General features: G+C 47.4%; 2 protein-coding genes across 3 annotated transcripts; one reads left to right on the plus strand and one right to left on the minus strand.

Annotated features, from left to right (window-relative positions):
* Positions 1-12530: 12530 nt before the first annotated feature.
* Positions 12531-14980, minus strand: LOC142590965 (uncharacterized). 2 transcript variants are annotated; one of them, XM_075703334.1, is made up of 3 exons: positions 14897-14980; positions 13254-13850; positions 12531-12655 (listed from the first exon to the last, which is right to left on the minus strand). In XM_075703334.1, the coding sequence occupies exons 1-2, from the start codon at positions 14900-14902 to the stop codon at positions 13263-13265; spliced, it is 594 nt and encodes a 197-aa protein (XP_075559449.1). In that variant the 5' UTR covers positions 14903-14980; the 3' UTR covers positions 12531-12655; positions 13254-13262. The 2 variants fall into 2 exon arrangements, with proteins under 2 accessions (XP_075559449.1, XP_075559450.1); XM_075703335.1 differs by lacking the exon at positions 12531-12655 and having other exon boundaries at positions 13251-13850.
* Positions 14981-35458: 20478 nt separating this feature from the next.
* On the plus strand, positions 35459-60459 carry LOC142590966 (uncharacterized). The gene is made up of 4 exons (XM_075703336.1): positions 35459-35529; positions 57225-57380; positions 58695-58943; positions 60227-60459. The coding sequence occupies exons 1-3, from the start codon at positions 35491-35493 to the stop codon at positions 58938-58940; spliced, it is 441 nt and encodes a 146-aa protein (XP_075559451.1). The 5' UTR covers positions 35459-35490; the 3' UTR covers positions 58941-58943; positions 60227-60459.
* Positions 60460-60948: the final 489 nt, after the last annotated feature.

A 60948-nucleotide genomic window follows, 5' to 3' on the forward strand; every position in this document is an offset into this window, starting at 1 on the left:
ACGGGCAAATTAGATCTGTGTTCGACACGACTTCCTATCTAAAACAAGGGTACTCGTTGTGCAACCGAGGTCGAGACGAAACCGACGGGACAAAGCGAACGTCGTCAAATGCAAGCTCGATCCATTAGCGCGACGACTCGATCGTTATTTCGGTGCGTGTGCTTGATTCCTACGGGCCGCGTGTTGGGCGGGCGCGCATAGTTTTCGTCTGTTTGTCTCGCATTGTTTCACTCGTGACGCGGGCGCGTGAGCGGCGGAGAAATATCGCTGATCGTGTGCATGCGACCGCGTGCAGCCAGCAGCAGTCCGTGGAAGCTGAAAGTATCGAAGAAAAAAAAAAATAGAGACACACGAACTTCAAGGAGCCTTGCACGTCTCTCGCAGCCACCGCGCGCTTTCGCGATTGTATCTCGCGGTCACCCACAGAGAGCGAGAGAGAGAGAGAGAGAGTTCGCGTTGGTTTCAACGCGACCCGCGCAACAGTCGCATACCGATGCGTCTGTTGTTTGTGAAGGGAAAATCACCAGTGCAGAGTGGGCTTGTGGGTTGGGGGGCTAAAGGGGGGTACGGGGGAGGCACGGGGGGGAAGGGAAAGGGGAGTTAGCGGAAGCGAAGGTGCGGGGAGTGGCGAAGCGAACCGGCGCAGCTAACTCCCGATAGCCGATGCGTGGCGCGACGCCGAGGAACGCGGTGACCGAGATGCCGATTCAATTCCGCTTGTGCCACGCGCGGGGGCCCCTCCCTTCCGACTGGCGCGCATATCGTCGTCCGCGCCTCGCTTAAATGGAACTCCGTGCAAGCGGACAAAGCGGAACGCTTTAACCAACTGGTGCCGACAAGGTTGCGGAGGCGTTTTCGCTTGCTGTGAACAAAGTGCGCGGGAATGGTTAGCGGACGGTAGTCTGTCCGAGAGCTGCCTGTTTGATTTTTTTTTCCCCTGGTCATAATCGAAAGGCGACGTGCGGGTCGAGAATTCAGTGCTTAAGTATTCCTCCTTTTTTTTTTTTTTCGGCGCTGATGCTCTGCATTCTAACTACGACCTTACGGCAAAAGTGAGCCGAGCGAAAGAGTGAGTGTGTAGGGGAGGAAGGAGCGGCCGCACTATATAGAGGCGTTGAATACGTTCCGATTTCTATCTTCTTTTTGAATGCACAGGTGCGCCCGAACATTAGGGGGGAGGGGGGGGGCGAGATGCGGGTGCATACCAGGATTAACCAGAGTGGAACAACACAGGACCTTTCGTTTTGATCTACGTCTGGAGAGGAGCCCTCGAACTCTTCGAGACTCGTTGTACTGGAGTACGAATTCGCACCACGTGGAAACCTCTCATTCTCAGCAGTTCAAGGATTCCACGACTGTTGTCCACAGCACTTTACATTGGGACGGATGAAAGCAAAATGTCAGGCACACTGTCAGGCACACTGTCGCTTAATCGCAGGCAATGCACTGGCACTAAACGGGAATCAAGTCGTTGCTTGAATTTTTCCTATGTCATACTAACACGTGTGGCATACATATAACACTGCGTATATTCTATACAGCAGCATATATACAGTGTTCCGGGCCAGCTATCGTTGTCGAAGCTCTTCAACGAAAAAAGATTTGCAAACAAGGTCAAAGATATAATTTCAAAACCTACCGTGTTGGGTAATAATAATAACATTTGGGGTTTTACGTGCCAAAACCACTTTCTGATTATGAGGCACGCCGTATTGGAGGACTCCGGAAATGTTGACCACCTGGGGTTCTTTAACGTGCACCTAAATCTAAGCACACGGGTGTTTTCGCATTTCGCCGCCATCGAAATGCGGCCGCCGTGGCCGGGATTCGATCCCGCGACCTCGTGCTCAGCAGCCCAACACCATAGCCACTGAGCAACCACGGCGGGTAACCGTGTTGGGTCGTCAGACCTCTGAGCGTGCGCGGGTGAATGTATGCGTGTGTGCTTGTTTGTGTGCGGAAAGAGAACATCCGTGTAAGAAATGTACTATGTTGTATTACGCTTTCGATTCGACCGGCGGGTAGCTTTTTTCCCCCATGACACATGTTAATAGAGATTTATGGCATGGTAACCGTATACCGCAAGATTGACTATAGCATCAATAGGACGCTTTAATCTGCGTTCCGTTAAGGCTATCACATCGTACGCCTCAAACCAAGTCGTCCAGCAACCTGTAGCGACGCGAAAAGAGTTCTCACTGATGATATCGAAGTGCCCGGATGAGTTCCGAGTTCTTTGTTTCCGGTGCCGTAAGGATAAACCTGCCACACTTCCATTTTTGGAAGCTCGAAAGGCACTCGATGCGGCGTTCTGCTACTGAACAGGACGGCGCAGGTTCAATTTCCACTCGCGGCAGCCACATTTCGATGGAGGGGAAATGCAAAACAAACACTCGTGTGCTTATATCTAGGTGCACTTAAGACAATCAGAGGCAATGAAACGTATTTCAGAGTCTTCCACTGCGGCATGACACATATGCCCCTGTTCCGGTTTCGTGATCATAAACCCCGCAATTTAACTTTTTTTTTAAAGCGAGAAATATGCCAAACGATCCCATCCGTAGGGAGTGATGTAATGCAGTGCGATATGAACAACGTCAAGAGATAATAAGAGCGCCATATTAATTAGGCAGCGAACGGGGGTAGATGTCGTTCTAGACGAGATTAGGCGGAAGTGGAGTGTTGGCAAGGCCACGTGACGCGCAGAAAAAAAGATACCCGGCGGTATTTCACAATAACAGAATGACCGTCCTAGATAAGAGAAACGCATTTGCGGCTGCGAAAGATCAGATCGACTGTTTAGATAAGGAATCCTGCCGCCGCAGGACAGAGTTGCCTAACGCAGGACAGAAGTTAAGCAGAGAATGCTGGGAGAGGCATTCGTCCTGCAGGGGACATGAACAAGCTAATGATAGTGTCGATCCCGTCAAACGAAATTTACTACCATTACATCTGCATAAATGCTATGCGGAGCTTCGAAAGAAAAAAATTGCGAGTTTATATACCTATTAAAAGGACATGTATGCCCCATATGCCTTGCGACCATCATCCTACACATGAAGATTCGTATGTTGCTATATAAACCCACATGACCACATGTAAGACCATGTTACTAGGCAGGTGGGCTCCTTAGTATGGATTTCGCTAAATATATTACGATAGCACTTGGCACCTAGTGCGACTTATTTCAAGTACGCTGTTGTGCATTAATAGGTCGATGATGTGCAGATCACATCAAACCAAATTTAAGGCCAGCTGATCTGTGTAAGTTTTACCCAAAAGTTGCGATGCCAAAAAAAACAAAATTTTTAGATTTTATTCGTGCTGAGAAATCCCGTATGCTACATGCACACCCCATCTATGGTTACACGCGAGCCGGTGCAACGACCCGTATGTTCCAATATAAATTCATATCACCGCACAGGAAGGCACTTGCAGCCTCGAAAAAGGCAAGTCCCATTGAAATGTTGGCTCCATGCAGCAACATTAGTTGTTCGGCCAATGTTATCCATACGACCATTGTCGGAGGCATGCTACAACCGACACTAAATATGTGCGTGAATATTTACGTGCGCGCTCTTATTGCATCCTGCGTTTCGAAAGGCAGAACACGATACGAAAATCGATGTTTGCGTCAGTTAAGGCGGATAAAGCAACATAAAAAAAATAACACAAGAACGTCTGAAGTGACAAGCTCGGATAGAAGACAAATTTATGTCTACTCACCATAATTCACATAGTTACTGAACGAATACCAGGCCCGAGTTCCCTCTAGTAACTAGTAATGGCAGGAATCACCGTGCGGCGTTGTTTAAGCGCAGTTTGTTTATCGATCGAGAAGTGGCGCTGTGCTCCACTCGGCGGAGCAAAGTTAATTTTGAAGAGACACCCAAGAACACGGATCAAAGGAACTGGGCGGCTAAAGCACCTGTACTTCAAAGGCGTGTGCACGGAATGGAGGACCCAGTCAAGAAAGTTCGCAACCGAGTACAGGGTAATTGAAAGTGTAAACAGACAAACAAGATTCATCAAAACGAAAGAGAGCGAAAGAGTCTGTAAGTTGGATGAAGAAGTCGGAAACAAATTTACACATATGACAAGCAAGAAATGAGGATGGGAAATTTGTTTGGTAAGACAAGGGACTATGAGTTGCTGTTTGAGTGTCTGTGGCCGTTTATTGAAGACAAAAAACATACCAGCGCAAATATTTGTAACAAGATGGCGCGGTCAGTGAGAGATGGCAAGGCGTTAGAGAGTAAAACTCGATTGGATCAAGGAGGCTAGGTGACTGTCAACGGCCCCCGTTTCAAAGGGGACTCCAATAAAATTGTCGTCCGGGACTAATGAACAACACAGACTCCAAGGCAAGAGGCGTCTGGCAAGATTACGTTCGCCTTTCCAGACGACGCAAGGGCTGCGTAAGTGCATATCTTCTAACTCCGTCCAGTTAAAGCCGCCAAGCCTGCGTGCGTGATCACCGAACAGATTTACTTTACACCGTTACGACATGACCTCGCCAGAACGTGTTCGGATTGCTTTTGTGATGATAAAGTGTACCGTTGTGTATTTGCTCGAGCTTCATTATCGTATATGGCACACCGCTCGGTTGTGTGCTCGTGCAATTTCGGCGTGCAATCTTGTCGACTCCACAGCTACCTGCTATGCCCGAGTTCTCGGAAGCTTCTCGTCGTCACAGAACTAAGTCGGCGCGATAGCGCTGCGCGCCTAATTGGTTCACAAGATCGCGACGTGTGATTCGCATGCCGCATATATATATATATATATATATATATATATATATATATATATATATATATATATATATATATAAGATTCGCGATCCAAGTTCGTTTGATGACGACGTGTGCCTGTGTCAAAGAAAAATGGGCCGCCATGAGAGCCTTAAGTTTTAAACCAACAGCAGTGGCGTTTGTTTCTTGAAGCGCCGTGTAACTGATGACTTGTTTTGACAGCTTGCAGGTCTTATAGCGTTGTTCTTTAAGTGCACCAGCCGAGTTCAAGTTATACGCTTTCCGGCCAGCCCCACCCCTCACCTCCCACTGGATCTCAGTGCAGCTGTGACCTCGTGCCGAACACTGAAGCAACGAAAGCGAAAAAAAGAAATATAGCGCGAGCGTTATCGATGGCTTCCGCGCGAGGGCCGCTTTAGCGGGCGCCGTGCTTGTAAACAACTCCCGTAAAAACGTTCGTCCGTGCAGCGGAAGGGAGGGGGTTCCGTCGGTGTACGAGAAAGCGCGATCTCAACCTCATGCTCGCGCAGGATTCATTCGGTCGGTTCCTTTGGCGTAGCGTATAATGAGCGTTGCCCGCACCGCGCCATGGGCGGGGTGCCGGGCCGACGAACTACGCCGCGACGCTAAACGGACCACCGTTTCGAGCAGACGTACTACACGTTCGATCAGCGTTCCCGCATGCGCCCTCGCCTGCACCGCCGTGTACGCGCAAGGGGGGCTGCAACTGCGGGGCCGAAGCTGGCGCCGCCGCTGCTGCTGCTAGCCTGCCGTGACTGGTTCTGTCGTGTACCCGTGCAGGGGCGCTGATTACGAACACTACACAGCCACGCTCGGCAGCGCCGTGATCTTTCCCTAATGAAAGTCGGCGTGCTCTCCGCGCGAACCGCGGCGAACGTTCGACTCTCGCTGATCGCGAGTTGCGGCGAGGACAAGGCGGAGGGCCCGGCGTGCCCTACATACCTGGTGCTCGCGTTTGGAGAAATTAAAGGGGGGAGCGCGTGCGTGCGTGTGTGTGCTCGTGGACGGCTCTCTGCACCGATCGCGTGCGTAAACAGCGGCGCAGTGTTTGTATTAACGCGAAAGCGCTGGTTAAGGTGCCAGGGTAGATTCTATTTTGTTGTTCTCGTTTTACATGGAGAACAGCGGGTTGGCCGCGCGTGCTTGTTGGCGGCGAACACGCTTTTCTGTATTGCGGTGCCTATGCTATACCACAGCCGTGCGCAGGTCCGTGTCAACGCGAGGGTCGGGTCGGTCCTTAGTAACTGTTGGAAGCCACGCGCCGCTGTATTGGATTAGGGATTATAGCGTTCCGCGGTTGGGCACAAGGCCACACAGGCTCGTAATACCCGGCCATGCGGTTGCATTCTACCACACGCGCAACATTGGCGAACAGTGGCTTTGTTTTGCGTTGAGAAATTCAATATGGCCTAAATTAACCCGAAGGCTACTCTCCTCGCGCGGTAAAGCTTCGGGACGCTAAATTAACGAAGCCAACAAAATCAGCGAAGCAACTTCAAGGTTAGACCATGGACAGCCTCTTTCGAAGCAACACTTTCAGCGAAACCCCAGAGGTGCCGGTGACATCAGGCATGACAGCGTGAAGAAGAACTAGAAGACCTTGAAGAAATCACTCCACCAACTGAAGTATATCAGTTATTATTTTAACAACATCTCTATGAAACCATCCTAAAGTCATTATCCATGAAACCGTGAACGCTATTCATTTGGGTAAGGGTGCTTCACGTTGTACCTACCGTGAACAGGAAACACGGACATATCACTGAAAATTCTTAGAATACAGAAAGCTATGGGCGTGGCGGGTACTTCAGTTGATAGAGCGCAACTTTTCTGGGAGCACAAGGTGCTTCTACTCCTATTGTCTTGTCTCCATCGACCATGTCCTGGACGCATTACAGGCATTGCCTCTCAGATGGCAGATAGTACTTCGCTGTTGCTTCAAAGAATGTGCGACCTACCAATTGGGCAAATACGCAATTTTTCAAGCATCGAGGCGAGAACCTTCAGATACCTTAAGATCATATGCGGAGTCTCGTATAAAAGGACAAAATAAATCTCACGTGACTATTATAAAAACGAAAATAAGTTATGCGACCAGATCCGATGCATCCCCAAGGGGTTGTTTAATATTTCATTCATCCTGTAGCTTCCATTTAATAATCCGATGGTGTTCGTAAGGGAAACACGCAATCGCAAACCTCTTTGATCTCTCCTGCAACAAACTATGTCGTCTCCTAGTTGTGCAGCAATTAGTACAGTTGCCAAACTTTAAGAGTAGCAGTACCTAGTAAAGTGTCTTTTGCGTTGGCTTTCATTCTCTCAGACCAAGGAAGTTGAGTGACAAAAAAGGAAGAATGTTGATCGAAATATTTCGGTCTTCCTGCGTTTCCGCGTGCCCCCTGAAACACGAAGACGCGGAGGCCAGAGAGGAGCAAACCCCTGTCACAAAAGTCCTACCTCGGGGTTCATCCGCGGTCGTGATCAGGTCATCGCGTGCGCACAAAGCAGGTCGCAAGAGGCATCGGAAAAGCATTCGCCACACCGACCACCTGGCTTTCAGAACTGGCTATTACCGCGCCTGCCGTGGACGCGACGCGCATTTTAGCACGTGACCTTATTTAACGCGCCACGCTGTGCTGGTTTAGTCCTCGCAGTGTGGAACGAGCAGAGCAAGCTGCGGCTCAGAGGCACGCCGAAGGCGCATCGGGTCCTTTTCCTCAATTTGCGTGGCTCATTCCTCGACACTTCGCCGCAGTCAAGGAAAGCGCGCGAGAGACGACACTTGTCTAAACGGAACGCTCTTCCGTGCTTTGCACTTCCTCGACACTGCAAGCTCGCTCCCCGCACTGCCAATATCCTCCAACAAACGGTGGAGGCAGTGTCCACTGCGGCACCGATTTCGTGGAGAGATTCGTGCTGCAGGTGTTCAAACGTTGCGGTTTGCTTTACAGCAAACACAGCCCAGCTATTTCTTGCCACTAATCTCGCCCACAGTGCCGCCTCCCCACCCGGCACTCAGTCCGGAGGAGGCCGTCATGCTAAGGCACATACAGACCGGGTCACTCCTCGCCCCGGCAGTACCACAGGTGCCTCAACCAGTACTCTATCCAAGTGGTGCGTGCGGTGTTTGTGCAGTGGGTACGGCGGACCAATGGCACATCATGTGAGACTGTGCCAGGTTCCCGACCGAAGCTACCTCCAGGTCATACCCGCCCGAACTTCAAAGGGCAGTTCAGTCTATAGACAAGGACACTTAACTATATGGGCCGTCCTGCGGGCCCGGGGTGCACTCGAAAAGCAAAAGCCTCACGACCCACCACAAACGGGCCGAACTGGGGCACCGCAGAGTAGGGCATAACCCCGGCTCGACGCTTGGCCAACGTTACGACGCGTTAAACCATAGGTTGCCGGCATTTTTAAAAAAGTGATTCCTGTCCTATCCTATCCTGTCCTAAAGCGTTTATAAACGAACAAAACAAAAATCGGCACAGTGTTGCTTGCAGTAATACTGCCTACGCGTAGTCGCGTAAGGACAGTATCTTGAAAGAGCCACGTATTCGAAAATAATAAGATTGGGTTGGAATGTATCTCACTGACAAAGACGTGAAGTGCTAGCTTACAATGTCTCACTGAAAGCAGCTGTGCATAACCGCCATAAACAACCAATTTAAGTAACTAATTTAACTTGCAGCTCATATATTGTACCCAAACACTGAGCCGAATGGGAACACACCAGCAGAAATAAAGAACACCGCAGTGAGGGATGAATGTGGAAAATGACAGCTGTAACACGTTAAGATATTGTACTCTAAAAGTTTCATTGGCAGTTTACAAGGCAGGGGTTACATCTCAAGGCGATGCAACCCTGAAGAAATTCCAATGTCGGTGCGGAAGGCATTGAGTGTTGCTGTGACCATGAAATCGAGAAGGTTAATTACCAGATCTTCCATGACTTTCTGAAATACTTCACAAAAGAAAACATATGCAAGGATAAACTAGGAAGACTGGACAAGCGCTCAGTTAATGTACACATGATGCTTGGACTGTTGTTGACGAGTCAGGTGCAGCAAGGGACTAACACTTCATTAAAAATTTGACTTTTATGGGATACAAGATTAGACAATGTTTGTGACGAGCAGTACTGTATTGCGAGGCATGCGGCGCTGCATATATTTTTGATTCTGTAGGTTGACCTCAAACTGAGCTACGTGTTTGGACAATCCATCTACGTGGAGGACTCTTGCACCAACGGTAGACTGCAAAGTGAACCCCGCGTTTATCTAGTGGCGTGGATAGTAATTACACGTTGAATGAACTCCCCGTCGCACCATGCTCATTACCGTTATCAATATTATCTTCATATTCACTCGTCATTTACTTATCTTTATTTATTATTCAAATAATTACTGTTTGCTGTGGAACGCTTACAAATGGAGTGGCAGAAGTGTTTTCTTCCTCATTCTCTCCACAGCTAATGATTTATAACAAAAATAACAAAGATGCTTGTGAACGCTCTTATCAATCTGACACCGGTCGCACGGTGTTTCGAAGCCAAGACTGGCCCCTTTCCCCCCGCGCGCCCAAGTCGAGACGACCGGGCACGGCACATAAGAAGTGGTCATTCGATTTGACGTCCAAGTAAATCTTAAAAAAATAAAAGGAGCGTGTACTTAGAGACATTGCAAAAGAGTATACGCGACACTGAGAAAAACGCGCTCGAAGGTGATGGCAGCCTCGTTGACTGATGAGCTGTGGGCCTTGGCTCCGGACATACAATTAAGTAGCGTTTGGAAAGCGGTTCGTCCGGAGCAGTAGACCTAATTCGGCGTTTGATGAAGTATCAGACGAGACAAGATGTAGAAGATCTTTGGAAAACGGCTCGGGATCGGGCACCACGAGCACCGGCCATGGGTGCGCGTTCGACGCCTGCGGCCAGTTTTTCGCTTCCAGCGGAGACCGTCCGCGGTCGAGTGACCGCGTTCACAAACGGTACGAGGTCGTTTCCCCCGCTGCTTTGGAAATTACTCGCGCTCTGTCCTCTGCACGTACGCCCGAAAACGTTTCGCAAGCATTTTCCCAAGTCCCTCGTTCTCTTCGTAACAAGAAAGGGGCATCGCAGACACGTCGTTTGCAACTGTTTGTCAGGCTGAGGCTGTGTCAAGCGCGTTCGCGCTACACATTCGGAGCATTGTCCTTAAGCCGCGCTCCGCGGTCACAGCGTGCTTTTGTGTTTCAATGGTCATCATCCACTTGGCCGTCAAGCGGTCATCATGCGCCGGGGCTTATGTGCATGCCGCTTATGTGCAATGTTGCAGTTTACTGACAATATTAATCTAAGGTATAAAGAAACTATTCTCTCTGTTGATGTTTCCAGTTAATGAAACTTTTTCCTTGGCGTATCTCTTGTAGGCAATGCACCGTAGCGGCTGCTTGGGGGTTTGTCGCGCGAGATAAATGTCAATGGCCTGGAAACCTCATTGCTGTGACAATGGGATTGCACGCTATACCTGCGAGTTGTTTGTATGTGCACATGCACGAAACAAACGTGCGTAAAACATGCCATAACGACCTGGCAGACTTGATACCACGTACTGCCGTATTTTGTAATTTAATGTCCCTCTGTTGCGTAGTTCCTGCCAACACGATACATCAACCTGGGCCGAAATCGCGCCAATCCCAGGAGCCTCACAAGGTGTAGCGAGGTTACTCTTCGGATGCACAGGCTTTTGGGTTTGTAAGGCCCAGGCTTAGAACGAATAAAGAAGCTATATCCTCGTGTACTTCCCGCACAGTGTTCTTCGTGAGAACTTGTGCCCCGGGAAACAAGAGTGGCCGGAGTGTTTTCTGTGCGACGGTGATATAACCGATTAGTTCAGATTAGTTGCTTGGTTTTAACAACCGTGCTTGGGAATGGAAAATTACCGTAACGACGAACAAAGTGTCGTTACAGCAGCAGAGGCCATTCTTGAAGCGGCGGGTCCTGTAGCCCTCTGCTCCCGATTCTGTGTGCAGGTCAGGCAAATGCGGTAAGTTGTTGCACACATTGACGCCGTTTTTTTTTTGCCAGACGCACGGCAAAGGTCTATGCGAGGACTTTCCGTCTATGCGTACTAGAAATTACCGTCATCCAGATCATTCCATCGTATATTTGTGTCTCATATCTGGGTCTGCTGTCGCATTCTTTCCATTTTGTTACTCCGCATTCCCCAAGGGTACCTGTAGAAGGCCTTCTGTAAGTTCTGTCCAGCTACTGCTTTTCTCGAACCCAGTGCTGGTTTTGTCAGTGTTCTCTTGCACACAAATTCGGTCCTTTTCTTTCCCGTGAATCCTGGACTTTTCCATGGACTTTGCTGTCTGGATCATTAGGAGGCTTGTTCGCCGAAGAGATGCGTTACGAAATATATGCGCGGTGTATTGGGAATACCATCGGCTCTTTCCAGTTGTCACTGTGCAGCTTCCAGCCGAGACAGTCCATTTAGAAACAATTCCACTTGATCTGTCGTCAGGCATGGCAAGAAGTCTATGAGTGTGCAAAACGAAAAAAAAAAGGCAAGCGTTAAAGGCAGTCCTGTTGGGCATCTAGTCCCTCCTCGTGCTCAGCTAGGCTAACGTAAATAAGGGTTATGCCTCATTTTTCTTCCGAGCTTCTCTATGAGTGCTAAATGCTGTGCCCTTTTGTTAGAGACAATTTACTCCAACGAGTGCAGATGATTCGCGGCAGCTCTACGGTTAGAATTGCTGTTTTATATCGGAACATCTTAATATCTAGGGCCGCTGTCTTGCCTGGGAGCAGCAGAGCGACCACTGGAAGGATATGATGGTGGTTGTCGCAATACCCCCCCCCCCCCCCCCCGTGTGCGCATAGCAAAGAGGCCTTCTGGAGATACAGGCAGTGATACCTATAGAAAAGTACAGGGTTCATGTGAAACAAAAGGTGGTGTTCCTCCAAGGGTTAAGGAATCAGCTGTATGGATGACAGTCCAAATTTGTTCGCCGGAGAGCCACGCCCGTGTGCAAAATGTTCAAGCTTTATTAGACAAGAGTAAAGCACAAGCGAAAGAACGCACCGATTTTAATTTGTCGGCTCTATGTATCTTAGAAAGTCCTGCTACCTGGCGCTAATGCGGAATCCAGATACCTTATTTCGTCAGCTTTGATTAACCAACAGCTGCTAGTATGGAACGCAAACGAGACCGAGGAACCGCAGCAAAATGGAAACTTCAATTACATAAAACTGAACGAACAAAGTAAACCTAAACTTGCATCCTTTAGACTGCCGCCGAGATTTCCAGAAAGGGACCTATTTCGACAAGGCGCTTGCAATGACCAACACAAAGCTGCTGGTCCAAAAGAAGGCTTGTCTGTTTCGCAAGAATACTAACCCTGATAAAAACAAGTCCCTTGGTCATTACGTTGGCTCTACGCAACAAGTTGTCACTGAGGCCTCCCTTGTCAACACATAGAAGATAGAGCATGTCTGTGTAAGCAAGGGATTCAGACAAGCCATTAAGATGAGACGCTTCAGACGCCCGAAGCGTGTTTAAAAAGCATAACACTGGTTGTTCATCGACTCCACAGAAGCAAAAACCTTTTGAGAAAGCTTTGCTAGTCATAAATCTTTGAAATGCATTTTGGGATGTGTGTTGGATGTGACGATAAGCAAAACTTTCGCCGCTTGTATTGGTGTGTAGGCGCATTGAACGGTGGTTGAGTTCAACGTACGCCGTACTGTTGGAACACCGAAGAGAAGCATTGTGTGCACCAGGCAGAACAAGTGGAATAATTTATTCTTTCGCTACTGGACCATCGGTGTCTTCTGACCAGTCCTCCATCGCTTGCACCCACTCAGCGTATGTATAAGCTTGGCAGTGTCGTCTTTGTACCTGGAAAATGGCAGCAAGAAAGCATTCGTGTCATTGCAAGTTTCTCACAACATTGACTGCAATGCGACATTGTTTCTAGGTAGTATGGGCCATTGCAAATATGAGGTGGAAATTGATAGCTGGAGGCGAAGAAGTGAGCTGCTGTGAAAGGAGAGAGGGTTTGTTGTGGACGTGCAGGCACGTGCAGGCACGTGCAGGCATTCCTAAACGAATAAACTAGAACCAAATCGGGAACGGTCTAACGAACCTGAGTACTCGTTAGAATCCGTTCTGTCCTTTGGTATATGAACGACAACAAGTAGGACATAAATACCAGAACGACTTAGAAACACTCCACAAAAGCTACAGCCAACGTGCGCAGCTCTTCCTTCTACATCACGTTTAAACGAGGCCTATCCTTCAAAACGGAATCTGTTCAACAGATATTGAGGGAAATAGTCAAAACCTGGGGAGCAATGTTTGGGTTGATTGTAAACTATAATATATTATATCAGTCAATGCAGTTCTAATATTCCTCTTTTCCCCGTGAAGCTGTCAAACACGTCAAACGCGAAAAAAGAAAGCACGAACACTAGAGAACAGACCGGCGGAGACGTACCGTCATTTTCTAGTATCCCTTGCCGTATCCGCCGTATCCGCCGTACCCGCCGTATCCGCCGTATCCGGCGTATCCGACTTTGACGGCGACGGCGGGGGCAGCAGCGACGTGGGCGACGCCGTATCCGCCGTATCCGCCGTGACCAAGACCGTAGCCGAGTCCAGCTCCGTAGCCGAGTCCGTATCCACCGTGGCCGAGTCCGTATCCACCACCGCCGACGCCGACGACGGGAGCGACGGCCTGGGTGGCTACGCTGGCGACTCCAGGTGCGGTGTGGTGAGCGGTGGACACCTGGCTGGTGACGACCTTGGCGACGTTACCGGTCACGGCGGTGGCAGCGAAAGCGCCGCCGGCAATGGCGCCGGGGCTGGGGCCGAGGGCCACGGGGGCGGCGACGGCCACGGGAGCGGCGGCCACGGCGACTGGCGCGGCGGCAACGGCCGGAGCGGCGACAGCGACGCCGCCACCGTAGCCGAAGCCAAGACCACCGCCGTAGCCGAGGCCGACTCCTCCGTAGCCGAGACCAACGCCTCCGTAGCCTCCACCGAGGTAGCCGGCGGAGGAGATGGCGATGAGGCCGAGGAAGGCAGCGATGGACTGCGTCGAACAAGGAGACGGAGCGAGGAGTTTTTGAGGCATTTTGCGAACTCGGCCGTACGAACAACACAAGCTTTAAGTAGACATAAACGGTACCGGCAGAACGAGTCTCTTTTCAAGGGCGCAGACGGGCCGTGGGTCAAGACGCTGTGTCGGCGTATGACGTATCGAGGGGCTTTAGTGGCGACGAATAAGGCTGACCGCGGACGTTAAACATGAGGATGCGAGGATGCAGCTCTTAGTTAAAGTCTTGGTGGCTCATTTCAATTAAACCATTTTACTACGCCGATGTCTCGCCTGCAGGAACTACTCAATCGTTAACAGCTCTGTCCTAGTGCGTATATTGGGAAGACATTTTTGTGCCCAGTTGGAATTACAGGAGATAGAAGTCGCGGATGTCTGCAGCAAGAGCTTCAGTGGGCGGTAAACATGCGGAGAAGTTAGCGTCGTGCGAGCACATTCTCTGACGTGACATCTGGACGGAGGGAACGCTGAAAAGGCATCACTTCGACAATTCTGGTTCAAACCACGTATAGCTAGCTACCTAGCAGATACTGCAGTAGCTTGAATTTACATCATTTCTGGTGGGTTACATTTCTGGCTAGGCACATTAACTGGAGTCCTTAGCGGAAAAAAAAAGTGTTTCTTCGGAGCGCGATGTCCTACGGTATTAGCATTTAACACGCAGGACCAGAAATGTCTACATCTTTGTGAAATTGCATCGTCAAAGCCGAAACTACGGTTTGTAGGAGCGCACTCTTAAAAGGTTCTTCAGTTACGTCGCTCGCCTACCGTCAGTCGAAACTCAGAGGGGATGTTAACTTGGACGCCTGCGGGCACAAACGTTCAAGACTTCGTTTTCGAAGCAAAACGCCTCATGTGCAATGGCGGGCTTCAATCGTTTTAGCCAAAATTGCTTTATGGGAAGCCGCTTCTTGAGACATTCCTCGTTTCCGATTGTGCTGCTGGTTGCAAACGGAATCCGATGTCTGTGTGCACGCGCCCACCGCTTCGGCCGTGTATCGATACCACCTCGGGTCACTTACCAGCATGTTTGCTACTTGAAGGCTCTTTCCTCGAATGAAGAAAAGACACAGCGTTCAAATGGCTCGCGCTGCTTTATATACCGGCCACCGACGCAGCTGCTAGCGGTGCGCCGAACCGGCGGGTGCAGGGTGGGGGTGTACAGGGGGGCGGTGGGGAGGTGTCCGAGCGCTGGAGAGGACGTGTCTGAGTGAAAGGGAAGCTTTTCCGGGGCTGCCGGAGAAGGGGTAGCCCGGGGTGGAGGGACCGCACTGTCTCCAACGGGAGCAGGCGGAGAGCGGAAGAAGACGTGAGCGAAGCAAGAGAAATCATTCAGGGTTTCCTCTGGATATTTCTTGCTTGCTTGCTTGCTTGCTTGTACTTTCGGCGTGTCCATCTGGCCGAGCAACGCTGCGTACTCGCGGTCGCGCGCCCTCTCCCCAACACCTCCTCCAACCTCTCTCTCTCTCTCTCTCTCACGGAAGCCCAGGGACTGACCGGCGCCTGCCGGCCGGCCGGCCACTTCGAGAAGGCCGCCGCCGCCGCGAGGCGTGGTCATCATCTCTGCCATCTAGCCGCCGGAGCAAAAGAAAAACCTCCTTGCTTCCTCCACACCGTCGATTCTGCGCCTCACGCAAGGGCAATGTGCAAATGCGCGCGCTGCTTTCTGCTGCCGCTGCTGCTAGGCCTTTTCCTACGACATGAGGAGGGTGGGGGGAGGGGGTAGCGGGAGAGGCGTTTGCCCTTTCGTCGCTCTCTTAAACACTATTGCGATCGCACGCCGTTTTACCACGCTCCACATCGCCGTACAGTGGACGATGGGGAGCCGCACCCAACAACACCACTTTGCTTCCGATAACTCTTCCCCTTTCCCTCTCTCTTCTGGGCCCTCTGAAATCGCCTCATCCGAATCGTGGGGGGGAGGTGGGGAGGGGGGCGGTGAAAGTTGGCGAACATTCTTTTCTGTTTTTTTGCTTCTCTCCACGGCCGAAACGGCTTATCGCGTGCTTGTTAACAGTGCCCTGGAATTGCGGCTAGTACGCTTCTGTAGTACGGGTACACACCTGAGTCCGGGTGTTCGGCTGTTACGTTCCGCCTTGTGGGCTGACACAGTCGAATGAGATTCAAACGGACGACCTTGGAAGGACGTTCCACCGCAGGCCGAGGTCAAGTCGAGTCCGTGCAGTGGCCTTTCTGGCTTTGGTGGTATCACCTTGCGATAACGAGGGCCGCTATAGGATAGCGGGAAAATCCACAGAGCGGCGGAAGAGAGAGAGGAAGAAGAAGAAAAAAAGCTTTCTTGACGCATATAAAAATGTCGGTTAAGGCGACACAAGCGGCGGGATTGATAGAGTATCCCACTCTTGTAACTGTGCACCGGTTTCGGACGCATACGCACAAGTGCAATGAGTCAGAACCAACCACGGTATTAATGGTAATGACGTCTCAATGTCAATTTGTCTTTTTTTTATCGCAGACTCCAGAAAAAAAGGATGTTAACCGGATGTAACATTAGCGTCACACCACATTTCTTTCGTTCAATGGAAATGGTGAATTAGCTAAATTATATAACAATTATTGGAAATTGAATTCCAGAGCCACTTCCAGAGAAAGACAAAGCATGTTGCTTTTTACCTGTACCCCATGGTCTGCCGTGCTGCTTACCTTGCGATGGTTTCCAGAGCAAATTCACATTTGAGCTGTGAGGAAATATAACTGCGACTTGCGGCTCACATGCGATAGTACCACAAATAAAGCAACAAAAAATTGGCCGACCTATTTCCCTAGTTCCCTAACTATGCAGGCTGCATAAGCCTGTAGCCACACTGTCGCATTTAAATGCCGACACCGACCGCTAGCTTAGCGGATATGGCATTCTACTGCCGAGCACGAGGTTGCAGGTTCGAATCACAGCCACGGCGGCTACAGTTTGATTGAGGTGGAATGCAAAAGTGCTCGTGTACCCCGCTTTTGGTACACATCGTAGAACTTTATTGTGTGCCTTGATTTTAGTGCAGTTATGCGAACCGGACTTTGTGTTTACTTTAGTGCACCTGTGACTGGACTTCGTGTTGTTGTGTTTCTGAGTAGACTTTCGGTTTTAGTGTGACATTAGTGCACTTATGTGACTGGACTTTGTGTTATTGCGATGTGGAGTTGGCCCTTAGTTTTAATGCGTTTAAGTTGATTCCATTTTTTTCCCTATCTCTGTGGGAAAAGGACTAGCCGGCATCAGCTAAAGGCGACACCTCCTCCTAAGTATCATATCATAAAAAAAGGAAAACCCAAGTGGGTCGAAATAAATCCGGAGTCCTTCACTACTGCGCCCCTCGTCATCCACTGGGCAGTTTGGGACGTTAATCCTCAGTCCTTTTCTTCTTTAATGCCGATAAACCTCCAAGCTTGACGACTGTCCTGTAACATTTAAGAAAGTGACGTAACTATTGGAACGTACAGGTAACTCATCCGCAAGAAACCCGGTTTAAACGAAAGAAAGAAAGAAAGAAAGAAAGAAAGAAAGAAAGAAAGAAAGAAATCAAATTCGTGCTCCGTGTGAGTGTAAAAATGCATTTCTTTCTCATCTCGCACTGTACACGTCAGTTTCGTGTGTGCCTTACTGTTCCTCACTATCGCTGTCAAACGCACACAAGGCCGGCACCTCTTCCTTCCTTCCGCTGCGGCGCAGACCGGGGCTTGCCACAGGCTTCGCGTGACGCGTGTCTGACGTCACAAATCCTGGAACAATGTTAGTGGCGTTGAATGTTGCGAATGAACGAAAGATGTGACTGACGAAGAGACACCTTCTAGTCGACAACTGCCGCTCGTTCTTGCCGCAGGGCAAGCTGTCTAATTAGGAAAAATATTAAGCAAATTCAACGCACATGAAGTATTTCTCAAGTGAAGCTTTCGTGAAGTAGGCAATGATATAAGGATCCGTCTTGCGCACTGCACATTGCAGCATAGTGATTACGACGTGCCTGCCCGGCAAGACGGCATGACGTAACAACTCCGACAAAGTGACTCACGTGACCAACGCGATCGCGAAGCAAACTGTCTATTGTATCGCTTCAGTTTTCGTTAAATCAAGCCAGGGTTCCGCCCAGTATAGAAATTTCAGTGTCACCAGGATCGGCCCACTTTACTAGCCGAGAAATTGACCTAGGAGACGTGCCAGAACGCCGGGGACGAAAACAAAGAAAGCTTCGCCTTAAGAAAAGATTCACCGCCCTTCCATTCTGAGAAGGGGGACCAGCGATGCTGTGAATGTGGGCCCCTTAATGGCGAACAGCACCGCCGCTGTCGGTCAGCCCGGCATTGCATCGCCTTCGAGATCGGTCCACGTAAGTGGAGTGCTTAACGCCCGGTTTACCTCCGCCGCGGGCCAGCCTGGTATTGCACCAGCTTCGGCAACCGCCCACCTATGGGGAGTGCTTAACGCTTGCTCCATCTCCGCCACAGGCCGGCTTGATATTGCACCATCTTAGGGATTGGCCCCCGTATGGGGAGTGCTTAACGCCTTGGATGGAAACAACTTTATTTTAAATCCAGCAAAGCTTAACGACGCGGGCTCAATCACCCATGAGGGGACTTCGAGGCCTTGTCTCGTCGCCGCCTCTCGGGCCTGCTGGACTGCCCACTCTTGTGTCTTGAGCTTGGAGCTGCGCAGAGCGGCGGCCCACTTCGACGCCAGAGCCTCCGGCGCTACTGCCATTTTAGCTGATATCACAGGACAACCCCATAACATGTGTGAGAGCGTCGCTCCAATTGCCTGACATAACTTGCAAAGAGCACTCGGGTACTGCGCAGGGAAAAGGTGCCGCAATCGCACCGGACTGAGGAAGGTTTGTGTCTGCAGTTGTCGCCAGACAACTGCCTGTCGACGTTACAGTTCGGGGCGACGGGGGGGGGGGGGGGGGCAATATCCGCCTGCCAAGCTGGTAGTGTTTGGTGATGTCGTTGTATCTGACTAAGCATTCTCGCGTGTTTCGAACCAGGAATTACGAAGGAACAGCGCCAACGAAGACGATCACAAGTGGGGAGAACGACACAGGACAAGCGCCTGGAGTTCCGAACTTGAAGAGGGGGTCTCCGATTCTGCGCGGCGGGTCAGTTCTCGCGCAGAGCGGTGCTTAACGCCTTCTTCACCTCCGCCACGGGTCGGCCCGGCATCGCACTATCTTCGGTATTGTCCCACGTATGAAAGAGGTTTGAGCAGTAGCCGGGCATGACTGGAACTCAAGCTTAAACCGCTCCGCTGTTGCAGGTGTACGTAATCCTTGCGGCAAGGATATTTATGTACCGTGTCTTCTTGCACTGGGTAATTTCGTAGAAACAACAAAATCTGTGAGAAGCTCTTGCTTTATAAATTAAGCAAATTAAACCTCGATCACGTGCTTCCAAAGTGGATTTTGTCATTTCTCGTTAATCGTTGCTAGTTCGTAACAGCTAACGGTCATAGTTCACCTTGTAGCAAAGTTCGGTCCGGAGTCCCACGCAACACCGTCATGGCACGACTGTTATTATTTATCTAATTTTATGGCTTACCTTGAACAATAAGACATCAAGTGCATTTATTTGCAGATAACTGTGCAATCTTCAGAGAAATGACTACTGAAGGTGACATCAACCTGCTTCACGCCGACCTTGGTGACGTCAAAAATTGGTACCAACTGTGGAAAATTGAACTTCACATTAACAAAGTGTCAGCTTGAGATAATATCCCGATTTAACAGTCATCTGCTTGTTTACCATCTAATTAACGTTTCCTCAGAAATGCCAAATTCATATATAGTTACTTGGGCCTGCGTATGACATCGAAGTTAACGTGGAACCGTTATGCTGAATATTTAATTAACAAATGCAACACGCTTTCTGAGATATTTGCGACATCGCTTTTCACGTGCACTACCCATTAAACCTACTGCTCTATAAGACCCTGTTAAAGTTAAAAATCTGAATAAGCTGCAGCTACATATGGGACCCATTTCGCGTAAATCTAACACGTTCCCGTTAAACTAGTCCAAATAGCTCTGCTCGTTTTAGTCTTCAGAGTTACAACTGTGCCGCAGCGTATTTTCAGTGAAGTCAAATCTGGGCCGACAGTCACAATGGCAACGCGTCAAAGATTTACCTGCTGCGGTAGTCCAGTTGCTATGACGTTGCGCTGCCGAGCACGATGTACCGGGTTCGAACCCGGTCGCGGCTTTCCGCATTCCCATGGGGGCGGAGTGAAAAAGCGCCTGTGTGCCGTGAATCGGGTGCACAATAAAGAAGCCTAGGTGGCCAAAATTATTCCGGAGTCCCCCCCGCTTCGCCGTGCCGCATAACGAGATCGTGGTTTTGGCAATGCAAAACACCCAGAATGTATGTTTTCTTTATTTAACGAGCCGAATGATTTATTGTCTGTCAATTTCTTTATTAAACTGTGTCACCACTCTACGCTGCATACGAAATTCATATCAAGAAGACATTACTTGTATCACCGCATTGATCATGAGCGTCAAGATAGAAGTTGTGCATGTAACACAACCCTTCTTTAACAGTCGTTTTTTCCTACGAAGATCGAAATACGGTAATGAACGTCCCGTGGTGATGCATCTAATAATAATAAGGAAAATGTTCTAGAAACATTAGCTAATGTTACTTATTAGGAAGAATCTTATACAGAAATGATGGTTGTTTTTATTCTACTTATGTTGTAATAATGGTAGCTGGCGTGTTCCTGTCTGCAGTTGCGGAATTTCGTGAACGTTTTCGGTGTCGATGCCGACGTCGCCGAACAGCGGCAGCAGCCTCTCGATTCGTTGAATTGTCCCGCGCCATTCGCTTTAGAATCGCGAATTCCTTCCGCACCCGCGGGCAATACTTTGATGAGGCTTTGTGATGACCATCTGCATTTAGGGCACTTTAGAACACCTGTGCTGCAGGCGTCTTCTGAATGCTACTCAGAGCACCGCGGGCACACGGCGTTGTTCACGCAGACACCCTTTACGTGGCCATTCTCGCAACACTTGAAACACTGGAGGGACTTCGCTACGAACGGTCGTACTGGATGGCGGACATGTCCTATTTTGACGTGGGAAGGAAGGCTGTCTCCTTCGAACAAAATCTTCACACAACGTGTGTTTCCCAGTCTGAAAATCCTTGTAATGAAAATGCCTTCTGTCGTTGGCTTTATCCCTATTGGCAAGTCGTCATTTGGGATGGCAACGTCGACGTCATAAATGACGCCCACAGTACCATCGCCGCCTGTAGGGATCATTGATCGCACCTTTACATTGTCGATCTCAATTACATTACGTAGGTCTTGTAGGGCGCTGCGATGTAAGACATCAACTGCCAGGACATTTTCCCGCGAGTTTATTCGCTCGTCCTTAATCTCATTTGGTGCGATACTCTCGAGTAACAAAGAGAGGACCTGCCTGTTGAGAAGCTGCAAATTGGTCGCCGGGTCCACGGGCACAAAGAGCACAGTGTGCGGCCAGCGCAGCGGTGTACTCTTCACTGTAGAAGCACATGGCGACGAAGATGCCTGTAGTACTCTTCTTTTCGCTGATCTACTCATCACGACCTGGAAGTCATCGTCCGACAAGTCGTTGCTGTCCGAATGTATCTCAGTGGCCTCGCTGTTTGTATCGCTTGACGCACTTCCAGGTTTCCTAGCCGCTAGCCGCTAGACGCTAGCCGACCTGACGGCTGCACATCAGGAAAGTCCTCGGAGATCTCTTCATTAATTGCCGCAAGGAGGGAGTGGCAGCTCCCACAAATGCAGGGAAACAAAGCGAAAAAGCGGAGGCAAAAGTACAAGCGTTCTATCAAAGAATCACTTCGTCTTCAAAGTAAAAGAAATCCAATGAGCTTGAAGTCAGTGCACTGGTCCTTTCTTTTTACCTTTTTTCAGGCTTTGTCTGCAGCTTGTGCAACTATTTTCGCTTAGTGCCACAGTTTAAACTGCACAGAAACAAAGAAAAACCAATAAAATAAGGAACTGCTCTTTTCACTTATATGCATCCACGGTGACCTTGAGAACTGGCTTTGTACACTGTAATTGGGATTAAAATAGCCCAGAACGTTGGGATACGAGACGAAGAAAGGCACATACAACGAGCTGCCTCTCTTCGTATGGTCTCCCGCATTTTTGCACTGTTTTACTCCAAGTATGTCGTACTTGCTCACCCAAGCTTCTACTTAGGTTTTTCATTCGGTCTTAATCTTTATCAAATATTTTTTTTGGAATGTTTGATTGTTACTTGTCACTTTTTGTTTACTTGTTTACTTAGTATATCTTCCAGAATCACCTTAGGGGCATTAGATAATGGGGTGTCACATGAAACTTCGTTCACAATCTGACTGGAGAGTCCACAATATGCATATTACATACACATTAATTACGTAAACATGTAATTTGCGTAATCCGTAAACGCATAGGTCTAAAATTTGAATCTAAATACGAATATACAATTTCGCAAGTGAATTGGATACTAGTAGTAATAATCGAATATTGAATCGAACATCGAATAGTCAAACGCAGCTGCAATATTTAAAGCAAAAATAATTATTTCGGCCTAGTTAAGTAGTAGGCATGTACTGACTAGCGAAAAAAAGACAGCTAAATATCAGCGACAATTAGAACCAGCTTTACACACAAGATGAGTATTAATAATTAAAAATACTGCCTGAATAGCCTTCAACATGTTTAAATCATGTCGCAAACAAGCTTTCCAAAAAAGAATGGCTGATGCATGACTAGCTTCCCCAAAAGGATCAATAAATGCTTCATTAATAAACTTTCTTTTTCTGATAAATGGTTACTGAAGGAGGATTAGAGGCAATGGAGAAATGAAAAGAAAAATTGTTGAAAGACTTGAGTGCCGCAGAAACATGTAAAGGGGTCCGTTGCAAGCAAAGCATGACTGGTCGCAGCACAAGACATAAAACTGCTGCATGACATGACTGTCAAAAACACTAAATGACATACTACAAGCAAAAGTAGCTCGCTGTCGTCGAGGCTTCCTCCGCGGAACCGAAAACAAAGCTTGCATTATTCTTTATTCTTGTTCTGCTTTGTTTTGAAAACTTTAGTTCTTATTTCACTTTTCATTATTCGCGATGTTTTGTTTAGCACACGGAGAAAGGTAACTAGATTTAACTTAGTTTTGAATATTTCAAAATATGAAATAGGTAATTTTCGTATACGAATACGAATATCCAGTGCGTAACATTCGATTCGTGTTCGAAACTTTGAATGAATATTCGCCCACCATTAAAGTAACATAATTTATTAAAGGAATAACAGCAACTGATTGCTACGAATTGTTGAAACAATTACGAGTCAAAGCTTCAGAAAGCAGGAAAACTAATATAAATACATAGTAGAGAGAGAGAGAGAGAGAGATAAATAGAAGGCAGGAAAGGCAAGGAGGTTAACCAGACGCACGTGCGGTTTGCTACCCTGCACTGGGGGACGGGGGTATGGGGATGAACCGAGAGGGAGAGAGGAGAGAGAGAAAGCACAGTTTCGCGCACAGTGGAAGGTTCGCACCGAGTTTACACATGGTTGCCAAGACCTGGTCGACTTAACGTATTTCACCAGCGCTTTCGTGGCTTTCTGTACCATCGACGCGTGCGGCCATGTTCCAAGGATCTTCATTACCGAAGGTGGTCCAGAGTCCAGCTGGTTCAGTGCTGTCCGGAGAGCTTCACGCTCGACGTCGTATTGGGGACATAGGCCATGTTCAATCGTTTCTGTGGTTCCACAAGAGTCGCACGTGGGCGCATCTGTCGTTGGAATGCGGAACGAGTAGGCCTTCTTAAATGCCACCCCGAGCCAGAGGCCGCACAATACTGTCGCCTCAGAGCGGGAAACCTTTGACGGCACTTGTAGCTTTAAGGATGAATCCAGCCTAAGAATGTAGCATATGGGCTCATAAAAATGAAAACAAAGAGAAACAGGAAACAAGCAACATGTTCATGGCTGCTAGAAAGAGATGAACGAGTCGGTCAGCTTACGCAGAATAAAGTTAAAATCCAATATAGGGAACGATGTGAAAAAGAACGCTAAGCATATTAGGAACTGCCAATTATGGCAATATTTAAATATAAAGAAAGTAGTCTGCTACTCGGATACCGCAGCAGACGGCCAAACTAACGCAAGCAGCTTGACTTTGAAACAACATGCATTAGGACACCTATACGTACCCTCTAATACCCATGTGCTTTCGCGACACGAAAGTTCCCCAGGCGCCGCTCCTTGTGTTGGGGCTGCGACAGGAATCAGTGATCCTACAATGGATGGTTCCAAACGTTCTCACAAACATGTGTACCTTCACTGTTTCACAACGTATCAAATCACGTTCTCATTCATTGGATAATTCAATGAAAGCAGTGTTCCTCCTTCCTTGACTCAGCTAGCACCTGACTGCAAACATTAGTGCAAAGACAAGCCATCCTTTCACTGAATTGCTACAACACTAAAGCTTAGCAGCTACCACTACCGAATACATCTGTGATTAGTGTAAATGCTGTAGTAATATTCTTATCTCATATGTAAGGTACTGAAGTACTAAAGCACCAAACAGACGACACAAGAAGAAACACGGACGAGCGCTTACTAACAACTCACGTCTTATTGACGGAAACACACAATGTATATACGCAAATCTGGCGGCGCAACTCACACGTTGTCGAAAATCAATTTGATTTTGACAACGTGATTTTCGACAACGTGTGAGTCGCGCCGCCAGATTGGTCCCTATGTGTGAGAACTTATTTCTGTAAAAGGATGACATTGCTTTTTTAGGTCTCTGTTTAATACAGTACGAAACTTTTTGTACTCGGCTAACATCTCGAAATTTCTTGTTTTAAGAAAGACTCGATATCTGATCGACCTTCACTGTAAGCGCAGCCTTCATCCACTGCCCCCCCCCCCCCCAAAATTGCATCTATCGCCCACTTTACATTTCCTTAAAATGCAACAATGAATCAATGTACACTCGCAAGTTATCCTTTTAAAACCGTAATTACATTTCTTTAGCGAAGAAGGTTGTTGATTAGAGGAGAAAATGGAGATGAAAATTCCCTGTATCGCGTGTCAGGAAAAAACAAAAACTGCAGGATTGACGAAACTGGTATGACGTAAATTTCAAAACGTCCTGACTTCGCGAATTCCTAGCGCAAGGAGGCACTGGTGAAATTATGAAGGCGCCGTCACTTTCCATTTCTCTTTTCTTTTCTGTCGTCACTTTAGGTAAGTATCGTCTTTTTGCTATATGGGAAATTATTGATCGTTTGAGTGTTCGATCGACTGAGTTATTGATTTATTCATTGATTGATTGGCTTGACACATTTCTTTTAGGCCAACAAAGCGGCTAAGGTGGATCTCCTAATTATGTTGCTCAAAAAATTGTTGGACAGTTGGTCGACTATTTTTGTGCAAATAGCGCATCTGTGGACACATGTTCTCACAAAAATAGACAAACACATGCGCTCGAATGGCTGAACTGCAACTAAATAACGCTCTATTGATGCTATACACGGTGCTATTTTGTAGTTTTTTTACGTTAAAAACGCATGCTCAGGTGCATTACTTAGAAGAGACCGAAAGATAGAAGCAAAGTGGTATAAAGTATTAATGCACCAACCGAAACCGCAAAACCACAAGAGACCCAAATACAAAAACGAAGCCAAGTGACATAAAAACCATGACTTTACGACAATAAGATGCGTCAAACTGTTCTTTCTTAACGTGAAAAGAACATCGAAGTGTCGGCTGATACACGTATCCTTCAGCTTGCCACTCTTTATCGATCTGAAAATCTTCCTTAAAGCGAGATGCACACAACGGGACCGATAACCATTTAAGTCAGCCCGCGTGCAGTACGTATCTCGATCAGTGCTTTTTAATCTCGCCGCGCACAAAAACGCTTCAGTCGAGCGGCTAGCGGTGCGATTGGTAAAAGCTGACCGACCTGACAGTCCTCTGCGGACTAAATCAGCAATCCGCCCGGTCGTGCGAATCGAGCCCAACTTGCTCCGTTCCCTGTACCCCTCCTTTGTTATTTTCCGTTTGGTTAGCAGCTGCAGTCTCTGCAATGATGTACCAAGTAAGTGGGAATCTATTTTTTAATTTGATTAGTATTCTTTGGTAACTTCACCCAGTTTGCTGTATGTCTCTATGTCTCTGTGCTTGTCCACGTCTTATCATTTTCCAGTCAACTTCGGTCGCCAGGCTGTTTACGGTCAATTGGTTAGGTCCCCGAGTTTCTGTGCCGGTGTAACCGGGGTTCAAAACCAACCATCGAACCAACTTGGCTCACTGGGCACGTAGCTGTAGGTATGTGTAGCTCTTCAATTAGCCTCTTTGACGCCAACTTGGTTCGCTGGGTATGCCTGACTGAGTAATTTTTTTCTTCCTTTTTTACTCAATGGACAAGCCGCAGATTTTGCAAAAGGCGGATGGGTATGTGCCGCTCTTCAATGACTCTGACTCATGGGCAAAGGCGTGCAATGGTAAAGTCCTTCAGTATATGCACCTTCCTACATTGAGGTGACAGAATTCACCCCGTGAAAGGTGCATGAGGATGACAAAGTAGAACTAAAGTTTGTCGAGTTGACCCATGTTTCTTCTTGCGCCTCTCTCCTTCTGTCTTTCGTTTCCTGATTCCATTCCCCACGCAGAGTAGCATGTCAGCGATGTCTATACGCAGGCTAAAATCTCTGCCTTTCATTAAAGGATTCTGTCTCTCTCTGAAATACCCTCTTTCACGCTAAGATGGGTCAATGGCTGTGTCCCACGCTGTACGTGCTGTTCATAAATGAAACTCTTTTACCGCAACGTGGGTCTCAGGGTATTTACCACTGGGTGTGTGCCGCTTTAAAGACCACGCAAAGAGCAATGGAACGGAAAACGTTAGGCGTAACGTTAAGAGACAGGAAGAGAGCGGTGCGGATGAGAGAGCAAACAGGAATAGCCGATATTCTAATTCAGAGAGAGAGAGAGAGCAAGGACAGGAAAGGCAGGAACCAGACGAGCACCCGGTTTGCTACCCTACACTGGGGGTGGGGGAAACGGGAATAGAAAGAGGAAAAAAGGGAGAGGGTAAGTACTGAGTGCGAGTTGGAGGATGCACAGGGACACTATACACGGTCTCTTAAGCCGGTACACTTCAAGTATTGTACTAGTGCAGGAATCGCTTTTCGTGCCAGTGACGGGTGCGGCCACGGTCCGAGTATCTTAGACGCGGAGAACAGTCTTGAGTCCAGCCGGTTTAAAGTTGCCCGCATAGAGAGGCGTTGTACATCGTAGCGAGGTCAGGTACACAATAGGTTCTCAATGGTTCCCTCGCGCCCACAGGATTCGCACAACGGACTCTCGGCCATTCCCATACGATAGGAGTAGGCGTTCGGGAACGCCACTCCCAACCACAAGCAGCACAGCAACGTTGTTTCGCCCGGGGAATGGCTAGATGGCAGCTGTAGCCATAGCGTGGGATCCAGTTTATGTAATCGGAAATTGAAGGCACTTGAACTCCAGAGATCTTGTGACTTTTTGCCAGCAAGTAGGCGAAGTTCCCTGGCAGCGTCCTACCTCGCCAAAGGTGTTGGACGCGTGTGGGCGTCTTCGTGGGCAGACCGGGCAGCCTTGTCAGCAAGTTTGCTGCCGACGATTCCACAGTGAGCTGGAATCCACTGAAAGATAATGTTGCGCCCTCTTTCCAGAACGTGGTGGTGCACTCCCCTGATGTCCGATATCATCTGCTCGTAATTTCTGTAATGTAATGCAGACTCGATACTGTGAAGAATTGCCTTGGAGTCACAAAATACGACCCATTTCTCTGTCGGTGGCGTAGGTTAGATAACCGGTGGACGTATATGGTTACAGAATGAATGCCAAGAGAAGTGAAGCTCAGTGGAGGACGGCAGGAAACTAGGTTGGGTGATGAAATTAGGAAATTTGCAGGAGCAACTTGGAATCGGCTTGCACAGCACAGAGGTAATTGGGGATCGCAGGCAGAGGCCTTCGTCCTGCAGTGGACATATAAATAGGTTGCTGCTGCTTCTGCTGCTGCTGCTGCTGATGATGATGATGTCCCGCTCTTCAATAAACCTTTTTGATTACTACTTGGGTCACTGGGTATGCGTCAAATCCCACAACATGCATTATATAAGACATATCTTCAACAATTACCTACCAAACATAAGATAGGTTGCTAATATCATTAAAGTCACCAATCATCTCCAAATGAATGCATGAATAATGCGACATTTCGGATTCACTTGACGGAATCTGTGCTCTGTAAGTTTGGGTTAAGAGATCTTCGTAGGAGTTTCGTCCGCATATATTTTTGTGAGGGGTCGGCGGAAGGCAATATACAGCGCAGTATGTGCAGTTCACGTAGGAATTCTTGAGATTCCTTACACACCCGTTTGTATTAATCGCCTTCTTGCAGAGCCCGGAGAGCCGCATTCATTACCTCGGCCATCTGGGTTACTTGCAAGGAGCGCGAGCAGAGTGCGACTGCCACAGCCTGGAACCGAGCCCTCGACCTCGTTCTGACCAGCAGAGCCCCAGATACACTGAACCACTAAGCAAAAGCAAGTAGTCGCCAGTAGTAATTTATCCACTGCGTTTATGCTTCAAGAAGGCAGTTATAAATTCTAGTGGGAAATGTCTTTACTAGAACATCACAATTTATGACCGGGGTGAGCAAAAAGAACACAGGACACCGTGCGTGTCCTGAGTCATCCTTGCTTTCTTTGCTGTGCCTGTTGTAAGTGCAGCTGTTGCAGTATGAATTGTTACCGACTCGCCCAATTGGGAATACTTACAGAGAAAACTGGGCTCTTGTGAAAGTGTGCGCTGGTAAGCGATAATGCGCAGCATTTAATTCCACAAAGTAGCCCTGCAATGAACCATTTATTTACGAATGCGTCGGCAGGAGGGCGTGAGAAGGAAAGGAAGGTGTGGCAAGTCGAGCAGGGGAAGGAAACGCGAAAAAGAAAAAAATAAATGGCCTTGCACTGCTTCCTCGTACAACCTCCACCGTATTAGAGCCACGTGGAACGAATGATGCAAGGATTGGCAAGCAAAACCGTTTCCGCACATGCCCTCTCTTTCGACGTACCCTATAATTTTGCATCGATAAGTCCATAAAGGCACTCAAGCCAAAGTCCGCCGTGACATCTGTTGCAGGTGTCGTCCCGATGTGTCAATGGCAGAACATGTCTCTGCAACAGAAAATAGCATTTGTTTTCACCCACGGTTCACTCTCATTCTCGACGCCAATATTCAGACTTTCGGCAGCCCTTAACGGTTCTAAGCAAAAGGAATTATAATTGTTTCTTCTTCGCTCGTTATTCCCTTTGTGATCCCGTAAACTGTCATCCTCCGCCGCGTCGCCACCATTCACCATCGTCGCCTGTAGTCAGCTATTTTCATAGTGGACGTTATATATCTACACGGTGATCATTCTTGATTTTTACGGAATTTTTTAAATATCGCCTGTTGTAGATAGCGCACTTCTTGTCGTTAAGTTGGATTATTCGAAGAGACGGACATTACCAGCACAAGAAATCAAAACATATATGAAACTAACCAACAAAAGAAAGACTAACTAACTTCTTAATGAGTTACTTCCTTGCACTTATTGCAATTTACGAATTGTAGCCGCGGAGATTGCAAGACGCGTCCACCGGATATGACTCTCCAGGATGGGACCAGTTTCGAGATATTATTTCCCAAAGTGTCGGATGAAATACAGCGGCGTTCCAGTTACTTTTGTGCTTCCAATGCATAAGAGACTTTTTCTTAAGGTGAGTGGACCGACAGTGCATTTTTACGTCGAGTTAGATGGCGCATAACTCCAAACTGGCCTCGTTATGAAAATTCATTCCAAATGGATACGCCTGACAAACTCAATAGCTGCCATCCATAAACTGCATTGTGTGCCGTAAAGTATAATAATTAACAAGATAAATAGGAATGTTCTTGTTAATTAGTGGAACACGTGTTTCAAGTTGTGCAATTAATCTTCGCCTATCTAAACAATCCAGCTCAAAAACTAGAATTACGTTACCTGCAACAGGATGTATTTAAAACGTTCGGCAGAGGCAATTAAGGCTGCTTACGTATATGGGAATGCGAAAGCATCGTAGTCGCTTTGGGGAAATGTTTTCACTCAGGTATTCATCCGTATGTCGTCGCGCACATTGTAAAGTCTTTCTTTGTGCTCCCTTGCTTCGCCTTCTGTTGCGTGCTTCCGTGGGCGACCACGTTTCACGGATGCCGCTGAGGTAGACGCTTCCGAGTGTATGCCAGTACAGACAGCATCGATAAAGTCCGATGTATGCTGAAACTCATGCACTAGCCACACCTCGTTACATACGCTCATGAGTTGAATGCATCGCAGTAGACACAGCAAGGACGAAATCCGAAGAGCAAGTAACACGTGGGAAGCAGGGACTGAGGCAGTCACCTGACGCGTGCAACGACGCACGCACTAGGCACAGCTGTAGTCAACTCCCACCGTGGAGACACCATGGCGTCGGGGAACCGTGCCCGTTTAGCAGCCCGGAGGCCCGGGTTCGATTCCCGCCTAGACCGACATGTACCAAATTGTCTTCCCAATTACTTTTCTTGGCTTTGTTTACAGAGATCTGCCTGACAATTCTGACATCAATCGGAGCATTTTTGACGTGATTCTACTCGTTGCGTCGTCGGTCATTTTTAGTACCATCTTTCGCTCACCGCGCGACGACAACGCCGGATTATCGCGTAACGGGGCATATAATGCTTTGGCCTTGAAGTTTCATAAACCTTAAAAATGAGCACCTATGGTGTTTTCGTACTTATGTTGTCTACGTGTGTCTTACGGGGCCGCGCGCATTGGCTCGTTGGCGTTCTCCGTGTGTGTGCGGTCCTTCCATCGACGGTCATTTCCGCTGCGTCACTTTGCATTCATTACTGGCACGTAATTTTTCATCGCCCGCCTACGAGGTGCATTCAACCTCCTCGAAAGCAGGCGCCTATTTTTTTTTCAGTCCGATAACAGATTCGGCGAGATAAAGGCGCTGCGACCTGGGCAGCGTTGGCCGGGGCACGAAACGGGAGCACCCTCGTCGAACCTTCAAGACCGGACACGGTTCTTTTCTGTTTTGGCCGTTCATATTTTGTACTGTTGGCTGCCTCGGTCTTGTGTACGCCTAGCCGCCGAGACTTGGCGTTGAGATCCCTGCGTTGGGTCTGCAGCACTCTCTCCGTCCGCTTCGTACTTTCGATTCAACGTTTTTTTTTTTTTTTGCTTTGCGCAATTAGTGAGCGCGATACTGCGAGGTAAGCGCAATGAACCAAGCCATGGTCATTGCGCGACTTGGTGCTAATGAGGGATCCAGCATTCCGGCGACCCTGTCTCGAAAAGCGTGTTAACATTTTTCCCAGGTGCGATTCGCACGAGATTTCGCAAGGCGACACGGTTTTCTTATCTAATAATTAACCTCGGCGCTTTCGCTAACGGCACCCGATTGTCTGCAGTTACATTTGCTCTTAGAAGTAGCAATTAAATTCGTTGTCCGTCTGGGTTGTTGGAAATTCTCTACTGGGGACACCGCGTCCATATTTTGCGCTTGGTACTTTTGGAGCACAACTGAATCCAACAGATCGTGAATTACTATACCGAAGAAGCAGACCCCTAAGCATCCTGCCCTCCTTGTGGTTTTCCTTCTCAAGCAGCAGCTGGCCAAGCACAATGCGGCTTAGTTCCGGTGATTTGTTGAGACCCGTGCTACACTCAATGTGGCAAGAAAGATAAGAAATTTCGTAATTAAGCCACGCCGTCCTCTGTCCCCACAATTCAGAACCAACTGTTTAATTGCGATTAGCACTCTTCGGGAACTTCACCAAGTTTGCGGCATGTCTGTCTGCGTATTTGTTTGTCAGTCCGTATCAAACCTCTCTCACGCAAACGCAACTGGGTATGCTCTGCTTTTTGATGAACCTCTCGGACGCCAACTTCGCCCACTGGTTATAAGCCCCTGGGTATGCGCCACTCTTCACTAGCAAAAAAAAAAAACTTTAAAATTCCTCCAGTGCCGGCCGGAATCGAACCGGCGTATTATACATTCAGACAATGTTGTCTGAACATTGTCCGAATATAGATGGACGTGCCGAGCGCGGAATTCGTTGCGGCGCCACTAGATGGCGCAGTATGTCCCGTGCAAGGCGCGAGAAAGGAACCCGGCTGCAGTAGACGCCTCATGCATGACGCGTTTAGGCGGTGTTCGTACGTTATGCCGCTACGTTGTTTCAATACCAATCGCATTAACGGCGGCAATGATCCTGAGATTGGTTTCTGCCGGAACGTCCAATAGGGTATGCATACACACGCATCAGCAGTATATATATATATATATATATATATATATATATATATATATATATATATAGTTTACGGCGTGATGTTCATACCGAAGGAGGCGTGTGTAATCAGATGCAAGAAGAGGTAGACCCGCTATGTAGATTCATAACTGCGTTAGCTGTCGGCGGTTTCATTGTCTCAGAATTCAAGCGCAGTTGTCGATATTGATATGTATGACATCATCCTCCTCATCATTACTGAAACACGTTTTTAACGCCTCTGTTGTCCAGGAGCAATTTTTTTTAAGATCTCTAGGCGCCGTGTGCAACCTCGTGAAAGACGTATGAAATGTCAGATATCATGTACAACTTATGCTGATTTTGTTGTTTTGAGGAGATCGGTGTATCGTTTCGAAGAAGCGGTTTTGAGAGAACGACAGTTTTTCCTAGTCACACTGCGTTAGTCGGGGACAACTTCCAGCACTTTCCAGCTTTCTTGCTGATCTCCACATCCGTAGTCTAGGCCCAGTTTTCGTTACTCTTGTCCATGCCGCCAGGGCCGGAAATGTTCATTGATTAAGGAAAAGAAACCAAAAAACGAAAACCATGATCAACGAACAGGGATTAACCAGCGTCTGAGCCTATATGGCGCCTGAAGCAATCATGTGTGACACGTGGAGGACACATGCGAGCTTCAGTCTAACACAGCTAATCATAACTTTGATCTTTTCCTTGTGCCGGAGCAGCTAAGAGAAGCCTTGAGCCTTACTACTCGTACGCCTCCATACTTGCACTAACGCAACGACATATAATTACGCTCTGGAGCTTACAGAAGCTATAAACGCATCGCACAAGGGTATACCCGTGAACGCCTGGCACTCCCCTTTTCTTTATTGCGCATGTGATTTTCTGTCTGGAATGATCAAGCGAACAAGGAAGTTGTGGTGGGACCAGCTACAACAAAAACGGGTCATATACACCGGCTAACTGAGCCTCCTACTGCAGCTTTGCCGCATAACAAAGTGCCGACATCGTGGCCTTACCCATGACAGCACAAAAGGCGTGTAACAGCCGATACCCCGAGGTCTGTATCAGAGCGTGAACCTGAACTTGAACGACAGCCCAGAGCTGTCCTGCCGAAGTGGGTCCTGCTGCTCCGTTCCACTTTGGACATCCATTTTCTTGCCTCCGTTAGAGTCTGGTGCAATTACGCGGAAGAAAAAAAGAGAAGAAAAAAGAAAAAAAAAGGAAAGGAATGCAAGAAGGAAAGCTATAGTGTCGGGCGCCCGTTGTCGGAAAGATAACGGTTTCCCTAGCCACCGCGACGTTGCCAAAGCAGTCTATAGGTGCCTTGGGCTAAGTCCGGTTCGGGCTGGCTATTTTCTTTGCGTGTACTTTTTTTTTTCTGGGACTGCTTGTGCTCGCTTTCGAGAGTGCCTGTGGTCGTTGTTTTCTGCGAACGACAGCGCAGGACATGCCGTGTCGGCGGAGCGTAATATATTATCAATGGCCCGGTCTCGCAATTATGGCGTTCGCGCGTGCTTGCCCATTGTTTGTTACGAGTGCACTATGAATGAAACTGTCGGCGACTCGAGTCACGGCGCGTTCGCCGCTTTTTACGCACAAAGGGAGTCGGGAACGGAAGTCGTTTCATTCACTATTCTCCTCGCTATATGGGAAAGCAATTACAAAGGTGCTGTTGTCGTTTCACACAAGGCGTCGTCAAGAGCGCGGAGTTTCGTGCAGTGTTGCTTACAGGAAAGCTACCAAATTGCACAGCCATATAGAAAATGAGGCGTCAAGCTTCCAGAGTGTGTAGGGACGCTCGTAGAAACACAGTTGGGACTATAAACTGAATGAGGTCACGTGAAGCGATGCTTGTAGTGCTTTGACTAGCCCTTCAGTTATGGCAAAATTTAAACAAAAAATGGCAATAGTTTGAGTGCGGCAAGAACGTCTCGGCATGAACGTCTGAAAAGCCAAGAAATTGCAAAAGCCTTTTTGCAGCGCTGCACGATACATAAAGAAAAGGTTCAAATGGCAGGGATATACACAATGTCGTCTGTTCGTCTATGATTCATTGTAGCATCAGTGATTTGTTATAGACCTAGCATAGCAGCTTTGGACCTTGATGCTGAAGTGAACGTTGCGGTTGACGACTCCACATTGCGATAGCGACGCAACTACGGTGGGCGTTACCTTTGTCCAGCTGTTATTTCGTGGAGTTCCTGAGCCCCCTAGCGGCCATCGACGCAGTATGAAGTCACCGCCCGGCCACACAAACGCACTTAGCCGCGAAGCATTGCGATTATGTTTTGATCGATGACACTAACGTCGGCGGGTTGTAGCAACGGGGCTCCCCCATCAGTCATTCTCATTCAACCGTGTAACTGTTTTTTATGCGACATGCTCGAGAGAGAGAGAGAGAGAGAGAGATAATTATAAAGAAAGGATTGAGTGAATGTTCGTATGATCAAGTGCATTGCGCAGTAGAAACAGTTCAAACAGTTGCTCTGCTGAGACTATATGGTAGACGCAACAGAATTACACGTCCTCAAAGGTAATCCATGTCATTGCACAGACTGCAACGTCTCTCGCATCCAAGATGTCAGCGTAATGGTTGAATTGCAGACACTGATAAGGTCATTGAGCAGTCAACAACGTTTCGCATTCTTACAGAGTGACGCGCTCAAAAAATCAATCGTATATGTTTGCTTGGCACAATTTGCCTTGGGCTGTGAAGAAACTAAAAAAAAGAAGAAGAAAGAATCTCTTCGTCTTCGTCGCCTATGTCCCAATGGCGTCTTGTTTCAATCTCGTAAAGCTATCATCTCGCTGAGTCCAAGCTAGATCGAGAAGGAAAAAAAAAATCCAGACAGACGATCCATCAGCGCGTGCGAGAATTCAGGGCTGTCCACTTCCTCCGACACTCAACGCTGAGGCACGCAAGCGGCTCGATAACGGATCGCGCCCCCGACATTTCCGGCGAGCGCTTTCCCTAACTCATTCCTGCACGCTTTAAGCAGTGCTGACCACGCCTGCACGACCACGCAACTCTTAATCCGTTTTTTTTTTCTTTGGTCACGTGTAAACTGGGTCAAGGCTGCAAAATGCTGAGACCGGGGGGGCGTCCGCTAGTTGGCGACGTCTATTTCTTCCCGTCGTTCTTTTTCTTCTCCATAGACAAGAAACAGTGCCTGCGCTGATAACGCTTTGAACTGTCACAGTTCTTTTCGCACGGTTGCGCAAACCCACCGCACTGGCGGCATGAATTGCACCACAGACCGCTCAACGGCCCCTCATGAGGTACACAGTGCTTGCTTTCCTTGCATGCCTGCTCATTACAGATACGTTGTAAATCCTGCCCACCAGGTGCCTATGCTAATCTGTTTCCTTTTTCGCGTACCTGCTCATTATACATGTGTGGTAGACCCTGTCCGCCACGTTAATCTATTCGCCAAAGCTTATTTCAACAAAGTCACTTGAAAAGAACCCTCCATAAATAACTTCAACCTTACTGGTACACTTGTGAACGTTATTCCGCGTTACACCACAGCCACACTTTCTTTTACCACTGTTACGAACTTCTAATGCAATGTGCAAACAGTTATTTCGTGTTATGCATGTATGGTTTATTTTGTACTTAACATGGGAACTAAACGATATAAAATTGAAATTAGGATGATGTGTGTCAAGCGAATGAAGAAGTTTTCCACTTTGTTGCAGTGACCCAACGTCGGCCGCCATGAACAGATGGTCGATAGATCTGTTAAGTTTGTAAGAATTAAGTTGTTCGTTTTTATAACCACCAAGAAGCAATGAAAAGCTAATAATAACGAAGAAAAAGCAAGCCCACATCGCTTACTCTGCACCCGCCGCGGTACTTCAAGGTCAGGGGTTTCCTTCCCGTGGTAAGTGACCATATCCTTGTGGATTGTGGGACCAAGACGCAAAAAAGAATAATTAAAAAAAAATAACGAGAAACGCCAGTCTGCAATTTTTTTTTTCGTGCGCCACGTGAGTTAACGAAATCCAGAGAGTCGAAAATACGACGTGTACGTCTTATCGCCACTGAGTTGCTTTGAAACGGTATAGTCAAATAATAAATCACTCGATGTTCCGAATCCCACGACACAGAATCAAGGTGAGGGTGGCACTGAGGGCGCACAAAGGACGCGATCGAATGCGATTAGAGGTTGGGAGCCGTAAACATCAAGCAGACGTTTTCCGAAGAGCACATCAACAAATCTGAGATGTTCTGTTCAAGCGGTATAGTGGCACCCCGCCAACGTGACTCTCAAACTCCCTGCCTGAGTGGACCTGTCGTTTGTGTTCTTCTTCTTGAGTCCTGGTCTTCTGCGCCTTGCCTTTACTACTTCAAGCATGGACCAACTAGCCCAAGCAAGAGTTTTACCTGAGTGGACCGTCTTATCTAGTTGCCGTAACAAACGCTCCTGCTTTCGATACGTTACTATACACTACTTCTTGCTGGCCGCCACTCAAGCTTCTGTTTTATTTCGTTGATGTTGAAAACTTGCGGGCTACAATTTTCGAACATCCGACTAGCCTCAACGGCAACGACGTGATGGAATAGAGTACAGTGGCAATAACATCCTGACCGAATAAGAAAAATGAACACACGAAATAAGCCTGCTATAACGAAAAGGCCAGGCGCGGTAAGATTTCAGCGCATAGCAAGGAGTCAGTGGAGAGCGCACTAAAGTATGCGTAGATGAGAGAGAGAGAGAGACGTTACATAAAACACAATTAAGGTGGAGCCACATGATCAAGATCAAACCGGTATCACATGCCGAGTTCTAAAAGTGCAAGATCATATCTTTAAGAATTTGCAATATTGTGCAGTTTAAACAAAGTGTACAATTAACAGGATAAAAATTTGACTCACAAAGTCACAACATCTTCGTATATGTTTTTTTTTTCTTGCACGTACGTAATGATCAGTTTGCAAGTAACTGCCTCCTCCTCCTCCAGTTCTGCTTATCCACGGATTCGTTGAGGGAAAATTATGATTCTGACGGCGATTACTTTCCTGGCATATTTGCATAAGGATCACATGTATGATGTGGCTACAAAAGTCAACTTGGAGTGAGAGGTCGCTATTTTTTGCAGCGACAAGATATACAAGAGAGGCACACGAGTCAGCACTATGTAATTAAGCTGAATGCTTGATTGTCTGAAATGGAAGAATTAAACATATGTAAACAAAAAGTATCAAGAGCTTGCGGATGACATATTCGGTGCTGACACACCGAAATGTTTCGGGAATTAAGCATTATATGGAAAAGCTGGAAATTTCTGGGCCTGCTCTATGGTTTCGGCTTTCTGCTAACGACTGTAGTTATAATGGAATATACACGTGTGTGTAGTTCATTACAGCCTCGCCAAACCTTAAGAATGAACGTACTTGACCTCTGCGAGAAGTGTCACTGAGATTCAAGGAAACATCCGTATCAAGCTAAACATTAAGCTGAAGCGTCACGTTAATGAAGTTGAACTGTGGGAGCCGTGCGAAACACTAAATATCGGCTGCAGCTGTTCAGTTTAAAAGAGCCCTCCGCGGGAATCACAAAGAAACTAAACTCAGGTGCGGTAACGACATCTGGCGGCCACCAGTTTCACTGCTCCGCACTAAAACCAGTTTTACGTTAATCGCGGCCGCCACTACGTGGCAGCACCTACCGATCCAAATTTGTTTGCTTCTTGCGTGCGTGCTCGTGTTCCTCCTTCGCGAATCGTTCCGCCACGTATGCTCTACACGTGCGTTCCCGCCTTTTTTTTTTTCTGATTTCCTCTCGCGGCGATGCCTATCGTTTCTGACGCGAAATCCAATGGCCCCGATTTGACCCGCCCTAATCTCGAGCTCGTAAAAAAAAAAAAAAAAGGAATGCCGGAAGCCGTATACGACGAGAGAAAAAAAAAAAGGAGCGCGGTAAAAACAAAAGCGAATGCAAAGACAAAAAAAGGTGAAGCAGGAAATACTCCCCTCGTCACGTAACGCACACGGCGCCAACGCTCGGTCCTACACGCTACGTTCGCCTTGGTCTTGTTTTGGGCTGCGTTCGACGACATCGAAGCGAACTTACACGGAGAGCAGTTCCCTTGGCCGAAACGTCGTTCTGGCTTCTAGAGCGTCTCTCGGCGGAAGACCGGTGGCCAAACTTGGGAGCAGTAACAGCGCCTAATAACGCGCGCTATCGTCATTAGAAATTGGGCACGATATTTTGTGAAACGTCAAACTGCGGCTACTTGATTACCTAACCAGACTTAAGAGGAAGCTTTACCTCGGATGCTCCTGTCCAAATACATATAAAAGGAGAATTCGCTTTTCTCGGCAGCCACTGCACCTCCTTTAACGATGTTTGTTGCATTTAAAAGAAAAAAAAAGCATCAAATATAGTGACTGTTGGCTTGGGTTTTTTTATGTCGGTCGTCAATTTTGATTAGAAATTGGCGAAAATTTGAAATTTTCGAGAAACAAAACTACCAAATTTACAACTCTGTAACTCAACAATGAAAAATGATATCACAATTATGTGAATCGCATCTAATAGTACATCTAAAGCGGACAAAACTGACATGTTACACATCAATCTAAAAAAAAATTTTGCAACATGAAAATACAGCTTTTGCAGAATTCTCTTACACAACATAACTAATTCACGTAAGGTATGAACTAACAAATAGAATTTGTCTGCTTTGAATGATCTAATGGATGCCGTTTACAGAACCGCGTTAACTGTTCTTGATGCAGAGCTATTAATTTGTAAACTTCGTGCTTCTTTCTTTTTTCAAGCTTTCAAGTTTTTGAAATATTTTAGCAAAATTCACGCCCGAAATCGGAGTTCCGCTTCCAGCAATCACTAGAATTTAACTTTTTCTCTCAATTGTAGGAAATTTGATTAAAATCGGTAAGGGTGTTATTTCAGAAAAGTGTTTCTGCGTTTTACATGTATTTGAATAGGCCGCGTTGGAGTTGGGCCCGAGCTATAGTTTCCTCTTAAACCTCACAGGACGTAGACAAAAAGAAAAAAAGAAAAACCGCGAAACAAAGCAAGAGTGCTGACCAGATCATCTGGTAAGATATGTAAAAAGAAAGAAATTAACGAGAATAGAAAGCATGTCTACTATGGTTTGGTGAAATACAGCAATACGTTATATGTTTTACTTTCCTAAGAAAGTCTTTGAAGTTGATTTTTGCTGCAGGGTGTAGTGGTGTATTCGACAGATTTACAGTTAGACTTAAGGTGAAGTGGAGCGGGCGTCAGAGAACGGTAAGTGACTCTTAAATATAGTCCATGAACACAAAGAAGCACATTTCTTTCCGTAACACACGGATACTAAAAACATGAGTTACAATAATGCCGAAACTACCAATGAATTTATAACTGCATACTAAGATACACCAATTACCTTGTAGTCACTTGGAGCGAAGGGCGTTGGAAAGTTTCCTAGCCAGCGTCGGCAGGCAACCACTGTCGGAGGAAGCTATCCTCGGCCCACTGCAACTTCAATTCGTGCAACTAAAGTTTCTGCAGGACACCAAGCTCGTCGAGAGGCTCTAGCAAGGCACCTGTCTCATATACATAAGCACACACTACTTATAATCATCATCATCATCATCATCATCATCATCATCATCCATGCCAGTACTTTCACTTCCTTTCCCTCTTCCCCAGTGCAGAGTAGCAGACTAGAGCGCACTAGCTCAGGTCGACTTCCTGTCTCTTTCCTGTCAGTAAATTCCATTCTATTATATTCACTTCTTAGGCACGAATGTTGTAATATCGAATGGAGAGCGGCGATCGCCCAAGGCGCATCCATTAAGCAGCAACGTGAAGCCTATAGCGCGAGTCTGAAAATACTCCTCCTCGAAATCTGCTATCAAACACACTAGTGTTGCACTTAGTGCTAATTCATACTGCGTAGGTAAGCCATGCTGTGAAAAAGTCACGTGGAACATTAGTTCCAAGTTTGGGGGACGCATTTTCAACACGTTTTTTGGACGCATATCTCGAAACGCATTCTATGCGCGGCCTTCTATTCAATCGTTATTTCTTGAGCATCGGCTTGTTTTATTCCTGCACGTACAACATGCACAATTACATAATTAATTACTGACATTTGCGTAAATGTTAAAAGCATATTGGCACTTATCAAATAATTCATGGTGCCCATTGTCACGTGTAGTAGTATTTACAAAAATATGTTCTATATATATGTGTATCTCAAGTGCATAGTTTCTGAAAACTGCTTGAATTTTTCCTTGAAACAAGTTGTACGGGTTATCGCTGGGCTACGCGTGCATGTGACAGGTTAATGATGTGGTAAAGTAAAACTCTTGCTTGGGCTAGTTGGTTCATGCTTGAATTAGTAAAGACAAGGCGCAGAAGACAACAGGACTCAAGAAAAAACACAAACGACAGGACCGGCGCCGGCCGTGTCGTTTGTGTTCTTGAGTTCTGCGCCTTGGCTTTACTAATTCAATAGTGATGTGGACATGATAGCCTAAGGACACATGAAACAACATTTGAAAGCCGCATGACGTAATCGACCCGACGCGGTGACTTAGCGGATGTGTTATTGCGCTGCTACGCACGAGGTCGCGGGATCGAATCTGCGACCGCGGCGGTCGCCTTTCGACGGCAGCGAAATGCAAAAACGCCCGTGTCCAGTGCATCGAAGGGCCACGTTAAAGAACTCTAGGGGGTCTAAATCCCCGGGGTTCCAACACTATGGCGTGCCTCATAATGACATGGTGGTTTTGGCACCTAAATCTCTAGAGAGAGAGAGAGTGAACATTATTGAGAACCAACAGTTTAGTCAGCTGGGCCTAAATCTACAGAATTCATTTTTTTCAATGACGTAATAGGTCGCATCAGTTTCCGCAAGGTATCGCTCCTGCGTTGTATTTTCCTGCGCAGGTTCTGATGCTGTGATTACATTTCACTTTCTGGACTCGCTGGGTTCTCTTAAGCGGACGTAAACAACTTTACTTTCTCTTTTTTTTTTTCATGGCATATAACACTAGGTGGCTGATTTAATCTGGGCCGCAGTGGCTGTATATTGAAGGGGCGAAATGCAAGTACGCTTGTGTATTTAGCTTTAGAAGCACACGTTACATAAACCCAGGCGGTCAAAAAATTAATCCTGGGCCCCCAGCTACGGCGCATACCTTGTAATGATATCCTTGTTTGTGGCACGCAAAACCCCTGACTTTAATGTAAACGTTGATACTCCTAAGGAGCACGGTGGTCCGTGGTGCGTGCAAGAGTTCAGTTTCCTTGAATATCGGCACGCAGTAGCAGGTAAGACTTGTCCTTCCAAAACGCGTATAAGTTGAAACTACGTATTCAAACTATGGAGCTTATTAGGGATACCGAAGGAAGGTGCCCCCGGATTAATTTTTAGCATTCCGGGTCTCTTTAATGTCCCCCGACATCTACGTACGCGCCAGCGTTTTTTGCATTCTGTCCCCGTCGTAATGTGGCCGCCGGAAGCCGAGAGTCGCACTCTTGACCTCGTTCTCAGCAGTATAATGCCATAGCCACTGGTTTACCACGGGCATATGGAAATACCTGTTAATACCTTACGAACAATAATTACGAAGTCCAAACTTCTTCACACTTTCCGGCTGTCCTTAGTGGAAGTTATGCGCAAGTATATATGGCGTAGCGTACATGACTGCGTTAATTTCACGGAAAACATGCGAGCTTACCAGGCAGCACAAGGAAAAGTAGGATTTCTCGTAAACATGAGAAAGCACGAGGCACTCAGAATTCGGAAAAGCGTTTACAGGGACAGATGATGCCCTTCTGATAAGAACTGAACAGTATGGAAATTATTCTAGAACAAGCCAAGTCCCCACTACAGGTAATGAACCTTTTTCATTTTCTCTACATCCGTTATAGCTGCCGCTTCCCGAGCTCTGGTGTTAAAGCATCGCGCCGGCAATAAACAGATGGAAATCAGTTTCTCTTGGGCGGCTGCGGTGTACCTTTAGAGCCAAGGGCAGAATCCATGAATAGACTTGAATTCCCCAGCTACCGAGCACACTGTCACATGTCGATGTTGGAAAACAAGAACAATGCGGATGTGGGGCACAAGGAACTATGAAAAGGAGTAAGAAGCCAACCTTGTACACGGTATTGTCTGTTTCAAACGATTCGCGGCCTTCATTAACTCCGAACAGCGTCTCGCAGTCGGCACGGCGAAGACGGGAGGTGAATATGCGAGAACGATAACACCGCGCCAAAAACTGTAAAGCCTCTTTTTTCCTCTTTTTTTACGCTCACTTGAAAAATCGGTGAGCCAGACACAGCGGCAGCTACAGCAGCCCGACTCAAGTTTCCATATTCGCCTTTTTCATTTTGGTCATCGCAGAAAATACGCATTCAGCAATAATGACGAGTACTGGCGTTACCCATGAGTGATGACAAGCGTGAGTAGTATGGGTCAACGTTCAATCCATAATGGAAGTTTTCTGTCTGAGTAAACGGTCAACTTTACGATTGGTCCCAGTATACCATACTCACCCCTACCGAATACCCCCCGCGCTTACCCCCTCCACCCCCGCCCACCCCCCTAGGCAGCCGCGGCAGAAACGTGAGCAGAAAAGAAAGTGAAAACGTGGTGTTCTCTGTTATCACGTGCATTAAAGGGATCCTATCTCTATCCTTCGGTTCTAGGTTGCCCGTACTAAAAGTTCAACCTCTTAGTTTACACTTTGAGCTACCCGATTCTTGGCTGATCCCCCAGGGTGGGTGCGGGCCAGTATATTACACGGATCTACATCTACATCTACTATATGTACAGAATTGCTGATCGGAAAGCCCCCCCCCCTCCCCCCTCTCCCCCAGTACCGAAGTTGCGAGCAGGCGCTTCCATAGTTCAGAAACGGATCCAAAGCGCGGGAATCGGGAATCGTGACCGCAGCGCCCCCTGTTTCTTCGTCAGCACTATTGCAGGCGGCGATGTAACATTCCAATGAACGGCACACTCGTCGACAAGAAACGATCGAGCGAACACACTGTAAGATAATTTACACCCTTAAAAGTGAAAAAGGGTGTAAATGTGTCTATAAGTTACACCATTAGGGAATGACTTGTGGACATATTTACACCCTTTTTCACATTTAAGGGTGTAAATTACAGTGCAGGGCAACAGTTTAGGACAGACCCGCATGCGCGCTACAACACTCTCGACAGCAGGCACCATGACGCCAGAATGGCGCGTACAGTCAACAGCAAAAGTTTATGGGCTGTGGTTTCCCCTTTAAATCTCAATTCCTTCACTGTTAAAGCATGACACTTCGTATTTAATGAATCAATGTGTAGGTGGCGAAGGCTGCTATATATGCTGGAACATTTAATTCGAGGCTGTGTGACCACGCTTCGCGAGAATTTAGCTTCTTATCAGATCTTGCATCCCGTAAGCTTTTGCGGTTGACTGTACATGTGATTTGCTAGGTCGGTGATAATAGCGCAGTAACGACCGTGATATACCGGGCGATCATTTTCAAATATTGTATGATTTTTCAAAAAAAAAAACATGACCTGTGCTAGATAGCATAATTTAATTGCTTGAGCTGGAATGTTCAAAGAGGCGGACATTAATTACTCACTACTTGCGCAAGAGATCGAAACGCATACTCAACTAATTAGTAGAACTGCACTGATTACCTTCTTGATTGTTTACTTTACGGCACTTGCTGTCATTTACGAATTGTAGCTTCCAAGGCGAATAGCTTCCAAGGCGCATCCACTCGGAATGAATTTTCAGAATGCGACGAGTTTCGAGATATTTGTTGTCGAAGTGTGCGACAAAATACGTGGGCGTTCCAGTTACTTTTGTGCTTCAATGCATATGAGAGCGGTATTTTAAGATTTCAGTAGAACAACAGCACTTTTTTTACTGCGAGTTTGATGGCGCATACCTAGAAACCCGTGCCATACTCAAAATTTGTTCCCAGTGCGTATTCCTTGGAGTTTCAGCGGCGACAATTCGTAAATTGCCATATGTGCGGTTAATTAATTAAGATGTTAACTGATAAAAATAATTAATTATTTAAATACCTGTTTCGATTTCTCGCGCTAGTAATGTCCGCCTCCTTGAATATTCTAGCCCATAGAATAACATTAACCTATCTACCACAAACGATTTGTTAAAATTCTGTTAAACTTAAAAAAATTTAACCCCGTATAAAATCGCCAATGCAAGTCATAAAATTACAGCTGTCGGAGTGGGTGAAGAAACGTTATGTACCAGTTTAACTACAGAATAGGTTCTCACCAAAAATTGCCGCGCGATTTGCCACTCGAGGCACTTTGCGTGTAGTCGTTGGCTTCACGCTCGGAGAAACGCTTTCCTTTTTCCGAAAGAAACGGAAAGCTGTTGTATCGGGAGTTTTCCCTGTTGCTCTACAATATTCTAATTGACACTTTTCATCTAATTATAATAATTGAGACGTTGAATAATTAATTAAAGATAATTATGTGAATAGGTGGAATGCAGAAAAAGAATTTGAGTATCTCCAAGCGATGAGCAACAAGATTACCTTGGTTCTGCCCAGCTACGTGGCAATAGCGTATATTTTAAGTCTTGGTACATGATAGTTGGCACACCCTGTATATATGTATACAATGCAGACGTGAGATCAGTGAAAAAGCAACACGCTGGACTACAGAATGAATTTTGACTGCACCGTTGTCTATACAAGGCACAAGGTTTCCAAACTATCCCGGACCAAGTTAAAAAAAAAGAAAAAGAAAGCTCGGATCAATATGCGTGAATAAGACCAAGTGCACGCAGAGTTAGTGTTTTCTTGAGAAACCGCCCGTACTTTTCTCGTCCTTGACATTAAATTATTCAATTAAAGTAATTGTAGAACTATGTCAGCGCTGTCCTCATTGTCAAGATGTCGGGCGGTTGTAAACAATCCTAAGAGGCGTGAAAATGAGGTGTTTCCCACAAGGTGCACCTCGCACGCTTGCTTTATTTCCGGAATATAAAGAAAGCCCGCGCACGTGGCATGAGAAGTCCTTTGTCCAGTGCTCCAGAGGGGTTGTATATGCAATTCCCTTGCACCCTTGTGGGCAGCTGTACATTGGACAAACCGAGCGTTGCGTGAAGGACCGTGCAAGGGAACATGCGCGCAAACTAAAGAAAAAGGAGGATATGGGCGCACATATGGTGGCTCATGTTACCGGGTGTGGGTGTGACGCTCGATTTTCTGAGACTACCATTCTGGGCAGGAGCGGCAACACCTCTTCTGGGCATGCACTTGAGGCCTTCTTTATCAAGAAGAATAGGGATGGGTGTATCAGTGAGCCTTCTATCTCATTAATTGATGCGGGCTTTGACTTCTTGCGCAACCGCCTTTGACTTGCATGTGCCTTTTTTTTTGCTTGGTATTTTCTCCTATGCGCATGCGTGACAAGAGGATATCTTGTCTATCCTTCCATTAAACAGTTGTGAGTGTAGCGCTTGTCTTTGGCCACCTTTCTTGTCTCAGTAGTTCTTATCACGCTAAGTTACTACTTCAATAATCGGCTGTCAAGGACAAAAAAAATATTACTGCCGTTTTTCAACAGCCACAAATATATCTGGCGAGGAAACGACGACGAACGATAAACGTCGAGGAAGATGCCAAGCAAGCTTCGCTATAAAATTTGTGCATGGTGGAATGTGGCTTCGCAGTATCAGCTTGATTTAACGACACAGGTGTACTGTGGAGCGTCGTGATTTACTTAAGATGGAATTGTGAGCGTAAAACACTTGACTACTTCTCATCCTGCCATCAGGAGGGCACTTTCAATGACCATTGAAGTCGGTGATCACTGAAATATGAGGATACCAATGGTTCTCTTGATCGAACTCGCGCAAATTAGCGAATTAGTCAGGCGGATTTTAATGGCCTTTGGTTTCAATGCTCATTGAAATGGAGCGTGTAACTGTGGTGCAGGGGAAACGTTACGAGACTTGCACGCAGCGTTATTGAAACCCGAAGAACAACAAAAATTTGGAGGACGCTGAAGCTTCGCGTTTAAGAGTGGAACGCGATAGCGTTAAAAGATCCCTGACTGCTTGTCACGCTTCTCGGCAACTGGAGCGTGTGCAACCGTAATGTTTACCGGCAAACGCTGGCCGCGAACGCTATGCACGAAGGCGGGCTTTCTGGTCGAAACGCGGTCTCTTGCGTGGGCCGCGATGCGACGGAGGCGAGCGCCGTCTGGAGGTGTTGCAATGAACCGGGCGCGCCGCTCCGTGGCCCCCAGACACCCGTGCCGGCGCGCGCAAATGACGGACGCCGCGGCTGGTTTGTGCATGGTAGAAACGCTGGAAAAGGGGTTTCTTTGAGTTTTCGTTTGACAGAATTATGTTTTCTCCTATAGTCAAATTACAATCTGAGAGCTATCATGTCTTTAGCTTGAGTGTAAGCCATAGCTTGCGATTTTTCTGCGTACTTTAGCTTGAGAAATTCAATTATATTTGTAAATTCCTTGCGTCACATGGAAGGCCTGGATATGGGTGGTTGGAAAATCTTTTGGCCGTAACGACGTTGTCGGATTTTCTGCGACACGAGCTCCTGAACGCTATCGCGTTGAAAAGGTGCTTCGTGAATGTCTGTCTTCTCAGTAAATTCATGCCGTGCAATTCATGCAATAAATTCATTCAGTCACCGTGATTCCTCACGGTGACTGATCGACCGCAGCGCTAAGTAGAGTCTCTTCTCTGGCATGACTGGTGCGAAAGTTAACGTTGTTCAACCCGTTATAGGCACCGGACGTTGGGTCACGCGAACGCGTCGCGCCCGTAGCCGATTCAGGGAATGCATTCCAGGGATATTTTCGCCGGCTGACACGTGTGTGCCTCGAAGGCATCGTCAACGGCGCGGCGCCGTCATGGTCAACGGCCAAGCGATTGCACGCTCCTCTCCCGTCGTTCGATCGACGCACTCTCCGACCTCGCTTCCACCTCGGCTGACCACGTGGGCTAACAACCTCAAGACCGCCGGCTCGTCGTATCACGTCCGGGCATCTCTGTGCCCACGACGACTTGTCAGGTCTAGCCAGACGCTCGACGTCTGCGGCACGCCAGAAAGCTCGGCTCGATTGAAGCGCTGTGCATTAAAAATGATCGGCGAGTTGTCGTATTTGCTTGTTGTTCGCCTTTGTTACCGTGGCACTGATTGCGGGCGCTTTGCTTTTCTTGTTTTCCTGGGGATAAGGCGAACGCGAGCGGGAAAACGCGGTTCGACCGTGCCATTGATAGAAGGCTGCGATCTCCAGCTGGCGTCGACAAAAGAACACGGCGGCCTAATTGGCTCCAAGAGGTTGGGCGAGCGAGTGAGAAAAAATGTCCGCGCTTACATAAGGAACGAGCTTCGGGTTCCGGCTTATTGAGGTATCCGGCAAGCTGCGAGTGGAGGAGAAGTGCTGCTTGGATGTGCAACATTATTCGGTATATACGGCACACGTGCGTTCAAAGATGATGCGGGCAAACGGAGGAGCTCCATTTTTAATAAGAAAATGAAGCCAAAAGAGAGTAAATTAAACGAAAGCAGCTTTTTTCATTTAAATGTAGAATAATTATTTATGAGGGACCAAATTGGCAATAAGCTTCATATTTTTTTTTCTCCAAGGACGTGCACTAAGGAATTGCTGCCACCATAGCTCACTTGGTAGAGCATCGCATTTATCTTGTACAGTCGTTGTGAGTTCGGTTCCCATTGGGAGCATGTCGCGCTTTTTTTTCATTTTATTCCTTTCTATTTGTTTAGCAAGAATAGGAAGCTCTTCGTAGATATTATTCGCATCCATATTTAGGCTTACGTTACAATTAATAAACAGTGATTAATGCGAATAACATAATTTGCCTTGTCGGAGAAGCTTTCTTTCCCGCTATCTATCCAACTGTTTTCTTGGGTCGATCCCGAAGTTCGCGTAGTGTAAAAATGCGGGCCAATCTTACAGATAGTTTGGTCTTAAAATACGGGTCTAAACCTCATTCACGGCACCCTTAAATGCAAAAATAAAAAATAAGAATATGTTTGAAGACTGCTATTCCCATACTTGGATAGGCTTCGTAAGTGAGTTCTGCCCGGATGTCTCCCCCTTTGCTTGGTTTCAGTCCTGTTGAGCGGAGATATGTGACTACTGGTGATTTATTTATTTATGGAGTTCTGAAAACAACCAGCTTGCTACGAGGTACAAAGTATGACAATGCTAGGGATTTTTCACCACATGGAGATATTTAGTGTGCACTCAAAGCTTATTAAGAGCGTAGTACATTCACGTACACCTCATTTGAATGTCACGGGCTCGGCGCGGATTCAAACCGACGGTCTCGTGCGAAAGAGCACAACTCCATAGCCGCTAAGCCAGGGGTTGTCTCACTATGGGGTCAGCGAAACTATAGCTTTCGCAGTCTGTTTCACAGGTGGCATGTTTTACACACAGAATTTATTTGGTCATATCATGTGTCTCGCCCACCTTTTCACAACAATGGATGTTATGCGACGAAAAGGTTATGACTCAAGATGAAGTAATCAGCAAGGAGACTCCTATGATACGCATTACTCGTCTTTCAGGAAATCGGGTGAAGTTTCGTGGCAATGATAGTAAGTTTACTCGAAGCAAGTTGTCGAATTTTCGAAGGAGTGGTGCTTGCACGGGACTTATTACAATAAATCCACCTTTGTCCATCTTTGTGAAGGAGCAAAAGTTGCCAATATGATAGTCTTAGAAGTCTTGCTTCGATTGACGTTACCTTTATAACGGAACGCAAATGAGAAAAACGTCAAAGCTAGATGCGTGGTTGACCTTAAGCAAAATACACATGGTATATATACACCGGGGCTGCTCGGCGACAGCCGAACACCGTAGAAGAGCGATAGCCGCCCTCCCGCCTACTATGAGGCCTCAGATTTGGAAGCCTGGCACCTCGCCACTGCCTCACCCCTCCCCAAGAGCCAGCCCCACCTATTACAGTCATTACTTCGATTTCTACAAGACTCAAAAATGGACAGTAATATCTGGGCTGACCTCCTTTTTTGTCCCTCACCCCGCCCTGATGGATTCACTTCCTGGGAACGGAAGCATTTTATGCTTATCTTAATAAACGTTTTAAGAACAACAACACAAGGTATGATGCAGCGTCCCATAGGACGCGGCTGCGTTTCAGTACGTTGTTCTGCTTGCAGTGATGGAACGCGTTGGAACTCGGTCGATCAGGCTGTTGGTACAGTTAGTTATATGCGTCGGATCACACACGCAGTGGTACATAATGTATCTCTGTCTGTATTCGGTCAGTTAACAAGACAGTCGCCACCATGAAATTGGACAATGTTCGCGTTTATAGCATGTTATGAACAGTGGTCCAACAAGGAATATCTCAAGCCGGAGCCGATTTTCGACAAGAAAACAAGGGGACGCCCTAACAAAAAAAAAAAAAAAGGAAAACACACACACTAATGTTGTTCATTAGATTGTTGATCTCACCAAGCTTTCATCTTTTTTAAAACCAGTGCCTTGTTTGGATTCGTAGTACATTACAGGGATAAGGTTGTATAATGCCTGCCGCCAGTGCTTCATGTACTTGTGCCTGGAACGTAACTAGAATAATTTCTCGCAATTCCTTTTTTTTTAATTGTTGATCGAAACACACTGAGACGGACAATTCGTTGGCACTCTTAATACACCACTTCCATTTCCCGCTCGTTCGTGAGGCACCCAGTTGGCTTCCATCGCGTGCAGTCGGGACTCGGAAGCGATTAGCTCGAGTCACGCCCAACAAGCGTTCATTGGCCTTTCTCGGTGTCTCGGTCAAGTCCGTCAATGTGTCTACACGGCCCTTTCGCGACGCCCCTTGAATGTCTGGTGCACCTTCGCGGAACATTCAGACCTTATCACTTTCGTTTCGAAACGCCTTCTCACGCCCTGCAGGCATTTTTATTTTCGCATCACGACGCCCCAGCGATGTTCCACGTAACATCGCGGAAAGTTAATAACTTGCGAACTTTCGAGCAGAAGTAAGACATCAGCGCCGTCTGCTTGGTTGGCTTCAGCAGACGTGACTACGGCGCTTAATGCAGCGTACACACGACGTGCCAAATTGCTGTGTCGATATGCGGGCTGCGCACCACGTGATCTTGAGTCAATCGTTCCCGCTTCTCTCCCCCTCGCCTGCCGCAGACGGATTCATGTCCTCACCTGCAATGGGAATCGCACTTGTGACATCACGCGAGTGAAATTAAACACCTGGCCCTTGGCACAAGAGTAAGCCGGGTTAATCCTGACTGAGTGCCTTTCTAATTTTTCGTGCAACTTCTCGCTGCGCGCAGAATGTTGTCGGCTATGCTGTCACGTGATCGATCACTCCGAGATGACGTTTGTCGTGTAAATTTGTAATTTTAAACTCAACAGCGGTGTGAATGTAGGTGTGCGCACAAATCATTCACCCTGTATCAATCATTCCCAGTCTCTACGTTTAAGAAAAGGCGGGATCTTCCACTGGCTTTCTAGTAGCGTGCTTGCTAAAAATTTAGTTATAGCAGAATTTTAGACCTGTATTGTGACTAGGTAGTGGCGTTTTCACTGGTATCTTTTTGGATTGGGGTGCACGTCCAAACCAAATCTCACGGAGTCCGTGTGTCAGCGTGGAACACGATGACACACGGACAGAGATAGTGATGTTCTAAGTGATGCACCTCAACTATCGGGCGGCACAAGTCGTGCGTCTACAAAACAAGCTCGAGTGCGCGACAGTACCTTCAAGAGTTGAATTTTAATATTCCGATATGGAGGGAGGGCGCATCAATAAATAGCGATAAATGGAGTACGCGCATGGCGTGTGGTGGGCACATTTGTTTGAAACCACGCGCAGCGTTGCCGTAGTTGGTGCCATGTCCATCCCTTGTTTTGATGCGCAGAAAACGTGTGGGGGCCGGCAACATTTGCGTTAAAGAAAAGCAAGTCGTACATATAAACTGAGTGAGTTTATCTTCCATCTTATCTATTTAGCGAGAAGCGCTCTGTATGATGAGGGCCACTTTGCGAACTTTGCTCTGATGTAAGATTGGCTGGTCTTAAGTGGAAGTCGTCGAGCAACCTCTATTACGAAGAACCAATCAAACAGCGAAGACAACTAAGAGATTAAAACTCGTGACCTCCCGTTTGCGATGTCATTTTTGCCTTCATCAGTAGACCACGCCAATGCTCTAAATTCCAGCAACCGATAAAGAACGTGCTGTATATTCCCTCTCTAACGAATTCGTCGCAGAAGACCACATCTGCGAGAAACCCATCATGGTAGTAGTTGATGAAATAGTGGCACGATGTGCCGTACGCGAAATCATTTCATGCAAGCCGTGAAGTGAAGAAGCAAAATTAGCAAAAGCCATAATAGCCGCTCCTTCAATGTGGCCTCTCTTATGCCGGTCACTGCTTTGTAATCTGTATGAAATACATTACAATTAATTTGATTGCGTCGTGGCGTCTATGCCGCAGAAAAAGCCAGGTTATTCATTAGTATTCTGAAGAGACATTGCCGTCATCAAGCCGAAAAGAAAGGGAGAGCGCAGAACGGATTGGTGCGCCTAAATTAGCTTACAAGGCATTTCGGCTTCCTGAAAGAAGCATTTTGCAGCAACAATTGTTCAGTTGGGCCTTGTACAGTTATGGAGCAAGGATTCCCTGTGGAAGACGAATCCTCTTTTACCTACGCTACCTTAGCCGCATTGATCAGTGTTCTGCTGTTTCTCTCCCGTAATGGAATTAACTTCCAGGCTAGAGTAGTTATTGTGTTGTTTTCTTCTTTACGAATGCCAACAAAATTACCGTTATCGTGTGCGCATCGTAACCATGTTACGTAAATGTCATGTAAGCAACGTGGAAAACTAAGTTCAGCGGCAACATATACGTAGGGCTTTACTAAACATCTGAACTTTATCCCTCTTGTTGCACTTAAAGTAACCTAGAGCTAGGAATGAAGGTTATAAACAGGGATAAGGTGCCTCAGAAAGGCTAGCCAACGTTTCGATAGGCGGACCTATATTCGTAAAAGGCTGCCTCGTTAACCCGTTAAAACTAACATACCGCAGATGACGAGGCCACCTTTGACGAAGATAGGTCCTCCTATCGAAACGTTGGCTGGCCTTTCGGAGGCACCTTATCCCTGTTTATAACCTATACACCTCAGTGTGCTATTCTATCTTCCAGCCTCATTCTTGATTCTAGAGCTAGGAATATGCTTTTCGGCTGTTATTCTTGCGGTGGGCAAAGTGTCAACTCTTTCCCCACGTCATCCTGACACATTCCTAAGACCGAAAAGATGAACGCGCCGTGGCCGACATTGCTGCAGCCTCTCTGCCTGCCTCTATGCCGCGCGGCGGTCCGGGAAATCTCGCACACTGCCACTCCGCTCTCGTCGCGTGTGTGTAACACCCGGACGTTCACTGATCGGACACGAGAACGGGCTCGCGCGGCTGTAGGCCAGCAGAGCGATAGAGGTCCTTCGCGCGAAGGGTGATCGCCGTAGCGCGGACAAACCGCGCCCAGCGAGGGTGGGCGCCCCTACAGCGAGGGGGCGGCCTTGCTCCGCAAAAGACGGCGAACCGGCAGGACTGACAGGACCCGAGGCATGCCTGACCGCCGCATGCGGCTGGCCGGCGAACGAGGAGGCCGCTTGGTCTCGCGGCTAAGCCTCGGGGGGGTGGCCCACCTTCCCCACACCGCACCTTGTATAAAAACCAGGGCCGGCCAGGAGAACAATTACTCGCCGCTCTCGGTTTGTTATCGCCAGCACACGCAAGTCGTCGTCGCCGTCGTCATGAACGCTCTGGTCTGTATAGCCCGCCTGAACGTGTCTGAACGTGCGCGACTTCGAGAAGCTTGCGCTTCGCGGTCGCGTACGATCCGCGTGTATAGGCTCCGCTCCTCGGATTCCACGTCGCGCGAGCAGTTGATGATTTCGAGGCTCCCAGGGACGTCATCCGGGGAGGTCGTCGGTCACGTGTGGCGTGGTCACGTGTGATCACGCTAAAGTTCTCGCGCGTGGTCACGAGCCCGCGTCCGTGACGCCGTCATCGTCACGGGGAACGTCGGGATCGTTGTAACATTGTCACGTGCTGCGACGCGGCGGACGTTACCTATTTGCATTTGAGGCTGGACCGTGCTGCAAGTGTAAGCCGCTCGATGCCACGCGAGGTCAACCGTAAGCAGCTTAGGGGTTTACGAGTCGTGGCTCAAGGACGCTAATAGCCTGCTGTGGTCTCGGTTGTGGTTTTAGCGTTGCGTCATAGTTCCGTGTTGGTGGCGTAGCCATGCCTTCCTGACGCGTCCATCGGAGATCTCAGGCTTAGAATCAAATGAGACAGATGTGCTGATGTGCACCTTTGAGATTACAGGCCAGAGTGCTTCTTCAAAAACTACGTTTCTGCATGCATCTATCATGCTAGCGACTTTCGGCTTCCCTTGGAACACGTACGCCTTCCACGCCAGGATCTATGGATTGTCGTCATAGATTCGTGTTAGTGACGGATGTAAGTTCATTCGCAGGGGGCTTTGTCTGATGGCAAGGAGGGGTGTACCTACAGTGAGCACTTCATGGAATTTATCAATGCCTTCAGCAACCTGCATCTGTGGCATAAGCAAATTTTGTAAATGCCCATGCACAACTGCCCGGGCTTTAAATTATTAAATCATTGAATACAAAAATCTTCATATCGTACCAGACTTCAGATTCTGCGAATAACTAGAGAGCAGTTTGCGATTACTACATATATTGAAGTAATGTCACGAAGTAGTGCCTTCGAATTAGGTGCAACATTTTGATAATGCTTGCAGGCTTAACAAGCCTGAGAGAGCCACTTTAAAAAGAAAGGAAAGTAATTGCTACGCTTTGTAAAATGCAAAGCTCATTGCTGCTCCGTTGCATCCGCTCAGACGCCCGTATCTCCTGCAGCCTTAAAGCTCCTTTCCCAATCTCCCTCCCCCCCTAACTGTTCAACTTATCCTCAGTATGGAGAAGGCCTATGGTCCATAACTCCGTATACTGCCTTGACAGTCTTCTCGCTTTTTTTATTATTGCGACGAAGGCCACGATATCATGAGGATAAGTCCACAACTTGGCCTGCTCTGTATTTTTTCCTATTATAGCTATTAGTCTGCCACTAGCCACTATTTCCCGGTGTTATTATCCAACGTTACCAGCAAAAAGGCATTGTACGCCATCTTGTGGCAGTATAGGTCAGCTTGTTTATCATTTTTCTTCTATTTTCCACATCTTCATGTAATCTGGCGGGCAGAGGATGTAATGTAGCTGCCAGAGAATTTGAACCGGAGGTCTGCGTTTTCCAAAATTGGGTACTGTTCATCGACGTCTACAGAATTGATTTAGCATTTTGAAGACGCAAATCGTCGCATTCCTAATGTACGTGTGGGCGATATACAGCGGGAATCCTACGTGTAATCGCAGGGAACTGTGTAGTTGTGTCGGCCGCAGCTGTTACATCGCAGTAGTTCAGAAGCCAGGTTTACAAAGCCTACCTCTTCTTGGATAACATTTTAGGGCACGTAGAGAAGGACAAAACGGAGGCGCAGACACCGCGGTGCGCTAGTGGTGTAACCAGCACGCTAAACTATTCTACATCAGGTGCGCAAATGGGATATAACTTCTCGCCCACCGGGTATACCTTTCCACTAAACTTGTTCCTTCCTTGTTTGCCGCGCAGTTTACGTCACAGTTGATGGATTTTTCAAACATTGATCCTATAATCACGCGGATAAATATTTTTTGGCAAGGCGCGGAGCGTGGCGCGGTTTCACAGCTTTTAGTTCCGCACGAGTGCCGCAGGCTAAAACCGCTTTGACCGACGCGCTTACGAGAGAAGAGGATTAGATCTGTTTGTTTGTTTGTTTCGCAAAATAAGTTACTCTTGCTTGTTTGTTTTTTTGTTTGTTTTCGTAATATGGTGCGCCCAAAGGACGCGTCGTTTTCTTCGCGGCGCTAATCTTCCTCCTGATCACGAGGGAGAAGGCCGAGCCCGAACTTCGTATTTCTGACGCGAACGGAGACTGTGCGCGCGCGGCGAACGGCAGGGGAATTCTCGGCGTTCTCGCGCTCACTACTTTTATTTTTTTTTTCGAAAGTGCACCCCCGAGAGTCGGCTACTGAGGAAAGCGCTCGACGCTTTTGCTGTCCGATATGGCGTTCTCTGCCGGGCTTAATACTTTTGGTAAAGTGCTCCAATCGTTACCGGCCGTCCCGGGCCTTGGCGTACCAATGTATGCGCCTGGCGCCCCGGCGGCTCGGTTCAGCTGCTAAGGGGTCTCGAACGTTCTACACCTCCGTTATGGCGGGCTTACGAGGAAGCAAAACATGTAAAAATAAAATTAAGCCGAGCACAACAGCAGGCGGACCGCAACGTCTCGTAGATTCACGGCGCGACGATGTATCTGCGTGCCGGTTCCTTGCAAGGTTGTTGCTTTAAATGCACGAGGTCGTTTTCCTCGTGTTTTGCTTAGTTCCCCCCCCCCCCCTCCCGCTTCAAGGCCCCCAAGCGCTCGAAGTGGGGTGGTTTCGATTAGCGTTAAGCGTTCGCATATCGTAAGAGAAAGAGAGATGGCGAGTGTCTCGGACTAAATGTTCCCGGGCCGACTGATCGAAGATTCGGGGAGGAGGTTCTAGCTCGCTGGGTTTATCTCTCTCTGTCGTGGTGCTCGGTTACACTGGTGATCCTTGCTCGCTTAGATAGCGAGCTTCGAATTAGATTAACTGTAAATACATTCGAAGTTGTAGACCAAGACGAGCTACCGCGACGACGGTTTAATCCAGATTGTGGGCTTTACGTTCGGAGGCTGAGAAGCACTTTTGATTTGTGGGTGTTTCCCGGAGACTAGGCTGCGACCTTGTGTCGGTGACCTGTGCTCCCATAGTGTTCCACGTTCATTTATCTGTCTAACAAGGCTGGATAGGCTGCAGCTGAGAGGTTTATCTCTCTTTTTTAAATTTCGCATGATCGGTTGTTTGGAACTAGCCATATAAAGTAGTTGTGCAACTATGAGAAGATGCGAGATCAGTTAACGTTTAATCTCTAAAGGATAGAATTTCATCTGTTATAGTGTAGAGAAGAGACCTCAGTGATTCTTAGTTAATCAATATCCTCCTTTGGCAGCCTTTGAAAGAGAAGTAGTGAGATTGTGCTTGAAGCTGGAACATGCAATAAGAAATCAATGTAATGTTAACACCCTTCCGGGGGTAATCTGTAAAGCTTACCTTCAAACTGGAGGACCATGCTCCAACTTGAACGACATTTTACATGAGAAAAACACTTCGTGCCTTGAAAATGCATGCGTTATAGTTGATGAACTGAGCAAAGTTCCCGTGAAGCATAAATTTTGAGTGGCGCGAAATTAAAACATTGCACTTGCGATGGTAAAGACTTAAATTAGATTACACAACACGGCACAGCGGCCCCTTCAGCTCAAGCCTGTGCCTATGTCAGGGCCATGAATACTTTTTTTGTAGCGTCAGCTTTTTAGTCTGTACCTTAGTACCATCTGCAATGACGTATTGTTTGTATTACAAAAGTAAGGTTGTTGACCTCTGCTAAAGCTAATCTGAAAGTTGGAATCCATGAGCTGTGAATGTTTCTTCTTAATACATATAGTAAGACAGAAACAAAGTTGGGGCTTCTTCAGGAAAACATGTACCAGACAATACATACGGAGATTTCGCATCGTGTTGCCCACACGGTTTTTGAGCTTCCTTGCAACTACGAGTGAAACCACGCCCGCTATTCTTCTCGCGCCAGGCATTATTAACGTTCGCTTGTTTCAAAGGAATAGTGAAGTCTCTCGTTTAATTAGTTAAGAGCTCGCGTACCAGTAATCCATGCAATTGCCCGTCACTGGTCAAGACAAAAGGTGACGATTTGTCGGAGCTCGTCGATTGTCATTGAGCGCACCGCCCGTCTTCCACAGTTGGCCACCATTCTTCTGGGCCTGGCGTCCTACGCCGCCGCCGGAGGCTTCACCGCCCCATCTGCCTACGCCGCCAGCGTGTACGGTCCGGCTATCGGATCCGTTGGATACGGATACGGCGGACGCGGATACCTGCCTCAGGCCTACAACCTCCAGGTGAGTCGTCGTACCTTTCCTTTTTCATGAATCACTGAAGCCTCTCGAAAAAGTTTTCGAAAGCAAGTGATGCGTGCAACGTCTTTCGTTGGTCCAGGTAATCGCGAAACACTTGTGACACTTCTCAAGCTCGCGTCCTTCCAATCCGTTCGTCCACATCGTCACATTCTGTTCGAAGCTTTGAGAACAATGTGATACACAACATGTATCGGCGAAGAAAGGCCAGGCCTCACCCCGCCTTACTTTTTCATCGAGCCCACTTGGGTTGCTGCTCACGTGTAAGACTCTCATCAAACCTTCACGCGTACATAAACCGTTACTTCCCGTCGTTTCCTCCATGCCCAGTGCGCTTCGGTATGAACTTTGTGCTGACGTATGCGCCAAAAGTAAGAATCCGAATCGCTTTATTGTGCGTACAATAGAACGAATGAATCGCCGAGTTCGTGCTTGTTAGGGTCACAGGATAGCTAGATTTCGAAATCATATGCCGAGTATAGCACACCTAACTTTGGTTCCATAAGTACAAGACCTTGCTTGTTTGTGAATTGTTTGCGATTGCGATCGATTTTTTGATACGTTTAGTTTCCCTCGTGCCATTGCTTCTTGGAAGATAGCGCGTAGATTGCTCGTCATCCGAGAAATGTATTTTTTGCTTCCTTCACTCAAATTTCTGACTACTTGTGTGCTTTTTTTGGTTCGATATGGTAACGCATCGATATGATAACGTATACAAAGCTTTTATGGGCGCGTGTGCAGCCATAACAGTGACGGCGCGTTACCATGACTACATCATCCTGCAGCATAGTTGCTTCGACGATCAATTTGGAAGGTGAGCATACTGGTGGGCATATATTGAGCGCTTGAAGCACTAAGGTGTCCGCACATGAGCCGGCCTAAAGGTCAAAAGGGATTCAAGCTAGTGGGTTGCTTTTGTCTCACTTTTCAAACGAATTCACTTGTTTTCAGCCTGTTTTCCACAACCTTCAGTTATCGTGCCAAGTCGATTCTAGCCCTCAAGAGCATACATAAAAGCAGTCAATAGAACTTCTATACACATTTGCTTGTCTTTTCCTGCAGGCTTATGGTCTTACTTTTCTTGTTGACAAATCTCTGGGGACTTTCAGCATATAATCCAACGAACAAATGAAATAGACTCGCTGACTTTTGTTTTGGACTTGCACAGGCTATAGAGTGACGAATCTATAAGTGTATAAGAAGGCTGAACAGCCTGCAAGAAGTCATAAGAGAACCTGGAAGTCTACAGACTGTGCGAATTCGTTTCATAAGGATGCTGACGAGCGCGATCGTTCGCAGGTGCGCTTTGGCGGCGGAGTCAAGGCCGGTGTCGCCTACGGCGGCTACGGTCACGGAGGATACGGTCACGGAGGATACGGTCTTGCCGTCGGTGGCTACGGACACGGAGTTGCCCTCGGCCACGGTCTTGGCTACGGAGGATACGGACACGGTGTCGCCCTCGGCCACGGTGGCTACGGACACGGTCTTGCCCTCGGCTACGGTGGTTACGGACATGGTCTTGGATACGGAAAGCTCTACGGTTAAACGGTACGCGCCCTGTGCCCGCGCCGGAGGTGCTCTGCAGAGACGACTGTTGTCCGATTAATTTTTTTACACAATTAGTGGCTACCAACAGTAAACGTAGAGCGCGTTGTGGACGAAAACCAAGTTAGTGACGTGACACGCTACGTCCACGTCCTAGTCCACGAGGCCGTTATCCGTCTCCTGCTTAAGATGGATCGCCAACAGGCCCAAATTGCCTCCTTAGTGATATACATTTCTAGCTGGTAAGAGCTCGCATTACCACGTCCGCCCTTGAGACATGGCACATCTGGGGCGTGGTATGGGCACGTGAGACTTGCATAAGGTCCGAGGAATGTCTCGTGCCTCCATCAGCTGCTGATAGCTCGTCTCCGTAGATTGGAAGTCTGCCGACAATTTTGGAAACGGTGGCAACAGGGAAGCGAGAAAGCGTATTAAGGGGAAACTTTGTATGAATGGAGTAGGCCTTATGCGCAGATGGCTGAGGACTATAAAGAATGGCGAAGTCGTAAAGCTCAACATTGTTCAGCCAGGTTGCTATAAACCTGGGAGAACACAGTCACAACGTCTCCAAGGATGTTCGTGCAAGCTTTCTGCAGACTTGGGTCTATTTATGTGAAGGCTAATACTTATAGTAAAGTGTCGGTGTTGAAAAAAAATTACGCGTCTTGATGGATTCGCTTAGGTGTACGAGAATTCTGTAGGAGAATTCTTGCCGCTAGAGGAGGGCTAATGAGGCAGAAATGAAGCAAGAACGAAAAGCAGTAGGCGACGACCCCTTCAATTTCCTGCACCAGCTCACAGTGACGTCACCATTTTGCCGGCGTGTGCTCCGTCCCAGTTACTTATTTTATCGTTAAGCATGGGCTAAATTGAATTGGAAGAGAAAGCTGGAGTCTCAATTTACCATGTCTTAAGATACTTTATTGATCCACAAGAGCCTAAGTACAAAATAAAATACATTGAAATTCTTGACACCACATTGATGTACCATAGAAAAGTTGAAAAAAAGAACAGAACATTGACATTCACTGTCTCTTTTTAATAATCTCCCTCTCACGGCGAATATATTCAACCTAGAAATTTTAAGAAGGAAAAACATCTTGTAGGACTAAACCAATTTAGTGCTTCTCGTTGGTGTCTGTGGCAGCATAGCTAAGGGTTCCTATAGCCAGGCTGTTTCCGAACGTGGGCAGCCGGGCTATATATACGGCTCTCTTCGTCTCGTAATGGGCTCTGGCTACGATTTCATTTTTTGTTCTTTTTTTTTCGCTTTCTTTCTTTTTCAGAACTCACCCAAGCCAGCAGCTGCGTGCGTGTACGTTAACACAGAAACCCGGGCAAAGGCTCCGCAGGACGGATACGCCGTGTGTTCGCCGTCGGCCGATGCGCTGAAACTCGAGAGTACAAATACACCGAGCGAGTATCCACACAAAAACTCTCACAAAAACTCTCACAAAAACTCTCCAAAAACTCTACCCAAGTGACATGCACTACACGTGACAAGCACCATTCCACGGACCACGAGACACAATAAAAAAAAACGTTTTGTAAAGCCTGCCTTGCGAGTTACTGGTTGCACCCGTGAATATCAACTTGCCAATCGCTACGCAGAAATTATAAACGTTTAAACATGTTACGGGTTACATCTTTTGCGCTCACTGACGAGACCACTGCAACTGTGCATGATGGGATCCTTCTCACTCGTGCAGTGGAGAACCCATGGATGTGGTTGCAGTTGCAACTGCGAGTTGCTGAAAGGACGACTGCTTGACGATTATGAAATTAATGATGGCGTTAGGACTACGCGAAACATTCGGATCTCACGTGAGGAGTTTAACCACCAAAAGCTGTTTCTTCACCCTGCTGGCCTGGCAGGGCGGCAACAGTTTCAATCAGGGCGTGCTGCAGGATCGTGCGAAAGTTTAGAATCGTCACGCAGGGGGTTTAGGACAGCGCGTGAACGTGCGAAATACGGTAAGTTGGCAATAAAACACGCTAAAGCGTACAT

This window comes from Dermacentor variabilis, chromosome 8, assembly GCF_050947875.1.
Source record: "Dermacentor variabilis isolate Ectoservices chromosome 8, ASM5094787v1, whole genome shotgun sequence".
Classification (NCBI taxonomy): domain Eukaryota; kingdom Metazoa; phylum Arthropoda; class Arachnida; order Ixodida; family Ixodidae; genus Dermacentor; species Dermacentor variabilis.

Bases quoted from the DNA above. Each gene is read 5' to 3' on its own strand.
- LOC142590966 (XM_075703336.1), top strand. From the start codon at position 35,491: ATGAATTGCACCACAGACCGCTCAACGGCCCCTCATGAG. The intron at 35,530-57,224 runs GTACACAGTGCT...CGTCTTCCACAG, and splicing joins GCTCAACGGCCCCTCATGAG to TTGGCCACCATTCTTCTGGG. The intron at 57,381-58,694 runs GTGAGTCGTCGT...GATCGTTCGCAG, and splicing joins CTCAGGCCTACAACCTCCAG to GTGCGCTTTGGCGGCGGAGT.